Raw genomic sequence first — 70,017 nt, 5'->3', positions numbered from 1 at the left:
TGTGAGTTCAACGCTCTCTCCTGATTCATGGTTTATTAAATTTAATCCGCCCGTGGCCCCCGGCTGGAATCAGACAAATCAAGATGATCAGTGATGATTCAGAGTTTCCTGCTGGAAACCTGTTTCTAATTCACAGTCTCTTTAATTCTGGACAAGCTGCAGAGATGAGATGATGACAGGTCATTTAAACTTTAAATTAAGAGATGGAAGTTCAGCAAAAGTTCAACACAAGACAACTTTAAAAAAACAATTCCCTCTGCATCACTAGAGTTCTGTACAGAGAGCTCTGAGGTGCTGAGCCGCTCACGTCTTCCACTGAGATCACGTCACACCGAGTCCAACACGAGCAGACAGATATGGAGCAGGAGACTCCGCCCCTAAGACACCAGGGGACAACACCAGAGACAAAACCACCAGGACAAGAGTTCATGAAAGAGACGAAACGGAGACTTCATGCAAATCAAACCTTTTGTCTGTGACACGCGAGTTCGATGCCAGCTCTTTGTGAGCCCCGTTAAAAAGTGTCTGACCGCACGACTTTCCAAACGACCCAGTGACTGGTCCTGTTGAAGGAGACGCTCTCCATCCACCTTCAAGAACAGAGGCTCAGTTCGTTTACTCGCGTGTTCACAAGGAATCTCCGTCTCTGTGTTTGAAGCCCACGTTCTCTCATCACAAGCAGGTCGGCGGCTCGGGGGGGGGGGGGTGAGGCTGATCTCCACGGTGTCTCTCGTGGATTCGGTTCAGACGCTAAAGTTCCTCTGACTCTTTCATCTTTCAGGGTTTCACTCAAACTCTGTCAACTCAGAGCGATTTGAATCAAGCTCCCTGGTGGTTGTGACCCACTGAGCCTTTGTCTGATCCTCTCATAGTTTCCACGAATCTCCATCTCTTGTCTTCTCCTTCCCTAAACTCGTCCCCGGGCCCCGTGTCGGCTCCAAACCCAGACAGGACGACCCACTTCTCGCCTGGTCAGGACTCTATGGGGGGGGGGGGGAGAGAGACCTAGGACGTCCCCCGCTGTGCCAGGCCTGGCTGAGCACTGATGAGACCTGACAGGGCAGCTACCGAGGCAGAGAGCACCACCAGGATGTCTGCTCACTTTCACTCGACTTAGTCTGTTCCCCATATTAGAAGCTTTGGGTCAATAAAAGGGCTTTTATTCTGAAGTTTATTCTGTTGCTTTTAAGAGTTATGAATCTAAAAAGAAGAAACATACACAGCATAAACTGAAAGTTAATTAATGCTCAACAATAGATTCATATTGGGAAATAGACGGATTATTCTTGGGGGGGGGTAGTATGGCCGATAGTTCCAGTGAGATGACAACGGGACACATTTTAACAGTGGTGAAACTTTTAGAGGAGACACTTTGAGAGTTGGTGATAAACTACAGGCGTCCTCATGACGTTTCTCTAATGGGGACACAAGGTAAAACCGTCCTCCACGTCTGTCCAGAGGTCTTCTCGATGTTTAGTTTAACAACCAAGCGAACGTGAAGGAGTTGTGAAGTATGTTGGAGACGTTAATGAGCTTCTTCTGGACACAGAACCGAGGAGGAACCGGTGGATACTCACATGGCGGCAGTTCTGTGAGCGGAGTCGCCCTCGTGCAGACACCGGTAATCCTCTGCACAGGCACAGATCACACGTAGGGTTCGAACTGCAACAACACACACAAGAAACACACATATAAGCTGAGCCTGAGCCACACACACACACACAACTACTTTCTGCATTGTTAGATGAACTTTATCACATGAATTGAAGACCCAGGCGGTTTCCGAGGAGCTGATGACTTACAGTTTGTTGAAGCTCAAGATTTCAAACAAATATGGAAATATACAGATTTTTTAAAGACGAAAATTAAAGCTTTACGACGGAGACCATGAAAGTTCACATTTGTTTGGGGAAGCACAAAATCACCAGAGTGGAACTCACCGATACACTCCAGCTTCTTCTGAGGGCAGCAGTCGTTCAGGAGCAGCTTGAGCTCCTGAACAGCCGACTCGTAGGGGTAGGAACCTTGCAGTGCATCGGGTTCTTGGGGGAATAATTTCAGGGGAACGCCGATGTCTCCAGGTGAGGCATCCTGGTAAAGTGTCATACTCGTCTCAAAGGCCTGTTCTCTCTCCATGTTGACCTTCCTGAGGAAGAAAGAACAAGTCATTTGATCGTCTCCTGACTGGAGCCACGTGTCAAAGAGACGACTCAGACAAACAGCAGATTCAGCAGTGAGCTGGACGACAGGATGAAATATCATTTAAAATACAGTAAAATGGGAATAATATAAACTCTAAATGCACTTTTCTAATCCTGATGATCACTCAAAGCACTTTGCAGTTCAGTTTGATATTTGTCATGATGCGAGAAGAGGTCACATGTTCATGTAGAACATCTACTCAGAGTAACACTGCCACACGCTGGACAATCTGAGACATTGACTCACTGTATTTCTAGGAAATGATTGATACAGATATGAATTATAGTTAATGTGTAAACCATGTGACCTCAGTGAGCCGTGGACATGTTTGAGCTGCAGATCAAATGATTGAGTTGAGACTTGTTTGAATCTATGAGATCACAATCCACTGTCGGTCTGATCCTCAACTCTCCTGCTTCTGTTGTTTTAAACAATTTAACAAGAATAATTGAGTAAAACCAGAAATCCTCCATGGTCCATGTTGCAGTTTGAAAGAAGCAGGAGTGTGGAGGCCACGTCTGAACACACTGGATTCTGTTTTCTGAATTTAATTTTGTTTTATTTTAGACTCATTTGTAAAAGCAATAAGATCAGATTTAAAGAAGTGTGTAGACATGTCTGAAGCTTGAAGGATTTCAGTGCAGTACCTGAAGAGCGTCAGCAGGGCGCTCCACAGGGGGGTGAAGAAGGCCTCCTCGATGCTGGCCAGGCACAGGTCTTTGGAGCTGGACGTGTTCAGACACTCAAACGACAGCAGACACAGAGACAGAAGCTGATCTGAAACACAGAAAAAATACTTCTTTAAAAGAATGTGTATGTCAAATTCAGCCGTGACACATTTAACAGACACTGATGTTAATAATCAACATGGTGGGAGTCTTCTCCAGTGGCTCACCGATAGCGATGTGAATGTCTTTCACGGTGGCCTTCAGATGTTCCTTCAGGGCCCTCATCTCCTGCCCCTGGACCTCGCTCAGGGTCGAGGGGTCACAGGTCGGCTCGGACTCGGAGACGGCGTCTTCTGCGCTGCCGTCGGGCGGAGTCCAGTCCAGCTGAGTCAGAAACTGCTCAAGATCTTCAAACGAGTTCTCCCGGTCCACTGACGCCTGGGTGTGAGGCTCCTCCCCCTCCTCGTCAGAGTCAGCGTGGAAGTCACGAGACGGGGGGGACGCCAGGCCGGTGCTGAAGCTCACGGTGCTGAGGCTCCTCCTCTGGGTCTCTGGATGAGCCGGGAGAAAGTCTCATTAACAAACTGCAGGTAAAGAGAGGAGCTGAGGAGCAGCAGGCTGTGACTCTACCTGGAGGCGGAGCAGGTCGGAGCAGCAGGGCACGACTCCGCCCTTTACTCACGATGGGGTAGAGCCGGTTGTAAACACGGTACTGATGTTTCCTCAGCAGCTTCACCACCGGGTGGTCGGACCGGCTGAGGACAACAAGTCAAACACAGAGTCATGATCCAGCTGCTGACGACCCGTCAACAAGAAACACGTCTCAGTTCAAGTTTCATCATCTTTAGGATTCTCTCTACATATTCAAATATTTCCAAATCTAACAAACTTATTTCACCAGTCAGCTGGGAACAAACTGGGAACAAACTGGGAACAAACAAATCTTGAGGAGGAACTTTTGAGGACCAGAACCAAAACACACAGAAAGTTCAGATATACAGATGTGGAGCCGTCGACATTATAGAACATAAACTTCAATGAGAATCCACTGAACACTTTATATGTACACAAACATGCCCTGTGTAAACGTGTTATGTGTTTTGTTTATGTGTTTTCATCTTATCATTTTCCTAAGTGTGTACGGTAACAATCTTGAGTCCCACTCACTGAGTCGTCTCCAGATAAGACCCAGGATCAGCTGATGCAACACAACCAATCAAGAGGGACAAGGAACAGGGAGCGACCAGCCTGATAAGCAGGTTCCAGCTGGTTGAAGCCTTTCATACTGTCTGAGGCCAGTGAACATCTGCTGATCTACTGTCTCTTCAACATCGATCACAAACACACACACACACACAGATACACAAAATACACAACTAAGCCTCTAAATCCATTGACAGGAGGGTAAACAATACAACCACACCCCCCCCCCCCCATAACCTGGTCTCAAAGAGGAGGCCACAGTATCTAATGTCTTCGTCCAACCATCTAATCTGAACGGTATGTCATCAACCACACGGCTGGTTTCACACGTCCCAGTGTCAACACACAACCACACACAGCTCTGGGTGAGAATGTACATGTGAGTGAAAAGGTTTCAATCTCCTGGTTCTACAGAATATTGTAGGAGGTGCAGCTGAGAGAGAAGTGGACAGACACAGTTTGTGTTTCCAACAAGAGGCACGCTAACATTTGATGTGATATGAAATCAATTCAAAAGCATTAAAACGAGGTCAAGTAGCCGAGGGCGGCTGAACGGTGTCAGCTTCTCACCTGAGCAGGTAGGAGACCAGACGGGACACTAAGGTGACATCCTCAGGATTCCCCTCCATGTTTGCTTTCCACAGTTTGGGCCAATCCTAAAAAAAAGATATAATAGTGTTAATTACATAAATTATATCCTTTCACACCTTTAGAGCCTCTCCTCTGTGTCTTACATGGTCCTGCTCATACTCCAGCACGTTGGTGTAGAGAGAGCGCTGCTCCTGCTCCTCTGCAGTCATCGCCCCAGACGCTGAGAACCTCCTGCACAAGGAAACACTTTGATAAATAAGTTTATATATATATATATAGATAGGTTTGCTGCTATGACTACTGAAGAAAACTAATTTAAAATGCTTACCACCCCCCCTTCACAAAGAAGTGATGGGGAGGTCGTTTTGTCCAAAAGCAGAAGTGACCTGAGTGGCTCTAAATGATTTTAATATTGACTAAAGAATTCACTGAGTTCTTTACCCTCAGATAACACACAGACACACACACAGACACACACACAGATCAAACTGAGTCTGCAGAAAGGTTCAGACGCACTTTGGAGTTCAGCAGGTTTCACACATCAGACACAACGAAAACCACACTCAGGAGAAAGTCCCTGATAATATGGTGTTAAAAAGACACAAAACACTGAATTCACCATTTAGTACAAATCCTCCTCGATCCTGATCTGATCAAGTGGTGCAGCACGGCAGGTTTGAGCTGCTGTCATAGTGAGAACTGTTTTCTAATCAAAGGTTGTAAACAGGCACTCAGATAAAAGCAGGTCTCAAGTGATTAAAACAAACAAGGGAGAGAGGGAAACACAGGATGAAGGTAGAGAGGACTCGTGGGTTTGTACCTGTTTGCTTCTTCCTGCAGCCGGAGTCTCCGCTCCTCCATCTTCCTCTGAAGCTGATGTGACAACAAACTTAAGGAAACCTCCAATAAATTATAGTAATAAAATCTACACGTTAGTTGTTTTCCCTCAGAGCAACGATCCATGTTTTCTATCATCAGCTGAAAAGCATATGAAGCATTTTACTGCACGATTCCTTTAACCTTAATAATACAACATGTATTCATTTAATTTGCATCATATCCCTGAGGAGATAGAAGCCTCTTTACCATTCATTTGTTTCCCATTAGAAAACAATGGGAAACGTCAACTAGGATCAAATCCAATCACAATTTATATTTAAACTGGGAGCGACCAAACTTTATGACGCAGTGAAGTGACCCTTCCCCAGATGGACACACAGAAGGATACAGCATCCTGCCGCGCCTTGGCTATGATGAGGTTCTCCATCATCTGCCGCTGGAGGGACAGCTTCTGCATTTCAACAGAGGGACCATCAGTTACATCACAACAAGGAGGAGGAGCATGTGTTAAGATGTGAACAGTTCATAAAAGAACCAGACTGATACAGATTGTTGGGGATGAAGCAGACATTAATATGTACAGATTCATTTCATCAAGATTCACAAAAACATCTTATTTCACAATGTTGAACAGGATCCGCCCCCTCATTGAATTCTGCCCTGGTCCTCAAACACACAAACTCCTAGACGGCAGAGAAACTAGTGTACATGTACAAACTCTCTCTCTCTCTCTCTCTCATAAATTATAATTTCAAATATATCATGACACCGCCCAACAGAAATACTTCCCAATGTTTTATTAATATGTTTAGAGTCAACGGGGCAGATGCTCCTGTGTCCAGTCAGGGTCACATGGGGTGGAGAACACGTCACGTCACTGAGTCCCACAGGATCCAGACATTATATAGAAAATCTACAATATCTATATTATATAATACTATACTATATAAGTGTCTTGAACTAAGATTCAGAAATAATTATATAAAACATTTTATAATAGTCAAATAAATGGCTCTTGTGCTCAGTGAGAGATCAAAAGAACATGACGAGCATGAGTCCTAACAGCTGATCTGAGTTTTCATGAATGATTGTTGCTGACGGAGCCGAAGCCTCATCTGAGACGTGTCTCTGGATTTGTTGTTACATAACATGTCATTTATTTTTGTCCCAAGCGACTTACATTTTTAGAACCCTCAACATTTCTGAGACACTTAAGCATGCAGATGGGAAAGAGTGGGATTCGAACCAGCAACCTTCTTGTTGCAGAACACCCGCTCCATCCCCTAGGCCCCCTTGTTAAACGATGCTAACCCGTGCGAGTCCGTGCTAACCCATGCGAGCCCGTGCTAACCCGTGCTAACCCAGCTGTGCGGTCCAGTGACGCTGAGCCTCGGAGCTCCTGATGACGTTACCTTCACAAACGCTTTGATCTTCCTCCAGAAGAGCCGCAGCTCCACGTGACGGCGAGACATCGTCCCGGTCCCGTTACTCACGCGACGCGCTAACTGAGGACTTCCTGCGTGTTGACCATCGTTGTCCCGAGAGAAGACCGAGACACCGACGACCGGAGGAACTCCGTCTGTTTTTATCTGACACCAACTGACCCACGAGGTCTGTGACCACTCAGGTGAACGATCCAATCAGCTACTCAGGCGCGTCACCGCGACGTCACCGCACCGGATGTACCGCAAACGACTCAAAAATAAAAGCACATGCTCAGTCTATGTCTTTTTATTAGAAGAGATTTTTAAAAACTATTCTATTTGAACTCTCTCTGCCACCGTATTCATCACCTTGTGCCCCCCCCCCCCCTCCTCCAATGTGGAGCATCTAGTAAAGTTCTACTTTACTACAAGACATCAAAACATTCAGAAAATTAATTTCAGACCATTTGCAAAATGAAAGTCTTTATTCATCGGACATTAACCAGCAAAAAGAAACACACACTCACCAAAGACGTCTTCTGATTGGCCTGTCCCGGGGGGAGTCTCGCCAGACGAGCTTCATAGTTTGCTTTTAACTTCTGGTTCAGACGAGAAGCTTGTTCAATGGGTGTCAGCTCCCTACAGTGTACACACACACACACACACACACACAGAGAGAGACACACAAAGTAAATACAAACAAGCAACATGCTGACCAGAGGGTGTGAACCAGCCTCAAGTCTCTCGTTCCCTCTGCCATCGTGACAGATTTTAATCAGATAAAAGTCTTGAATCAACACCAACAACACGTGAGGCCGTGAAAAGGTTTAAAGTGAACTGAACAAACAATTCACAATAAGAGGAGCAAGAATTTAAAAAGGTTTTTCATTCATTTCCAAAAGTATAGATTTTCCCGATGTTTTTTTTAATGAGTTCTAGAAGGAATCCACGAGTGACTCATTAGAAATCCCTGTTCCCTCTCACCTCAGAGAATATCTGAAACTGAGTGGAGCAATATTTGACCTCACTTTTTGCTCGTGTCATGTGACTCCTCGGTTTGTAGCTTCTGGAAGACGTCGGGGGGGAGGAACGGGGGGGGCTCCCCGCCGCCGTCTGACACCGACCGGCGGTGACCGGTCTTGGTTGGGCTCGTTCCTGCAGAGGTGAAAAGTGCTGATTAGTTTAAATGTGTGACCCCTGGTGCAGCAGTACCTAATCAGTACCAGATTCCTCTGACTGTATTTACCAGTGTCTGCAGCTGTGGCAACTGGGAGGTCTGTGGTCTGATGGGGTTCTGATTGGGCAGGTGAACAGGAAGCAGCGGCTGAGAGGTCAAGGGGGTCAGCACTCTTCTCTATAAAGGACTTGGCTCGCTCCAGACACTGCTCAGCGAGCCTCAACATCCGCTCCACCTCCACCACCACCACCTCCCTCTCCTCTGAGGAGCGGCACAAAGAACCAACGACAGAAAGAGATGATTTATTTAACAATCAACTATTGAAATCCAGATGATTAGTTCAGCTGATCAGCTACATGGCTCTGTTTGTCCCCTGAACCCCTTCCTGACACGGGTTCTGATCCAGAACATGTTCACAGTCGGTCTGGGACACATTTTAATGTCGGGTGAGAACAGACGAACTAGCAGCTCAACACTTGATCGGATCCCTCAGGACAGTTTGTGATACCAGGTGTGAATCAGTTCATGTCAGTTCTCAGGTCTTACGTTGCGGCGCAGCTTCCTCCAGCAGTGCGTGTGATATGTAGTTGATGGTCCGGAGGTATTCACAGTAGGCCTCCTGCACAGAGACCACACACAGGGAGAGTGAGCACATCAGAAGACAATGTTATGATATTTTGACATAGCTTTAAACAGGCGCTTTCTATTTCCCATAATTCATTCTTTCCATTCTTACCTGCATGATTCTGTGACTGGGATTTTAATCTGCTTGCTTTTAGTTAAAGAATAAATAGAAAATAAAAGTTTAATTCTCTTCACATGTCAGAAATACTAACTCGTTAGTATTTTTACAGACAGATCAGTATCTGAGCATCATCAGATCTATAACCTGAGCAGTAACTGTCAGTGTCTTTATGCATCTGATCGTGAACACCAGGGACAAAACACTGAATGATCGTTTGGATCATCTCTAAATATTAACATATTTAATGTTTTATAAGGAGAAACATCTCAAACCAACTCCTCCATATGTTAAAGTCTCTGTTTAAGTGTCCACAGGTGAAGTTCATCGGCCTGTGTGAGTATGTATTCAACGAGCTGTTATACTTTCTGGTTCTCCAATTCTGATCTTCGTGCCACCGCAAGAAAAACATGTAATTAATAAATGTAAAGTCATTTAAAGGCAGTTAGCTAAGTGACTGCTAACAGCCCCCGCCCCTCTCGGTGTGTTTACATGTCTCCAGCCCGGGTCCCGTGCTGATATCCGGGGTGTTAGTCGGTGTAAGGTCGGGTCCGTGCAGCTGTGGAGCTTCTCTACCTTGTGCTTGCTTCCTCCGTCCAGCTGGATCGCAACTTTGGCCATTTTCATGGCGTTTTGCAGAGGTTTCCCTCCGCAGTCTGCGGCGGAGGCCATGTTTTCCTCCCGACGCGCTTCTTCTTCGTGTTTACTCAAGACGTATAGTTACCGCACTTTGATGTAAACACCGCCCCCTAGCGTAGCGGAGTGGAAGTGAAGTCACCTCAAGACAAACAGAGGCTTTAAAGTCATAAAGTCAATAAAAACACACATAAGTAAACATACACTTACACACACACACATCACAAAAACAAGTTCCAATCTCGCACTAAAGGTCAAACTCGAACAACAGAAGCTCATGAGTTATTTCCCTCCACAAAGTGTTTGCTCATTGTGGGAACTGTTGTTTCTCTATGAAGTTTAAGATCTCGAGTTTATTATGTTATGATTTGGCTTTTAAAATGGAACTGAATTTAATACCTTTATATTTGTTCATTCAGTTTTTTTCCAGTGATTTTTGTGAAGCACTGTGCTACCTTGTTTAGATAAGGGCTATACAAGGAAAGGTGTGTTTACTATTATTATCATTATTGTTAAATCAATCAGTTACCAATAATAATGTAATCTTTATCCTAAATCTCTCATGTTTTAATAAATTAACAAATTAATGGAATATTTGTCTCCAAGTCGAGCCCCTCCACCAGGGGGCACTAGAGCTGCAGCTTGTATTTGATTCCTCGTGTTTTATTATTTAAAATAATCAAAACAAAAATAACCTGCAACCCATGAACTGCTCAGTGTGTCCCTGTGACCAGCGGGCGGCGCTGTGGCCCCTTACGGTCTCCTTCTCTCGTTCCGGTAGCACTTCCGGGTTCTACTGTTTACATCTGCAGATCCTGACTCTGGTGAGAAACTCGTCTCGTGTGAAAACAACACGCAGCTCCGGGCTCGGGACTCACGCACGGTCACGGTAAACACGCGTCACTGCACTTTGTAACGGTTTTTTTAACGTGAACACGGAACCGGTGCGTCGCGCTGCGGCTAACGAAGCTATTGTAGCTTCACGAAATTCACCAAACAGAGACGTGAGCGCGACGTAAGAACTGAAACATGTTTCATCACGTGAGGGGACATGTTTAATGTGACGTCAGATGATCGGTTACTGTTATTTTCTGACGATCTTTGTTTTACTTGATGAGTTGATTCATAAAATCACAAAATATGATGGAGAAACTCGTAGAAACTGAATAAAGTCCTTTGTAAATAAACAAATTCAGCTGATATCAAGTTGTGGAAACAGACAATTAATTAAGAAAGTATTTTTAAACAATGCAACAAGTGAAACGTGGTCAATCATCTCAGAGACAGTGAATAATATTGATAAATAATGTGGACTTATTTAGTGCATTTATAGATAAAGAAAACCAAGGTGATAAATAAAAGAAAATCATACAACAGATATGAATGGTGATGTGATCTGTGTTTATATAGAGTTTATTCTATAAGCAGAACTTTCATTATCACACAGCTTTTCATTAACCTGTCAGCACAGACGTCAATTTGAGGGGATTGAACCTTCGGGTGAGTGGACAACCCTCTCTACCCCCTGAGCCACAGCGACCCTGCTCGTTGCTGATGATGTAACCGAGTGATTTTGGGAACATGTTGGTTCGAGCCTGTATTTTAAAAGAGAGTTGATTTCCCCCGGGAGAAGGTTCCAGGCGGGGGGGGGGCGCCACCGAGTCGCAGCCTGATGTGGGAGACGGGGATCGGGGGGGCAGCTTCAGGGAGGAGGAGGTGACATCACGATAAACACGTTTCAAATCTTTACAGGCGGCCGGCTTCCATCATCAGCTACAGGATAAACCATGAAGAAGAAGGCCAGGCGTCCGAGGTCGACTGAGACTCGGCGGCAGACGCCGGTGAGACTCGGCGAGGAGAAGAAAACGCCCGGAACCAGAGGGAGACCTCGAAAGACTGGTCCAGGGGCAGCGGATGATTTCTACCACAATGACGCTGCCGCAGAGAAGACTGTGACCTCAGAGCTCAGCGAGGAGACACAGAGTCCTCCAGAGAACAAGTCCAGACCTTCAGGTGAGAGAGACAGAGACACAGAACTCATCAGATCATCTGTCTCGTTTATTTACCACTTATGAATTCAGCATTAACAGTTTAAGTCTAAATGTTCCACTGACACCAGAACTGTATCATTAACAGTGGAAAGTGGATTATTTGACCAAAGTGCAGCTTGTGGGATTAGACGTCCGAGCTGAGGCCTGAAGCCATTTTGGACATTTCTGACACAAAGTCAAGTTTAATGAGCTGATTTTTATGAAGAGTTTATTACAAAGTCAGTTTTCATCCTCGGTTTCTTTCTTTGCAGATTCAGACACAAACTTTATTTACCTGTTTGAGGTAAAAACTGAGATCTATAAAAATGCTGATCTGCTTCTTTGCTCCACAGGCCGACTGTCCACGGCCGTCTGTCGCCTCTGCCACGGGAAGTTCTCTCCTCGCAGCCTGCGTCACGCCTTCAACCGCTGGTCACGGGACTCCATCGGTATCGTAGACGAGGACTCAGATGCTGGGACCCAGTCGCCCCTTCTATTCCACTCAGATTTCCAGCGGCTGGTCGGGGTCCAGTTGGACCGCGACCCCCGGCTGTCGGAGTTTATCTGTAAGAAATGCCACGCCAAGTTCTACAAGTGCCACAGCATCCTGATCCGGTTCCTGCAGCGAGTCAACCTCCCTCCAGTCGGGAAGGAGAACCTGAAAGGCCGGTGAGTCCGAGTGAAAAGTCAAATTTAGTTTTCGTTTTAAAATGTTCTCACAACGGAAGGATTCCAGATGTTAAAGTAGAGAAACATGAGCAGCTGTTTGTTTCTGTTTCAGGAAGAATGCAACGTGTCCGGAGTCGTCAGTCAATCTGGGCTCAATAAGTAAATCTTCATTTATTAATTTCAGACAATACAAGGTAGCGGTCGGCTTCGCCCTGTTGAGACGTTCTGTTTTCTTCCAGCTCCACCATCTTTCACCTCAGACTCAAAGTGCCTCCACAGTCTGGTGTCCTGGGCTCACCGCCACGGAGAGGCCTGCCGCTCCTGCCCCGACCTGAAGGAGGTGCTGAAGGGCCAGTGCTGGGGCTCGGTGAAAGCCGTGTGGGGCTGCGGTGATGGTCACAGACACATCATGAACACAACCAACACGAGTCCAGGGCACCAGGTGAACTCTGGGCGTGGCGACAGAGTGACGTCAGAGGAGGAGGCGGAGCCGCAGGAGGATAAAGAGGAGCAGCCCGGCGGGAATGGAAGGACACAGACAGGAAGTAGAAACACTCCCCACCTTCCGCCAGCAGTGCAGACTCAGAGCTCAGCACTGGTGGACTGGACCAGCACCACTGGAGGTGAGACGGGTCACAAGTCACGTGAGGTCACAGCCTGTCCCGCCACACGTGCCTGTAGAGGGCGCTGCTGCTCTGTTAACGTTCCATATTGTTGCTTTAACCTCCACAAGTGTTATGAAGTTCTGTTTTTGTGATACTGAGATTATTTCATTTTGTTTTGCTGCTGAACAGAATCATTTTCAGTTTGGTTTGATTCTTGGCTCCTCCCCACATGTAAACACAACCAGTGACCTCATCGTCCTCCTGCCACAGACTGTTTACACTCTAACTGCTGACTCATCATTATGATTCCATGACTCACATGATTCTGGATGTTCTCATCTTGATCTGAAAGGTGCTGAGGAGGCGTCGGCTCGGCTGGAGGACCGAGCAGCTGACAGCGACTCGTCCGACAGGTTCGTCTTGCAGCTCCTTTCACCTCAGAACCTGTAGTTTTCTTAATTTGACCGATGTTAGTACAGATGAACGACACGTCTCCACTTCCAACAAACACAAAGCGTCTCGGACACTGGTGCTGCCGTCCTGCACCAGTGACGTCACTGGGAGTCAGAGTCAGAGCAGTCGGCACATCTACTCGTCCAATGAGTCAGTCTCAGCTGTCGGTCATGAGATGTTTGTCTTCTCCTGCTGTCATGTCGTCAGATGATTAAAACCCAAATGTCTGATCCCTGTGTCTCCAGAGTCGTGTCCGAGGACGAGTTGGAGCCGAGGAGCAGAGGAGAGGGTTTAGACGATGAGTCGTTCGAGCCGGACTCGGACAAGAGGTTGGAACAAAGACTCTAAAGTGTCTGATCCTTCACAGGTGGATTCAAGTAGTTGTGATCTCACGTTGTTCTCTCGCCCTCAGAGCTCGAAGAGCGACCGCCCCCAACAAGAGGAGACAGAGCCCGAAGGTCCCGGAGGAACCTAAGATCAAAAAGAAACCAGGTCCCAAACCCGGCTGGAAGAACAAGTTCAAACCTAAAGGGTGCGACGGCAACTAGCTCACAACAACACTGTTAAACACACAACCTCTGTTTGAATGTGTATTTTATTTCAGCAGATTCAAGGTGGTTTGTGGATTTTAACGGCTACAGATAAACACAATGACATTAACTGTTGTTTTTATTTAAAGAGAGGAACTTCCCAACATCTACAAGTGTCCGTATCAGGGCTGCACAGCAGTTTACAGAGCTCCAGATGGTCTGAAGGTCAGTTTTCACATAACTGATATACATTTAGTTATTTAACTCACATTAACAATGAACCCTACACAAGTCTCTGTATAGTTTTAAACCAATAAAATCAAATAATAAACCAGTATTTAGCTGTTGCTGGTGTTTTTTTTATTGTTCTTTTTGCATCTTATTTTTTAGAAGCACATCAAGGAGCATCACGAGGAGGTGAGGGAGCGGCCGTGTCCTCATCCCGGCTGCAACAAGGTCTTCATGATCGACCGCTACCTGCAGCGACACGTCAAGCTCATCCACACAGGTGAGGAGAGGAGACTCCAGCTCCGAGCTGTCAGTCTCCAGAGCGTTTCTCATGTCGGGTGTTGGTCTCTGTTTTCCAGAGGAGAGGAACTACATCTGTGACCAGTGTGGTCAGACCTTCAAACAGAGGAAGCACCTCTCCGTCCACCAGATGAGACATTCAGGAGCCAAACCGCTGCAGTACGTAGCGCCGCCTTCAAACCTCATCCTCTCACACCTGGATGAGAGGAACTGACTCTTTTAGGCGCCATTTTTCATATTTGACAGATTTGCTCAAAGTTAAAGATGAAGAGGCCGTTACAGCTTGACTGTCCTAGTATGGGCCAGACTTTGATAATACCCATAATGCAGTGCAGTAGACTGTAAAGCTGCTTCGCCAGTTAGTAGTTAACCTCACTAAGAAACAGACAGAGGTGAAAACAGAACCTGCTTCATGGAGCTAATAATGAATGTGTGGCTCTCGATCCTGATGAAGAGGAAACTAAACTGAGCGTATGAAACCAGAAGAAAAACAGGTGATGTTGTTTTTAAAGTTTCTCTCTCCTGCAGGTGTGAGGTGTGCGGCTTCCAGTGCCGCCAGCGAGCGTCACTCAAATACCACATGACCAAACACAAGGCAGAGGCCGACCTGGAGTTCGCCTGCCTGATGTGTGGGAAGCGTTTCGAGAAGGCCCACAACCTCAACGTCCACATGTCCATGGTCCACCCGGTGATCCAGACCGAGGCTCAGAGAGGCCTCAGCCAGAAGCAGCAGCCGCAGCCGCCTCCGCCATATTCTGAGCAGCGCAGCATCACTCTGACCGGTGAGGTGGTTCAGCAAGACCAGGACAGATGACGGCAGCGAGTTCTGGTCCAGCTCTGCTGCTCGGGGACATGAACTGTGGACCAGGGACTGGTTCTGGTGAAAAGAAACCGCATAGTGTTGATTTCAATCTGCTGTGTAACCTCCTCAGGGCACAACATGATTTTATCTTAAAGGTTCAGCGTGTGGAATCTAGTGACATCTAGTGGTGAAGTGTCAAGTTGCAGCTGAACACCCCTCAACCCCCCCCCCTTCCAAACATGAAAGAGACCCAGTGGAAGCTTCAGTCGTCATAAAAACTCAAAAAGGTTTAGTTTGTCCAGTCTGGGCGACTGTAAAAAAAAACATGGCTGCCTCCGTAGAGAGGAGCCGCTCCTGATGTAAATATAAAGTATTTCAATATAAAGTCTGATTCTGGTGTAAAGAAAACAACTATTTGTACAATTTAGATGAAACAAACAAGTGAAAACATCTCTAGGATTATTTTATATTCAGGTTCTGCACATAGAACCTTCTCACCTGATCTTACACCCTGGACCTTCAGGTCCCGGTTCAGGTTTCTTCAAGTTGTAAAACAAAAGGGCTTCAGATGTACATGTGTAAAGTTGTGTGTGCATTATGTAAAAAAAAGTTAATAAAATGTCGACCTTTTTTAAACAGCTGTTGTAGAATCTGCTCATTGAGAGATATTACATGTTTCTGTAACGGGGGGGGGGGGGGTTACAACAGATCCAGAGCTCGGGGGGGCAGAGGAGAGGTTTGCAGTAGGTTTTATTCTCACGTGTTCAGAGGAAGTCCATCTCGGGGCTGAGGCTCGGAGCACTGAGCTGCACGGAGAGCGCTGCCGCCACCTCTGGATCCACATCTGCACACTGGGACTCCAGCTGCGACAGGAACCCCCCCGACGGAGACAAAAGACAAGAGGGGGACGAGTGAATGTCAGCGGGGGGGGGGGGGGGGGGGGGTTTCATCACGGTGGTGGAAGCTGATGCTCGTGGCTCGTTTACCCGTCGGCGCTGAGCGGAGGACAGAGACGTCTGGGAGATCGCTCTCAGGAGAAACCTCTTGGCTCGGCTCAGAATCTGGGACGGATCCAACTGACGAATCATATTTGAGTATTTGATATTCAGAGTTTTGTTTTTAAAGCTCGAGACCAACATGAGCTGATGCACACGTCAGCTCACCTGCTGCTCAGGGCGCTCGGCGGCTGGTGCGTGTCCGTCCAGGACGAGCTGCAGCAGGCGGACGTAGAGGAGGACGGCCGCCTGGAGGAACCCTGGACAACACAACGCTCTGTGCAGCAGCTCGGCACTCTGCTGGAGCAGCAGGCTACACACACAACACAACACAACACAACACAACACAACACAACAGGAAGTTAGTCAATTACATCAGAGAGAAAAGATTCATATTTTCAAGACAAAAGTTAGAATCCTTATAAAACCAAACTTTCAAAAGGCTCAACCACTTCACCACCTGATAAACAGTTCTGCAAAGTTCTACCTGGTTTTTGAGTTTTACTCCAGAAACAAAACTTGCTCACAGACAAACTACAGACAGAAGCATGGATCATTGTATCCTCTGCTTTACATGCTGGGAAATCTGAGAAGTCAAAGGTTAAAGTCATAAACAGTACCCGTGTATGTTTCTATTTGATTGTTCTTGAAAGACATTTATAAAATCTTTGCATCTGTTTTATTTTGACCTCATGAATGAAGCTACAGAAAAAGATCGAGGATTCTAAAAGCTGGAAATTCTTGTTGAGTAAAACGTTTGATGGACGCGAGTCAGAGACTTCAGGACGAGCTGAGGAAAGCTCACCTGTAGAAAGCCCACGGCAGCAGTCGAGTAAACTCATCTGAGGTCAACATGGAGACCGACTCATACACACCTTGTTCTGGAACAATAACATTCAGTTTTACAATGAAACAAACAAGTATCAGCTCTCAGTGCAGATGTGAGATTAATAAGACAACTGAACACACTGAAGACGTTCACTGTACCACTTGATTTAAAGATGAGCAGCCAATCAGAAGAGTCCACCAGTACACACAGAAGGTCGGAGAATAAACTCAACGATTCTTCATCACTTTCCTCCTAAAGAAAAACAAATGGAGACATGAAACATAGATATTTCTCTTCAGCTGAAGGAGAAGCAACAGATCAGAGAAGCTGTAGCAAACATACTGGAACACACAAGAAATGTATATAACACAAATAATTATTGTGTTGCTCTTCATGTCCCCACACACCTGCAGGCACAGGAGCGTCATCAGATGGTCGTTCACACACAGGAAGAGAAGAAACACCAGCACCTGAGGAAGACATGAGAAGCAGGTTGATAAAAAAAATTCAAAACCACCACGATGCTTCTGAGAAAAGAAGATGAATGGAGCAGATATAAAGTTTCAATCAAATCCAATGAGACGCTTTCATCTAAAGAGACTTAGAACTGAGGGACTAAAGCTCAAAGCAAGACGCCAGCGTTATTAATCAGGATATTGTGGCTTCGTTTCTGGATAGGGAGGAGGTTCCTTATATATAGTCAATGGTCTGGAGTGTGATTGGCTCGTGTGCAGGGAGGAACAGAGAGGAACAGGTGGAGAAGAAGGACCTGATCACCAGCTTCAGGTTATCAGGATCAGTGTGTTCTCAGCCCTCACCTGTCTGTCCTGTGACTCCCGCTCTGGTCGCAGCAGCTTCAGGGCCGCGCTGAAGCTCTGGTTGCCCCCCCCACGGCCTCGCCAGGCACGATGAAGGCTGGAGGCCAGAAGCAGAGCTGGAGCCGGAGGCAGCGGCGGGGACGGCGACAGGCAACGTGCAACACTGAAAATCATCACAACACAAACATCATCACAACACAAACATCATCACAACACAAACATCAACCAACAGCTGACGGCAGGAGGAAGATGAAGGAGTTCAATCTCTTCATCAGGACGAGGATCAGAGGTCCATGAGGAGGTCCATGAGGAGGAGGAGGTCTTACCTGTGAGCCCAGTGACCACAGTCAGTGAGGAGCTGCAGCTGCTCTGGTAGAGGCTCCCCGTCACACACACGACTCCACAGGGACGTCAGCACTGGAGACAGACGCTCCCACCAGCGCTACACACACACACACACACACACACACACACAAACACACACACACACAAACACAATCATCATGATGTCAGAACTCTCAACACAAACATGTTCATCGTAATTATGTTTTTGTGTTAGTACTGATTTCCTTGTTTTGTGTGTAAGTGATGAATATATTTCATAATATGAAATCTTCAAACTAACGCAGTAAGAATGTTTCTCTATGTTAATGGTTCATCAACTGGGAGCAGACATCTTGACTCGTGTGAGGAGGAGAAGTTGATCGTAGGACTGTGACACTGAAGCAGATTAATATATTCATTTTATAATCCTTCTCTGACTTTCCACGAGTATCAGTATTCATAATTGACTCAGGATCAGCCAGGTGGAGTGTGAGCGACTGAGAGCAGAAGGTACCACAGCAGAGGTGAGGAGCAGAGGACAGTGGACACTGATCTGAGACCAGGCCTTGTTGACTTCCTCCCTGGGACGTCCACAGGACACACTGGCAGATAACACACCCTGGACAGGAAACACAGTTATCATATCGACTGGACTTCAGTTTATCATTAGTTCATATTCAGACGTCAGAGCCTCTCACTCTCAGCAGGTGAGACGTCAGATGGGAGGACATCAGGCCGGCAGGAGAACACACCCTCCTCTGATTGGACAAACAAGTCAGAGTCACTCAAACTGCTTCCAATCAGCTGATGGGTTGAAGAGAGAGCGGTGGTGAGAGCTGACCTGATGCTGGTTGACATGTTGTGTCAGGGTGGTGCAGTCCAGAGTCCTCCGCCCTCCTTCAGCCTTCAGCTTCACCAGCAGCAGGGGGGGGAGAGCCAGCAGGACTCTGTGATGTCACACATGCACAGGAAGTGGAGGTGTCATGAGCAGGATATTTAAAAGTTTATAATACACATTAACTCTTTATTCATTAGGATAAATAAGTTCATATCTCTTATAATGTATATGTAAAGTCAGCGTTCAGAGTAAACCCTTCATCCTGCTCGTACCGGTTCCACGTGAGGAGCGTGACCTGGAGGTCGAGCTCCGAGCCGACAGACGGGGACACGGAGCTCGAGGAGCATCTCTGAGAAATGAACTGGAACAGGAAGTCGCACACGTCAGCTCTTCCACTGCGGCTGCCAGAGAGTCCGGTCACTTCCATCTCGTAGACAAACTCCTACACACACAAGCATTGATTAAACATCTCCTCGATAATGTTTTAAGAATGATTTGTTAAGTGTTTTTACCGTGGTCAGTCAAACACACACAGACACACACAGACACACACACACACACACACAGACACACACCTGTAATCTGGAGATGACGTCTGGCAGACACGTCCCGGTGGCTGAGGCTCGCTGATGCAGATTTCCCAGACTCTGGTCCCTGTTGACATCAAATACTTTCATAACTCTATAAGTTTCTAGGGAATAGACTCACTATCAAGACGACCAATCACAAATCAGCGTTACACTTATTGAACATGACACAATGACACGTGTGGACCCACTTTGACTGCTGGTCCATGACGGCATCGAGGAGATGAGAGCAGAGGATCCTCATGTCTCCTCCACAGCCGCCCTGCTCCCCCGCACGAGGCAAGAACAGCTCCAGACAGGCCCACTGCTGGTACTCCTGACTACACACACCACACACAGACACACACAAACACACACAGACACACAGACACACACACACACACACAGTAGTGGTTTTATTTCTGTTGTGTGTCTAATGGCACCTGTAAGAGAACGTGTGTGTGTCCTTCTTACCGCTCTGGGTCCGACAGGGCGTCCTCACTTCTCTGCACTCGGAGCTCATGAACCAGCCAATCAGAGAACGACAGCTGGACAAACAAAACAATGTTTGTTGACGATAAGAAAAATCCATCAACTGGTTTCATTTAACAGTCAGATGGAAGCAACACGGCCACAGAGTCTCTCACCAGGCAGGAACACAAGCGTCCATCTCACCTGATACTGAGGTTTGTCCTGTAGCTGATGAAAAGCTGCGTCTCTCCACAGGCGCCAGGCGCTCGTCCTCCAGGGGGCGCCGGCCTCTGTGGCGCCGCTCCACAGGTTCTTCTCCTGGGATTCACCCACAGAACCTTCAGCAGTGACAAACGTCCTTCTGGCCTCAGGCAACAGCCTCGGGATGAGATAGAGGAGCTGAACACAGACACACAATCACACCTCATATAATGTTTGAAGGTTTATAACTAAAGCAAGAGGGTGAAGTTGAGAACACATGACTCATTAAGAAGATCCTCTCTCCTCTCTCACAGTAATACATAAAGGAAAACCTAGTGAAGTTCTGGAAGGTAACAGGAAGTGGAACCTTCTTATAGAAGCTGCTGGGGACGTAGTCCTGCTGCTGAGGCAGTGAGTCTCCTCTGCAGATCCCGTAACACACAGCTGACACACAAAACCTAAACAACACAAAGAGAGACTCACACTGGAGCTTCCAATAGTCACAGATGGTTTCAGCTGAAGAAAAGTGCGTCACTGTAAAGATCTGGTCTGACCTGACACAGAAGAGCATGTCAGGGTGTGTGCTGCACACCAGCGCTGAGCTCACAGCTTCTCCAACAGGCACTGGTTTGGGCAGGACGGCTGGGACCAGTTGAATCAGAGCGCTGGGGCACTGGGAGGCCTGGAGGTGGACGACAAACGCTGCCAGACCGAGCACGTGGGCGGGGCTCAGCGAGGACCCCTGTGGACCAAGAGAGGTTTGTAACACTAATGAGTAAAGAGACTTTTGAAGCGAGACACATGAAGCTGCTTCCAGCTGCTCGGACATTCTCCTGACTCTCAATGACAATTAGACGTGAAGGACAAACCCCAGAAAAGGTTTGGACCCAATTTTTAGGACAACTTCATGTCTGAACACAGCTTGATGAGACAGTGAAAGATGAAAACAGAGGAGAATGTATGATTAATAATTGATGTACCTGGTTATGAAACAGGTCCCAGAGTCTGTGTGTGAGGCTGCAGATCAGCTGTGTGTTACCAAGCAGCACACTGACCAGCCTGGAGGCCCACAGGTTCTGTCTGAAGGGACAGACAACAGGGGACAAATATCACTCTGTGCATTTGTGTTATTTTATTTCATTCTTACCAACAAACAAATGAATCCTCTAATATTTGTATGGAGTTCAAAGACTCACTTGTTAGGGGGATTTGCTCGAGACGCGTCTAACGTGCACTGGCAGAAGTTTCTGAGGATCATGTTGATGACCTGAGAATATGAGGAATACATGAATATGCAACAAGAACATAAACTGATGCAGCACCAGAAGATTGTGTTTCACGAGTGTTTACTTTGACATGTAGCTCAGGGGACGGAGGAGCGTCCACGTGAACTTTGAGGACAGTTTGCTCAATGAGGTCCTCGGGACGACCAGGGAAGACGACACAGAGCGTGTGTGAGATCCTGGACAGCTGTGCCATCATGTCTGAGGACACATCAGAGACGAGGACACATCGGTGACGAGGACACATCAGAGACGAGGACACATCGGTGACGAGGACACATCAGAGACGAGGACACATCAGAGACGAGGACACATCAGAGATGAGGACACATCGGAGACGAGGACACATCGGAGACGAGGACACATCGGAGACGAGGACACATCAGAGACGAGGACACGAGGCAGTCAGAGATTCAAAGAGGCTCAGGGTGAGTCAGGGAACATGTGTTGCTTGTCTGTGAGAAACACACTCTGCTCTGGACCAGTTGGTTTAGGAACACACATGAAAATCACATACGAGGATTTAGAGAAAGATGAACACTTCAAAGAGTTCAGAGTCGTGAACATGATGTGGAAAACACATGTCTGACCATCATCTTGATTTGATGATATGAATTCACCACAATCATCTTTATTTACAGTCCATGATTATCACAGGAAACACGAACCCAACGATGAGATTTGATTATAAGTGTTGATTGACTGTTGAGCCACAGACACGTGTGTGTGTGTGTGTGTGTGTGTGTGTGTTTCTCTTTATCTGCCCACCTCCATCATCTCCATCCACCACCAGCCCTCTGAACTCCTGCAGCTGAACCTTCAGGACCTCCAGAGGATCATCAGCGGCGTCCGAACACACAACACTCCCTGAAAACACAACACATACTGTGAGTCATCAGTGGATGATCTTCCAGAACATACTGATCTGTGTTGATGTGGTTTGAGTTCAGTAACACAAAGTGGTCATCCTGCGGAGAACACACACAGACTCACTGTCCTGTCGCCTTTGTCTCGAGCAGGACTCCACGTAAGACGAGTGCTGGGCGGCAGGGATCTTCTCCGCTCTGAAAACAACCAGGATATAAAATGTACTCAATGAAATCATCAAACAGAATTAAATCATACTGAGAAGCAGAACATTCTTTTTACAATAAATGGAATAAAGGCTTCTGATGATAACTCACTTTTTCAAAGCTTCTATGAGACTCATCCGAGCATCAGCTTTCACAGGAAGCTGTAATTTAAAGAAGAGTGAACGTCACTTCATAGGTTTGATCTGTGACAGCTTAGATTGTCTGGAGTCAGGCATCTCCTCTGTTTATAACTTTATATCAGCGTAACAGGAAGTTGCTCACCACTCGAGGCTTCAGCAGAGCAGGAAGGAATCGAGTCAGGAAATACGGCCTCCGGAAAATACTGTGAGAGGACACGGGGGTCACTTACTTTGTAAACTTAAGGAACTTGTGTCTGGTGATAATCTAACTTTGTACCTGGCCTCCATGACTGTGGCAGAGATTCTCCCTGTGCTCTCGAACAGAGACACGGCCTTCTCCACATCCTGCACGGCCTGACCCTGGGGCTGCAGACAGATTATACATTATTAAATATTATCATACATCATTATTAACCCACCACTTACTAACCACTGATGCAGACTTTAGAATAACTCAGTTTCACAGGGAGTCACTTAACACTTTAGTTTAAGGTGCAGTGTCTCTCCCAGGAGGCAACATCTTTACACAGGGCTTTTAGTGAAATCAATACAAAATCTGAAATCAATAAATCCTGCTCTGAAGCTGAAGGACAGCGCTCTTCAATCGCAACCAACTCATAAATATAATCACGTTTACGAGGAGTGTGACTAGAGGTTGATGAATATAGTTCACAACATAAATAACTATTTAAGGAGATGCTGTGGCCTGGCCTGACCACTGGGGGTCGCCGTTACCTGTGTTGATCCTGATGCTCCACCTGCACCAGAGACATCCTCATATAAACCCATGTCCTCCACCGACTCCTGCATGGACATGGACATGGACACACACACACACACACACACACACACACACACACACACACACACACACACACACACACACACACACACACACACACACACACACACACACACACACACACACACACACACACACACACACACACTTTACTTTCAGGGACACTAACCACAATTATACAATCATCACTATGTTGCTGTTACACAGTTTGAATGTGAATAATTCTATATGCTGTGTTGAAGAGGGATTCCTTCATGCAGGGATTTGAATGTTGACCTTGAGGTCAGCGAGCCTGGTCTTGGCCAGAGAGATGTACTCCATCAGGAGGCTGCGGTGCTTCACAGGGACGAACGGAGGGTGGAGGATATGAACCTAACAGGAGAAGAACGTTTAAGCAGTTTATGGCATAAATATTTGTTTATTGTCCCTCATATACGTGTGCATTTTTTCTTTCTATATAAATCTCCCAATGTTTTTGCTTGTTTACTCGTCTGTGTCAAATATCATTGAGACCTGGTCCGATCTAAAAGGGAACACATCCAGAACAAGGAGGTTCTCCATGACGTCTAGGAGAACAAGTGTCACCTTGAGGTACTGGGGGGGCTCAAACGGAACCAGGTCCGAGAGGAACTTCAACAGGAACACCAGAGACTTCTTACTCGATGCATGGAAGCCACTGCTGCCACCGAACGACATCTGAAGAGGCAGAACCAGGCACTTCAGAGTGGGACTGCAACACTAACAGCAGTCATATCAACAATCTAAATATCAGAAATGTAACTTTGACACATCACCAAAGTCACAAATGGTCAAACTCAACCAATGAGCATTTTAATCAGCTTTATACCGGACGTTCCGTGGAAAGAAATGAGAATTATAGGAATATGACCATCCTGAATTTCATTTAAAGACGTTTTGAGCATGGCCTCCTTATTTATCACTGTGTACAACCCTGGTGTTAAAAACTAAATGATGGGAAACCTTGAACCAGTCACTGTAGGAGGAGAAGACGCCGGCTCCCTCCAGCGCCCCCTGGCGAGCCAACAGGAAGGCTGTCACCATGTGCTCCAGGTCATAGCCTTCAAAAGCAGAAGTCAGCAGCCGGGACAGCAGCTCTGATAGAAGCACAGACACAGAACAGACACAAAGAAAAACCTTTAAAATCAACATGATGTGACCGTTTAACCTTAAATCCGTCCTTCCTGTTTACCTCTGAGACTGGGCGGAGCACAGGGGCTGTAAACCAGCAGCGTGGACAGGAAGCACAGGACGTGTTTCCAGTTGACCTCGTGAGTCTCCAGAACCTGCTGCAGGTGACGCAGCAGCAGCTCCACGCTGAAGATCACAGCCAGCTGGGACAGACAGGACAGACACCAGTCAACAGACACCAGTCAACAGACACCAGTCAACAGACAAACACAGATCTCAGGACACAAACAGCATTTCAAGTTCGAAAGATTTAAGAAATCTGACTTAATATTCATGTTTTCAAGAGAGAATCATTGTTTTCATTATGGCTCAAAATGCTTGTAGGAGACTCTACAGTCCTCAGGCCTCATACGATATGAACGTCTCATTTTAAGGTAACAAAACTACACAATTCTTTGTTTCAGCTGATTATTCATAAATAAAAACATATATAGTTGCACATGAAGCTACTTTCATGTATAAAGCCGTTTTAACCTCAGCTCACTTTATGTAGAAACTAATATTTACCTTACGGAAAAGAGACATCAACAACGGGTCGGCTTTCACAAAGGTCCAGTCGCTCTGCAGAGTGACGGCGTCCGACACTGACAAAACATGGTTTAGATGTTTCTCAGAGTTTTTATTTTAGGTCTTTTAAAGCCTGGATTCTCTGACCTGGTTTTAAGTTCTTGCCAGATCACTTCAGGCTTTTCAAGCTGTAAAGATAATCTTTAACTTGTCTGTACCTGTGAGTCGAGGCTTGTAAGTCAGAGCCTGAGTGAGGGAGTGTGTGAAGAAACGCTGAACGGCCTCGGCTGAGGCTGGAACTCCACATAATGAAGCGTCAAGTGTTTGAATCCTGCACGAAACAAAGAGGAGAAAAGTAAAGTCAAGCCAAATGCAATGTTGAGTCAATAGTCATGAATTAACCTCCTGCTGTCTAACTGGTGTTTTCATTATGGTAAGTTCTTAGACCTCTGGGTTTAAATGAACGGCTCAATGCTGCAGACAGACTCCAGTGAGGGCTGTGGCTCAGTGAGTGCATCGTGCACACGGAGCTGACAGTTACTGTGACACTGATCAGAGCCCAGTGTGGTTGTGAGCACCAGGTGCACAGCTGCAGCGTTTCAGGACCAGACAGGCGACCTGGAGTTTTCACACCCTGATGTCAACAGTTAACAGAGAACTGAGCAGAAACTAAAAATCAGACGGTCAGCTGCCGGGAAACAGGAAAATCTAGAGAGTGACATCATGAAGCTCCAGATGCATCGTTACAGTCCATGGTGTGTGACTCTGGCTCGATTAATAACAACCACAAGGAGGTTATGATGTTTCCACCCTGTTCGTTTGTTTGTCAGCAGGGTAACACAGAAACTACCGAACAGATTCTCTGGACTCTTGATGGACGGGGCCAAGAAAGAGCTCAGACTACGGGATGGATCCAGGAATGTTGTCTCACTTTCTTTAACATTGTGAAATAGTATGTTTTTGAAGGGACTGCAATCTATGAGTGGTTGTAATTTGACAATTATCTGTGTATGTTCTCATGTTTTACAAGTGTTTTCCTACTGAGGTCTGATTATGTGAAGGTTTATAAGACAAATAAAGAACAAAAAAGCAAAGAACCAAAGCCCAGGTCCTGCTGCAGAAGACTGAGAAGTCGGACTCTTGTCCACGGTGTCCAGAAGCCCTGAAGAAGGAGGACAGAAGAAAACATTGACATGTTCACACAGAAAAAAAGAGGAAAAATACTCAAATTAAATGTCTAAAGAAGTAGAAAATAGCTTTCATGGCCCTGAGGTGTGAGACAAAGTACTTTAGTAAATATTTTATCATCACAGAACAGGATGAGTGGGACAGGCAGACTCACAGAAGAGCATCTCATCGAGCAGTGAGCAGCAGAGGAGAGAGACCCTCCTCTGGTCTGGAGCTGCTGGTTCAGAGTTCAGCTCAAAGCCACATCCCACCAGGACGCCAACGACCGCTGGAACACACCACATCCGCTCTCATATTCATCTCGAGCACGGACTATTATTAAACTTCACATCCGTGGTTCTTACTGGACAACACTCTGAGCTGCTGTTGTTTGGTCTCCTCTTCCCCCTGTGGAGGCGTCCAGCTGCACAGAGCCTTCAACCGAGACACCAACCAGACCCTCGACCCGTCATCACTGAGCGGACAGAAGCAAGAGGGCGGGAGGGGGGGGCCAATTACTACATCTATAAGATTGTCTGGATATTCTCAACAGGACGTTTCAGATCATGATTGTGCATTAAAAACATTCTCATATGATTTTTTTGGGGGGGAGGGGGGGGGGGGGAAGAGAATCATCCACCAATACTTACAGATTTTTTTAGATTTGGAAAAAAGGATCTGTTAAAATGTCCCACTTGCATGAACTTGGTCGAACAGTTCTCACCTCTCTAAGATGAACTTCAGAGAGAGGAAGCTGGAACAGTGCAGGTGGATCAGCACCTCCAGCTCCGGAAGCTTCTGGAACAAAACACCACTTCAGAAACTCAACTTGAGAAAGTCCAGCTGAGTGTGACTGTGTTCATCTTTATATCTTTTATATATTTTTATTTAGATATGTTTATGTCTAAATAAATTTTACTTTGTATAAATATTAGAAAAAGGGAGTAAATAAGAAGTAAATAGTGAGTAAATATATATTGTTTCTTTTTATTGCTTTGCTTTTGTGTTGTATTTATTGTGTTTTTATGTTTTTATGTTTCTATGTTCATTGTATGCACCAATAACCAGAGCACATTCCTTGTAGGTGTAAACCTACTTGGCAATAAATACTTTCTGATTCTGATTCTGATCTCTCACAAGCAACTAACACCTTTTTAGTAAATACACGTTTTTAGGATTAACTTGCAAATTTTAAATGATTTATCAGTCCGTCAAACTTTATCCCTTTTCTGCTCTTTGACTCCTCTTTCTGATATGAACATAATCACAGTGTTTATGTGTTTAAATTATCTGTAGAAACCCTGTTATTGGAATTTCACATGGTGTAAAACTTGAGAAGTAAAAACCTTTTGAAAGGCCTCGTATACAGTGTGTGGACATGCTGTGAAAACACACACACACACACACACACACACACACACACACACACACACACACACACACACACACACACACACACACACACACACACACACACACACACACACACACACACACACACACACACACACACACACACAAACACACACACACACACACCTGATCCCTCCTGTACTCCTGCCACAGCAGCTTAGGGCAGAGGGCTCCCTGGGACACCAGGTCTCTGCTGGACTCCAGCAGGACACACAGCCGGACCTGGAGAGGACAGAGACTTTCATAAACAACATGCTCTGAACGAGAATCCTGAGAATGGTGTAATTGAGACTAAGCCAGGGTGCAGCCTCCTGCTGCTTCACTGAACAATGGTAAACCACGTAATCATCTGCAGGCAGATCTGTGCTGGTTTAAGCTTCACGCAGCTGTTATTACCAACTGGTAAAACAGGAACTACGAATCAGCAGGGAAATGTCAAGTCACTGTGCGAGTGACACGACATCACACAGTGGAAAGAGCAACTACACACAGATCTCACTATACACACAAGAGTTTAGAGAAGCTCAACTCAGTTCACAGAGCCTGAACTGGAATATCAGCCTTAGTCTGGATCAACAAGCAGTGTTGAATCTGAACGTCTCACATGTCCAAACTCAACACTGCACTTCACTGGGCCTTTATCAACACACATGACAAGTGTGAAGAGACTTGTGAGACACAGAGATCAGATAGAAGATGGATTTATTTTACACTCACGACACTGACAGGAGACTGTGTGTTTGCTTTTGTCCGTTTTTTTCTGCAGGAACAAAAAACACACGGATTCTTTAAACACTTAAATTTGTGCACATGTAGCTCGAGGTGAAGAACCCAGGGACCAGGGGCCTTGTGGTGCAGGACCAGGGTCTTCATGTGTGTGGTTTGCATGTTCTCTAGCTTCCTCCCACAGTCTGAAGACATGCAGATGGAGGTTTGGTTAACTGGAGACTTTAAAGCATGTCCAGGGTGGACCCCACCTCTCGCCCGATGTCAACTGGGATTGGCTCCAGCCGCCCCCTGACACCCACTAAGCCTTTGTGGTGTAGATAATGAAGGGGTGGATCTATGACACGAGCAAACCTGCACCAACACACTCAAACAACATGTTCCTGGTAGAGGTGCAGCTGCTCCTCCAGATTAAAGACATTTCCCACCGTCAGTAGCTTGTGACTCAGAATGCTCACCTTGGATTGTGCCACAAATGAAAGATACTCACTCTCTGAGAGGACGTGAGCAGCTCTCGCCTCTCGTCCTCTGCTCCTTCAGGTGCAGTGATCTCCGTCAGTCGGTCCAGGGTCAACTTGACCGACAGCACCGCCACCGGGACGCCCAGCGCCTCGGCCTGACGCCTCAGCTCGCCCTCTGTCCACGGGTCAAACAACACAAGCTGGAGTTCAGAGCTCTTACTCCCGTTCTGTCTCTTCATTGTGAATAAAAGCAAAAGAAACTACATCTAAAAGAATGTGTAGTTGTCCAGAAAATCAACAACAAACAAAGATGGACGTCATGAAGGGAACAGGAACTTCATCATGTCTGCTGATCTGCAGCTGACTTAAATATGAGATGTTAAAATCCAAACACACAACAAACACTGAGAGGTTCTGAATGACTGCAGAAATGAGTTCCTCTGTTTTCACAGCTCTGATCAGAACCAGAAAGTATTTATTAACAAGTAGGTTTACACCCACCAGGAATGTGCTCTTGTTATTGGTGAATACAATAAACAATAAATACAAGACACATAAGAAAAGCAATAAAAAAACAATATATATTTACTCACTATTTCTAATATTTATACAAAGTAACATTTATTTAGACATAAACATATCTAAATAAAAAGATATAAAAGATATAAAAAGTGAAATGGAAAATGCAAAACAGTGAACAGTGTCAAATTGCAATATGCAATGTAATGCAGTATAATATCATATAATATAATATAATATGTGTTAATTCAACACATCCTTGAGGTGTGGGGGGGGGGGCGTGTGTTTTGTCAGAATTGTCCCAGCAGGTGGTTCTGGGCCCGAGTGTGTCACATGACCTGCCTATTCAACTTTGGCCACTTGGTTAAACCATAGACCGTCGATAAAGAAGGACGACACGTCTCCACCTCCTCCCAGCGTCCAGGTATAAAGACCAACATGTAAACCAGTGACTCACCCAGCAGTGACCCTGTGAGGCCTCCGGGGGCCACAGCTCTCTGCTCCCCAGTCCGACAGCAGCCAGCCGGAGTCTAGACAAATACATGGAAGTTATGTTTATGACAAATTAGAGAAAAGTCGTCTGGTGGATCCGAGCACACCAGTTCAACCACTGAGGAGATGTGAGGAGGACACGGCTCTGATCTCAGACCTCACTGCCTTCTGAGGGACAGTGTCTTTCCAGGTCAGGTGTTCTGATCATGACTGTCAATCATATAATATATTATATAATGACATAATGTAAAGTAATAAATCTAGTGTCACTCACAGAGACCTCCCTGAGCAGACTGCACAGGTCCTGCTGCTGCTGGAGCAGCTGCACGGCTGCTTCCTGCAGCCGCTGAGCTCCGTCAGGCTGCAGCCGGGACACCACACGACCCGCTGGGGGACAACAGGGACACATGGGACACAAGGTTCAAGAGGACACATGGTTCATGAGGACACATGGTTCAAGAGGACACATGGGACACATGGTTCACCAGGACACATGGGACACATGGTTCACATGGTTCACCAGGACACATGGGACACAAGGTTCAAGAGGACACATGGGACACACGGTTCACATGGTTCACCAGGACACATGGTTCATGAGGACACATGGGACACAAGGTTCATGAGGACACATGGGACACAAGGTTCATGAGGACACATGGTTCATGAGGACACATGGTTCATGAGGACACATGGGACACATGGTTCACAAGGACACATGGGACACATGGTTCATGAGGACACATGGGACAAGAGGACACATGGGACACACGGTTCATGAGGACACATGGGACACATGGTTCACGAGGACACATGGGACACATGGTTCACCAGGACACATGGGACAAGAGGACACATGGGACACACGGTTCATGAGGACACATGGGACAAGAGGACACATGGTTCACGGGGACACATGGTTCAAGAGAACAAATGGGACACATGGTTCACGAGGACACATGGGACACATGGTTCACGAGGACACATGGTTCACCAGGACACATGGGACACATGGTTCACGAGGACACATGGTTCACGAGGACACATGAGACACATGGTTCATGAGGACACATGGGACAAGAGGACACATGGTTCACGAGGACACATGGTTCACGTGGACACATGAGACACATGGTTCATGAGGACACATGGGACAAGAGGACACATGGTTCACCAGGACACATGGTTCATGAGGACACATGGGACAAGAGGACACATGGTTCACGAGGACACATGGTTCATGAGGACACATGGGACAAGAGGACACATGGTTCATGAGGACATATGGGACAACTGGACACATAGTTCACGAGGACACATGGTTCAAGAGGACACATGGTTCATGAGGACACATGGGACACATGGTTCATGAGGACACATGGTTCACCAGGACACATGGGACAAGAGGACACATGGTTCATGAGGACATATGGTTCACGAGGACACATAGTTCACGAGGACACATGGGACACATGGTTCACCAGGACACATGGGACACATGGTTCATGAGGACACATGGGACACAAGGACACATGGGACACGAGGACACATGGTTCATGAGGACACATGGGACAAGAGGACAGTTTCATACAGAATCAGTCAGAACTACAGCAGATACGTGAACATGTGGATCAGGAGGTAAAGTGAGTGACAGGAGAAACTGTGAAGAGCAGAAAACAATATAAATATAAATATGGATGATTCCATGTACATATTTTCTTTTACAGGTATTTCTCTTTGTAGGAGTACTTTCATACACACATATATAAATCTCTACGCGTACATATATATGTATATAAACACAGAGATATAAATATACATATTATAAATCCTGTCCCTTCCACATCTCGTGTCTCCGACATGAGGAGACAGGATGGAAGTGGACAGGATGTCTCCGGGGGACTCACCGAGGAGGCGGGACACACCCTGCTCCTCACAGGGAAGCTTCACCGACATGTCCGCTAAAGTCTCCGCCGCTCCCTGATTCATAAAGTCACGTTAATAAGTTGAGCAGGTTTAATGAAGTGTCTGAGGCTCCATGTTGAACTTCTCCTCCTCCTCCGCCATGTTTCCCTCCCGCGCTTCTCTGTTATTGTTCTACAGCCAATCAGAGGAGAGCAGCCCGTCACGTGGGACAAACATGAACTAACCCGGAGGTTACTTAAGTCCCAGTGACGTGTTGTTTTGTGTTGTGTTGTTTTGTCTTGTGTTGTGTTGTCTTGTATAATGTTGTATTATCTTTGGTTGTGTTTCTTTGATAATTTATTGTGTAGATAGACCTTTGTTGTTTTGTCTCATGTTGAGTTGTCTTTTGTAATGTTATATAATGTTTTACTTTCTTGTGTTGTCATGTGTAATGTTATATCATGTTGTACTGTTTTGTGTGGTGTTCTCTGTATAATGTTGTACTGTTTTGTATTGTCTTGTTTTGGGTTGCTTGTGTAATGTTATACTGTGTTGTGTTGTATAAATAGATCTTGTGTTGTTGTCTTATTTTGCGTTGTCTTGTGTAATGTTGTATAATATTGTATTGTGTTGTGTTGTGTAAATAGATATTGTGTTGTTTTGTCTTGTGTTGTGTTGTCTTGGATAATCTTGTACTGTGTTGTATTGTCTCATGAAGAAGTTTAAAACCACTGTTTCTGTATTTTGTAATGTTCTCATGTTCATGTGCTAAAGATGATTGTACACAACAAACACAACATTGTTGTGTGTGTGCATGAGAACAGGAGACGTTGTGTTGCTATCAAAGAGTTTCTCAACACTTCACATAAAAGATGTTGAGTCATAGTTTAATCAGATAAGTGTTTTGACTCGTTCCAGGTGCTGCGTGCTGCGTGGTGTGTGTGTGTGTGTGTGTGTGTGTGTGTGTGACTGTGCAGCAGCAGCCTCCATCTTGGCCCTGGAGCTCTCCAGTGAAGATCTCTCCTCTCAGGGAGCTGTTCATGAAAACTTGATGCAACGTGTCCTCATGAATCTTTAACGTCTTCCTATTGTGCCACTAATGTGCAGGATAGAAATATAAACAGGGTGCGGAGTGCAGGAGCATCATCAGCTGTCAGCTCGGTGAACAACAACACAGCGTCACCTGAGGAAACACACACGCACACAGACACACACACACACACACTTTGCACTGCAGTGGCAGCCCCTGTCTGAATCATGAGGGAGCCACTGTCACTGGAGGCCGGAGGAGGTGAGTTACATCGTGACTGCAGCTCTGGATATGAGCAGGATTTCCTGTGTGTGTTTGTTTGTGTGTTTATGTGTGTGTAGTAGGAAAAGTCTGAAGACACACGGGGTCCAAGCAGGAAAACCTAAAAATGGAAGTTTCCATCGTCTGTTGCAGAATCTCCGACGTGTTCCCTGTGTATTAATAGATCTGTGTATTCTAATGAGCAATCCTGTGGCTCAGGAGGACAAGCGGTTTGTCCCCTATCAAAAGGACAAAGGTCTGATGCCGAGAAAAATCAAAGAGGTGTATTATAAATGGCTGAATTCAGTCCATTCACTGAAACTTTAAATTAAAGTTACACCAACAACTGGGATGAGAGATAATGAAAATTAAAGTTAAGAGGGACCAGGATGAAGGAAAATAGTTTCAATATGAAAAACAAACTGATATGTGTCCAGGACTGTTTTGTTTTTTCAAGGCAGCAATATTGAGGTATTGAAAGTTTACAATATATACATACATATATATAGATAGAGGAAATAAAATACATTTAAACAGGTTTTAACTTTTCTTTTTTGCTATTTTCCTGCTGATGAATGAAGAAGCACCAGCGCAGCTCAGGGAACAGTTTTGTCCCCGACACACAACATAACAAAAATCTACTGAAACCATAGAAAAGGTGTAAACTTCAGACTTTAGAGGAGAAATTCAGAAGTATTATCTCTTTTATGTTAAATGTTGACATCCCACAGGAGCTCTCCTCAGAAGACCGAGGCCTTGTGACGAAGCTGCAGGCTGCAACAAGCTGGGACCTGAATGAGGACTGGATCGTTCATCAAGTGTTTCCAGTGGAGAAGTTGATATTCCCTCAGAATGCACTGAGACAAATTAACCAGTCGAGGTGGGTTGACTTGATCTGACCCCCGAAGACAAGATGTCACATGACAGACACAGACGGTGCTGCTGATGAAAAGCAAAATGAAAGAAACAGTTTTAACGTGGGAGGTCATGACTCATGGATCCTCGTCTGCGCCGGTGTGAAGTACAAAGACGTGGACTCCCCCCCCCTCCCCCCCTCCCTGTGTGCGGCAGCCACACCAGTGGGAACGCAGCAGAGACTGACTGAGAGCAAACAGCCCTCGGCCTGGAGGCTTCACAGCTGTGCTACATTCCTGAGCGCTCAGTGGAACCTGGTGTAAATGAAGGAACATTAGAACGTCTGCTGCAGGAACAGATCTGTCACTGAGGAGCTGTGGAGGTTGTTGTGTGGATTATCTCCGAGGTTGTTTGTTTGGGGGGGGGGAGAGAGAGAAAGAAACTGTTCAAGTTGGTGTGGATCCAGATCAGAGGATGGATCCACTCGTTTTCCTTCCTTTCTTTGACATAATTACTCAGAGTAATTCATGAATCTGAAAATCAAATCTGGATCCTGTGAATTTAAAGGTGGTTTCATAAAAGGGACTGGACTCTAATTTCTGATGTGGAAAAGCAGCTTATCTCACAATGTTAAAGAAAGCCCTTCCCTCCACTGAGCAGAAGAAGGTCCAGTGGTTTCTGCTCAATCCGTTTTTTTAACAAACCCACAATTCAAACATAAGTTTCAAATGTTGTGATCTGTAATGATTCTCCAACGTTTAGTTCAGCTGCGGATACATGACGTACTTTTAGAATGCAGAACTCATAAAAGCCGGTTTATAGTGTGTCATTACCTGTTCTACAAAAGAACTAATGAGGCTGTTGTGCGTTTGTGGACGATTAATGCGCTGTTGTTGTTCCAGTTGTGGACTGTGAACCAGATTGTGAGTCTGATGTCGTCAGCTCAGCTTGTTGACCTGTTTACTTCCTTCAACAGGAGGAATCTGATAAAACCTGAACCTCGTCCTCAGGACAAGTGACTGACCTGAGGTCAGGCTACAGGCGGACTTCTCCTTTAGCAGTTCCTCTGTAAACCAAACTCAAACCAACTGAAGGAAGTTTGTTCAAACTGATAAAAACTTTTCAAAAGAGACAACGTCACCAACACTCAACAATTCAAACTGAACCTAACACTTTGAAACAAAGGTTTTAATCCAGTGAAGAAGAGTTGATCGTGTGAAGCTTGATCTCTTCTAGAAAAACAGCTTCCACCTTAAAAGCAGAACCTTCAAAAACAATAAAACGTTGTAACTATCTATTGTGATAATTATCGAGTGTGTGTGTGTGTGTGAGACTTGTCGCAGAGCCAAACAGCGAATTTAAATGTGGTTTCATCAGGAGTCTGTTGTAAAGTTATAGTTTCTTAAGAGTTTCCCCAGAATGACAGAAAGCAACAGAACCTGGAAGAAAGTGAACAGAAGCCCTGGATGTGTGAGGTGTTGTGTTTCTCTGGAGTTTGGTTTCTCACGAAGGTAAAGAAAGAAACAATGATCTGCCATTTCTCTCAGGAAACTGTGAAATCAAACATGGCGACTGAACAAACACAGGATCAGGCCCCAGCAGCGATAACCTGGAGATATCTGATATGATGAAACGCCCTTCATAGAAACTGATCTTTGAACATGCAAAACAAAGACTAGCCGTCAGTTCTGTTCTGAGCAGAAGAGGAACGAGTCGCTGGCAAAGTGCAAACAGCCGCAGGTCGTGGTTCCAGTCCGACGCAGACTGGTCCCAGTTTGTCTCAATCAAACAGAAACTGGAAAACTCAACTCAACAAGGTTTTTTATTCCATTTTATCTTCAGTTCCTTTCTCGCATATTCAAGTACTTGGATTTCGAAATCCAGGAAACACAATCATTAATAAACAAATAAACTTTCAAATCATCATCATCATGTTCCTGTTTGATTCATACATGATTCCACTCCTCGCCCCCCCGGGCTAAGACACATGGACCTCTTGTAAACATGATACAAATCCGTTTTTTTTGCCTTTTATGATTACAAAAAGTAATCTGGTAGAAAAATATCTTTTCTTTTATAGGTATTTCTCTTGGTAGGAATATTTACATAGAGTACCTCACAGTATAATCTGATTTAAAAAGTACTTCGTGTAAAATAAACACAAAAAGGTCTCGGGGGGGGGGGGGGGGGGTAAAAGGCCTTTGGTTTTCACGAAAAGTATGAAAACGAGGACAAAAGAATCTCAAAAGGTTTGTTCACTGCTGCGTGAAACCACAGTGACCACTGGGTCGGGAGTGCTGGGCGTCTTCACGCCAAAGCTGAGGGACGCCAAATGTCCACAGGTCGGAGAGGGTTCAGAACCAAACTGCAGCTACAATCAAGCGTCAGTCGCGGGGACGGCAGAGCCACACAGCTTCCGCCGGGCGAAGTACGCCAGAACCATGAGCAGCATCTCCGAGGTGCTGCTGAGGGCCACGATGAAGGGCGCCTGGGACGCGAAGTCCGCCTCCACCCGGCGGAAGGACAGCTGCATGACGGCGAGGGCCAGCAGGCTGTTCTGGACGCCCACCTCTATGCTGACCGTCTTCCTCTGTGGGGGGGCCAGGCCCGCCACCTTCGCCATGACCGCACCGACCACCAGGCCCAGCATCGGCACCGTCACCCCTACTGCCACAATCTGGGGCCGGACGTTGGCCAAGATGGACGCCCCCATTTGGTAGGCCATGAAGATGCCCCCTATGATGAGCACGAAGCTGAAGGGGCGTATGAGCGCCAGCAGGACGCGGGTGAGGGCGGGCAGGCGCAGCTTGACCAGCATGCCCAGCGAGATGGGGATGGCGATGAAGAGGAGGGTGCCCAGGATCTTCACGAAGGGCACGTGCAGGGCGGCGTGGACCCCCAGCAGCCGCCCATACAGGGCTGAGGACAGCGGCATGGCTGCGGCGGCCACCACCGTGGACACCAGGGTCATGGAGATGGCCAGGGTGACGTCTCCACCCAGCAGCAGGCTGTACAGGTATCCCCCCCCTCCGCCGGGCGCCGAGCAGGTGATGACCAGGCCCAGGGACAGGGCCTGGGGCAGGGAGGCCAGCCGGGACACACAGTAGGCGTACAGGGGCATCACCAGGAACTGCCCCAGCACCCCCAGCAGCAGGGGCACGGGGCTCCGCAGCAGGCTCCGCAGCACCTCCACCTCCACCTTGCAGCCGAAGGCACACTTGTTGACGAAGATGAGGGGCAGCAGGGCGAACAGCACCGGGTTCTCTGAGAAATGGGACAGGCCCCCGGACTGGATGAGTCGGCTGGCCGGGTCATCGGCAGCGGGCGCCACTCGGATGGAGTAATCCGTCCTCTCCTCGACCAGAGCCGGCACCGAGTCCTGGTCCAGGTTCAGCAGCTGGATCTGCAGCTGGGCCGTGCCCGGGACCCCGGAGCGGATGCTGATGATGTAGCTCGTAGCGGGACCCGCGTGGCCGCTGTCGGTGACGTTGAGGATGCTGAGGACCTCCGGGTCCATGGAGCGGACCGTCAGCGTCTGCTTCCGGCTCCTGCGGCCCTGCCTGCCGGCCGCGGGGCTCCGGTACAGGCTGGAGATCACGATCACTCCGTTGGTGTTTTCAGGAAACTCGAACTCCTGCGAGGACCCGTCCCCGATGCTGAGGTAGCCTCCGCCGGGGCTCAGGTCGGTGCGGTTGCCGCTGTCCACGGTCAGGTTCCCGGTGGCCCGCGCCGAACCTCCGGTGATGAGGAGACACCAGAGCGTGAATAGCGTCCTCATGTTAGCGGGGGTGGCGGTGCCGCGACGCCGCAGACACACGCTTCTCCCTCCGCCTGCTCCTACTCCTTCAGCGGCCTCCCCCTGACGCTCACACCGCCGCCCGCTCACAGCACGACGGCGAACTTCTCATTGTAGTCTCCGGTACGAAACGTCGGCAGCAGCCGGCTCCACAGCTCGTCTGGTTCCCATTATGTCGCTGCCTTTATACCGGAACCTAAACATCCCCGCGCCCCGCCCTGTCCGGGCCGAGCCGGGCTCCCAGCTGCAGCGGCGCCCGGCGCACAGCTCCCTCTCTCGGCCTCTCTTGGCCTCTCACGGCCTCTCCTCGCTCCGGCGACTCGATGTCACGACCCCCGTGTGAACGCACCTGAAGCCGCGGCTCGTCCTGCGTGTCGGTGTCTCTGCGTGGCCGCGAGTCTGGAGCTCTGGAGCCGCGAGCATCGTCCATCCGCTGCGGTTCCTCTGCGGCCCGGAGATTGAGAGACTGACATCCGGTTTTCATCACCAAAATAAAATGTACCAGTTTGTTTCGCTCATAAAACCAAACCAAACAGTTTCAATCTCACATCTTGAATGAAAATGAGGATGAAAGAAGAATTATATTATATTAATGACTTCACTTCTTCACCAGAGTCCTTCTGCCTCATCGATGCAGATCCTGGATCCACATCCTGGATCGTGATCAGAGATGCGATAAAATATGGATATGGCAAAATATGGCTGTCCTGACCCATGAGATGCGATTACCAATATGCTGGTGATATTTATTTATTTAGTTCTGTATAGTTTGGACAGTTTGTGGTTGTTAATCATTAGAGCTATGTCATATTTGGACATTGACAAGTTACAGTGTGTTTTATAAAGACTAAAGAGGAACTAAGATAAGACTTGGGTCTTTCTCTACTCTTCAGTTAATCAGATTTCATGATACACGATTGTCTTACAATATATAGAATATTGCAGCATCGCCTTATCATGATATTATTGTTATCGTGGGTCATGCATCACTTATCGGCAGATTACCAGAAGGCCTGTATGCATTTATTTTGTAAAGGAGAATCTTACTACTTCCTCTCCCTCTCTCTGGTTTAATGTAACTGACTTGACGGATCCTCCACATTAATCCAGATGGGGCGTTCAACTGTGCGCAACCAATCAGCAGGGGCGGTCACATGGGAGGGGAAACACCGTTATTATGGTGGGGGGGGGGGGGGGGGGGGGGGACATGTACCTGATTATTTATATATATAAAACATCTGGTGCCATATGATACGATACATAATGATAGCACTTGATATGATAGGATTCGATTCCCACACCAGCTGAGAGTCAGATTCTTTGACAGTAAATAAATAAGAACAAGATGACAGGTCCCGCGAGTGAAGCCAAATCCCTTTGATCAGCTCCTGGTGTCTGGAGGGCAGGTCACACACCCTGCCCCCCAGCATGGAGGAACACAAATTAACAAATAAAACTACATAACTGTTTATATTTCTGATAAGTTTGGTTTGTTATTCTTTTCTATTGCTTCTCTTCTCTCAGGTTCACTCCTCCTCCTCCTCCTCCTCCTCCTCCATGTCTTCTACAGACCCGTTTATCTGCTGCTCTCTGTTTCCCACTCTCTGCTTCCTCACCATCGATCGCCCGGTGACTCGTGACTGATCCATTACGCTTGTGGATTAAAAATCAACACAGTCGACTCCACTGATCCGTGTCCGGTTCCCGCTCGGCAGCCAAGTCGCCTATTGCTTATTTGTCAAACACAAGCAGCAGACAGAGCAGGGAAACCTGACACTGCAGCCCGGGTGGGGACTGTGGCATCACAGGGGAACTCCCCCACTGTCAGCCTCCATCTTTTTATAGCTGCTGCTGTGAGTCACTGAAATATTTAAAAGCCGTTTTCATCTGGACCTCCAGGTTTCCTGTGGAGGGTCAGTGAGGTCACTGGGTCAGATCCCTGCTGTGAGAGCACCACCCAGGCCGGTCGTGTCTTGGATATTAACTGTCACGTCTCGTTGTGTTGAAGTCAGACCTGGGACAAGCTTATTCATCAGCTATTGTGTTTTCATGAGTTGTGCGTCATGCTTCTGTCACCGTGGCTCAGTCAGAGCTTAAGAGAGAAGGTGGGAGGAGTCCTCGGCTTCTTCTGTGACGTTTCCTGGTTATGAACATTTCCTGCCTGGCTCACGTTGCCCTGAGCTTTGTAATTATTTATCCTCAGTATGAAAATATACCTCATGACGTATCTTTCACAAACAGCCTGAGAGAGTGAAGAGGGATTCCACCTCCGCCTGCCCTGACACCTTCATGGAGAATCCACAGGAATATTTGCAGCAGCAGGGATCACGGCTGTGTGTGAAAGTATGTCTGTGTGTACTTTTTAAGCATGGACCTAACAGAGGGAGAACATTGTGGGTTCTCCTGTGTCCGCCCACTGTGACGTCAGCCTTTGGTTTCTGAGCTGCTGTGGTTTCCACCCCCCCCCCCCCCCATCCGGTGCTTAATGGTCTGTTTGACTCTAGATGATCATACTTTACCAAAGGAACATCAGCTGTCTGAAGAAGTCTTGTAAGGAGAGATCGAGACATAAACTCCTGGAAGGGAAATGTAACATTCGATCAGGCCCAATGTGATCATGTTCATTTCCCCTGTGATTGAGGTATGAAGAGAAAGAACAGCTTCCCATCGGGGTGCATAAAACAAACAAACCTTTGTGTACCATGCTCTGAGCATTAAAGTGTGACACTACTGTAAGAGGTGTGTGTCTCGTTCCTCGGTGTGTAGGGTGGGATCACAGAATTGCAACAACACTCCTCAGGAACATTTTTATTTATGTTAGAAATGTAATAAATCATCAAATAAAATCTACCATTATTATCAACAGACTGTGTTTGATCCTCTCGTTCTAAGACTTGGTTTTAGGTCTGGAATCAGGCTCATGTTAGAGTGAAGGCTTCGGGAGTGTGTCCTCACTATGATAGAAGTATACCGTGTGTGTGTGTGTGTTTGTGTGTGTCTGTGTGTGTGTGTGTGAATAATCATGAACCCTCTCAGAGCAGTGATCATGAGCGGCCTTGTGTTGTGTTGCAGATGAGATCATGAGCAGCCATGTTGACCAGTCTGGAAGCTTGATATTGAAAAGCCAGTGAAACATCAGTGTGCACCACAGACTCCACACATGACATCATCCTGGGTGATGACCTCATGAGGGTCATGACCTCATGAGGGTCACAAACAGGAAGCCTAGAAGTTGTGATCTCCAGCTGCTCAGACGCCTGTCGCAATATCCTAATGTTATATGATAAAATGTATGTTGTGTTAATAGGTGTAGGATAATAGTTTAAATCACTCCAGTGTTTTTTACATCATTTTATGAATCATAATAATAAAATTGTTCCATCTGTGACTATCACGTCTCCACAGTTTTCACACAGATCTGTATTTCATTATTCGTTCATTATAATTTTTGGGATCATCTAGGCGTAATTTAATAGATAAAACAAATTTTAAATAAAATTTACAAAAGAAGCATCATTATTATTGTTCTTAATTGTTTCACAACTTTATACAATGATCATTTAATTAAAATCCATCATTATGACAGCTGTGATGCTGAGTAATGATTTTTTTTACTGGTTTATGCGCTTTATTAACTTTTTTGAGTATTTATCTGAGTATTGAGAGTTAAAGGAAAGACGGCATCAGAGGGCAGATTTTATTTATTTAAGATACACATAGATATATATATACAAAACCAACATGCTGATACGTCTGTTGACCTCTGAGTACAAATGAAGCTTCCTAGTGTTAAAATGGAGAAAACAGAAACCGGACCCAGAGGAAGATGAGCTGCTCAGTACACAGCTTCATCCTGAAAATAACAAAAGACAAATGGACCCAGTCTTCAGATCCATTCGATCATGTTCTGATGACATTCTACATTTCATTCTTCTCTGTCCACGTCTCCTGTATTTACCCAAAACACCACAAATGAAACTTTCCCATCAAATGTATGGTTTACAAGGGATATCAGGAAAAAAAAACAATATATCAAAAATCTAAATAATCCAGCTGGTGCATCACAGCTCTGAGTGGAAGTGTTGTCCTCCTGAAACCGTCCAGGATGAAACTGAGACAAGTGATCAGCTGATCAGCCGGGGACGCTTCTAAAAATATCTGGATGAGGTTCCGATGTGTCCGTTGAGAGGAGGGGGGGGGGGGCAAGAGTTTCAACAACTTAAATCAAATACCAAGTATCTATGAGAGACCAGGCAGCTTCAATCCACAGAGTTACAGACGGCCTGTGGACTCCTGCGTCAGGCACTGGTGGGGGAAGCCCCCCCGAAAGCACCTGCTTCCCAAATAAGGCGTTGAAAGCAAAAAGTCTGAATCAAAGCTCGACACAGAGAAACAACAAGTGGGAGGAGTCACTGTGTTTTATAGTGAGGTCAGGTGGAGGCTGCTGACTGGAGGCTGACGAGGGGGGGGGGGGGGGGGGGGGGGGGGCGATGTGCTGTAGTGTTACCAAGAACAACAACAACAAGAAGAACAACAAAGAATAATACGTGCAAATCTGACAACCCCCCCCCCCCCCCCCCCCCCAATTCATTTAAGAATCTTGTTCCTCTGAAAATAATCAACTATTAAACCATTTCTGACAAATGGATCAAAAAATGTTTTTAAAAAACGTGAACTCACCGTCCACCTGAAATCCTTCATTTGTAAAACGGTGTTTGTTAAAATAAATCGATCTCGTCCGGATGATTTCTCAGAATCAGAAATAATCTCTGTCCACAAACAGGATGTAGTTTGGATGGAGCCTAGCACACACACACACACACACACACTGGTCATGTGGTGTAAACAGGAAGTCGACTGTCTACTCTGGTATAATGACTCTAAGTGCCCATTAAAACTCTGTGTTTCCATCCCTCTACATTACACAGTCTGTAAAATGTTTTTCTTCTTGTACAAAGCAGACATCCAGTGTGAAGGGGGGGGGGGGGGGGGGGATTGAGACCCAGTGGGGAATTAAAAGGAGAAAATAGAAATGGATCGATAATGGGAAGGTGAACCAGAGAGAGAGAGATTCATGCCTCTCAGGTGGTGTGTGTGTGTGTGTGTGTGTGTATTTATAAAGCAGGAGAGTGGGAATCAATAGCCTCATTAAGTCCTCCCGATAGGAACAGTTCGATTGAGACGCACACGCACGCAAACACACAAACACACACACACAGCTTCCTGTCATCTGCTTCCTCGCAGCCATCAGCGCCGTCACCGCTCCCAGAGCAGCCTTCAGTTCCGTAGAGCAGCGAGTCTGGAAGGAGTGAAAAGAGGAAAGAGTTGAGCTGTTTGGAGACGCTGGTGATAAATGTGCAGTTCACTGAAAAGACGTTTCATTCAGATTCATCACGGAGCTTCACACTCGTCATGTGACACGTTCAGGGAGCAAGGAGGCGCAGAGTCAACGCTCTGCTGCAGCTGAGACAAGTGAAGGGACAGAAAACTGATTTAAACTTTGAATAAACTGGTGGATGTGCAGCAGCAGGTCTTTACTTCAGCTTCGAGGATAAATGGATATGTATTTACAAAGTCTTTCAAGGTGTTTTTTGTTCGGGAACCCCGACTAGTGTTCCTTCTCTTTTCAAGTTGAACATTGTCTTTGTTTGTTTCTTCATCACTCATGACTTTGCAGCAACAGGAGTGCCTTGTGTGTGTGTGTGTGTGTGTGTGTGTGTGTGTGTGTGTGTGTGTGTGTGTGTGTGTGTGTGTGTGTGTGTGTGTGTGTGTGTGTGTGTGTGTGTGTGTGTGTGTGTGTGTGTGTGTGTGTGTGTGTGTGTGTGTGAGTGTGTGTATCCGTGTGAAATCTAATTTCCTTCCTCATGCTCTGACCCAGCAGTGAATGTGCAGTTTGTGTGTGACTTGTGATTCTGCACCAGGCGAACGTGTTGTGTTAAAGGAACATGAGTCCGTTGTGTTGCTTCTTTGTTATGACACATTCTGGTTCTCTACCTTCGAGACAGCTGGTCCTCCTTCTCTTGGCTCACTGTGCTCGGAGCGCCCACAGAGGTGGCTCCTGCCGGCAGCTGGTTGAGCTGGTCCATCACCTCCAGGCCGCTCTCCTCTGCTATCTGGTGGATCAGGTCGTCCACCTGCTCCTGAGGCGTGGTCAGCGTCATGGCCGAGCTCATGGAGTCCTCCATCACCTGGTGTGAGAAAAGGAGAGAACTGGGTTTGAGTTTTAAAGATTTCACCTGAGACATGACATTTTCAGGTCTTTCTCAATTCCGTGAAACAAATATCAAACATAAGCTGCTGTCAGACCTTCACTGAAGATCCACTGAACTGTGCTTTGTGAGCAGCAACTCACCGAGGTGTGGACGTCCAGGTTCTGTACTTGAGTTTCAAACTTGTCCATAATGGCCGAGACCTTCTGCAGGTCCATGGAGCTCAGAGCTTTGTCCAGAGCCTTGGTCACCTGGCCCATGCTTTTGGTCACCTGGAAAAAATGAGAAGCTTTTATAATGTACTCGCTTCATTCTGGGAATAATGTGATGTGGCATTATGACAGAAGATACTAGGTCATCCTACATACTGACTGGACATCAGATATATGTGATCTAAGGCAGCGTGTGTCATGGAACCAGCTGAACACAGTCACTTACTCCCTTCATGGTGACAGCCGTCTGGACTTTAGAGGACACAGCATCGACTCGGGACGCCATGCGCAGCCAGTTGAGACCTTCATTCTTTTTCCGGATGGCGTTCTCTGCATAAACTCTGGCACATTCCACGTTCTTCTGCTGCAACGCCTGAGGAGTGAGACAAAGACTGGTTTACTCATACCTCGCTCTGATGGACATCGTACAACTGCTGCAAATTAGCTACTAGCTAACTCTGGTGCTAATACTTTTAGTTGTGAGCTGTCGCTGCAAAAAGAAACAATAAGAATAAAAATGGCGCTGGACGATGTGAGTCTGCATTTCACCTTGTGTGTACTTCATGTAGATGAATCTCCCTGCTGCACGTTCTCATATATATTTAGAGAGAAGACCCTCTCTTTATCTTTAGTGTTACCAGAGACTGTAAATAATGACGGACATGTATCGCCCTCTGGTGGCTGACTGTGGTATAGGTCATAGACACTGCCTCCTCCATGGTAGCAGATGGGACATGGACCAAACTAAAAAGTAGATGTTAAATAAATGTTTGTCAAAGATGAGTTCTGTCATTTCATGTACTTCTTCTTCTTCTTCTTCACGTCTCACTGATGCTTGTTCAAGTGATCATGTTCGGATTAGTTTGGTTTTAATTAATAATTATTACATTATTTAAAATGTTACATGTGTCTTTATAAATGAGATCAGCAAAGTACTTCACATATGATTGTTGTCGCTCATGTGAACAATCAGCAACTGACACGACAACAACACACAACTACAGGGCTCTGCTACTGACGCTGTAGCGCCCCCTGCTGACTGAATACAAAATACTGTCGCTCCATTTGACCAGTGCAGTGTAATCAGATTACACGAGAGCAGCAATACTGAAAAAATGTATATAACCACAAGTTTTACTGTAATTGACATGATTATTGTAATACAAAAAAGTAATAATCATTAACTTCATTAGAAATAAAATCATAGTAAAAAGTATTATCGTATTTGAGGTTACATCCATTTTTTTATTGAGCCGTTAAATCAATCACATTTGCAAAAAGTCAACAATCACATTTTCACTGAGGTTTTCAAACTTTTGAAAAAGGAAAAAAAAGTTTTTACATTACTTATTAATCAATCAACCTAACAGTATTATTTAATCTATTTTATTGACTGTCTTTCGTATTAAGAAGTATTTAGAAGTATCTGTATTACAGGCATTGGCACTATCAGTGTCTCCAGCTTTAAACAAGTTACCTTTAAGACATTTTAGGAGCTTTTTTAAATAACTTGAAATTAAATTTAAGACCAAACTCTGTTACACAACGCAGTTTGACTCTTACAGCACATCGAGGGGAGTAAAGAGGCACAACAACAAACATCTACAACAAACATCTACAACAAACATCTACATCAGCTTCTCCAGGCCGACGCAGATTATTCAATTCACCCAGTTAAAGAAGAAAGAACTGAAGATGACAGGAAGATGAGCAGTGGGCAGACGATAACAATCTGGATGTGGAACATTGTTCAGTTGAGCTGAACCTCTACCAGTAACAGGTCCAGTTACAGGAGAAGTGCTGCTGGTTAGACGGGTTTTAAATAACAACCTGAAACACCATCACTCTCTCCCACTGCTCCTTTTCTCTGTGTTTGTCAACACTTCACCTCAATCGAACAGTAACTTGAGCTCTGATCTCAGGTCAGAGCAGTGATACAGGAAGAGAGAGAGAGAGAGCTCTATGACGTACAACTACAACACAGGGACATGGAAGAGAGACAGATATACTTTGCATCTTTAACATTATACACCCTTGCCCCAGCTTGCTCACCTTCTTGACCTTGGCCTGCTCCTTCTCAGAATCCTTCTCAGCCTTCTTGGCCAGTCTCTCAAGCTGCTTTGTGGTGAACTGTAGTGAACAACGAGAAAAAAACTGACGCACAATCCACTGGAAAGAAAAAAATCACTTGCACAAGTTATATCAAGCTGATATTTGTAAACCTTTTTTTTTTTTTACAGATACATACTCTGAGCTGGAAGAGTGTGTCTGTGGAGAGAGAGAGAGAGAGAGAGAGAGAGAGAGAGAGAGAGAGAGAGAGAGAGAGAGTTAGGAGTATGTGAACTCAATCACAGTTCACTCATCTGTCCAGACTCATACGATGTGTGTAGAGTTGAAACGACTTCTTGTGAAGCTTTTCTATGAATCTGACATTTTTAATTCCCTAATATCAGTCGCAGCTCCAGAAAAATCCAAACTTTTTTACCAGATATGAAGAAATACCCTCGAGTTGTTCCTAAGATGAGAAGTTCACGAGAATAAGATGAACAGAAGTCATGTGAACCTGAGGAACTTAAGCCTTAATGGTGATGAACCTTTTGTTAATTAATGTGTTAAGATTCTTCTTCTTTTTGTTCAAGATTTGAGAGTTTGTGTTTAAATGATTTCGTTAAATAAATTTGTGAATAAATGTGCTTATTAAATGTCTATGTATCGATTGAATCACAAAACCTGACAAAGAAGTAACTGAAGGTTCAACACGTGAAGAAGGAGAAACGCTGTCAGACACAAACCAAAACAAACAAGTTACAGAAACTATCCTGAATTCGTTCTGTGACACTGATGGAAGCCATTAGCCACAATATTCACTTTCACAGCTGATGACATGGTTTCTGAACTTCAATGTGAGAGCGATGGTTTCTCTCTGTGTTTCTGTCTCGTTCAGTCCGGAGCTGAGCCCTCGTCCACAATCACAACAGGTCTGACAGCTAAGCTAGCTCCCCCCCCCCCACTCCCAGCCACCAAGCTAACAGGCTAACGCTAGCTCAACATCCACAGTGACAGCGGAGGACTCGACCCTTACCCTCCATGTTGAAGATGCTTCCAGGCGATCGCAGCTAAGTGAACGTTCAGCTTCTCTTCCACTTGTTTTCAAATGCTACATCGACCACTGCACTTCCTGGTCTGAGGAGCTGTCATGTGACCGGAAATATCGTTCTTCTTCTTCGCCTCTTGAATCAAGCTCAGGTGCAACACCGCCACCTACTGCCAATTCCGTTCAAACGCTTTGCTGAGGAGGAAAAATCGATATGAAGTTAAATTGTCTTAATATGTTTTCTTTTCTGAGGAATCAGGTTGGAAACTCTAAAACATTTAATAAAGTACTTCTCATATTTAACCATCATTTATTTCAATTGATCTCACCTGTCAACGTATTACTTGTACATATTGGGTTTGAGTTGTGGCAAGACCCACGTAGATGTTTTATTTTGTAGATTATTTGAATGTATTATAATAAATACATTTGATATTTGTATTTCTTTATATATTACACATGTATAAGATGGTGAGAGCTGAAGAACAAACCCTCAGAGTGACTCGATATGTTTCCATCGAAGGCAGCTGCCTCCGAACAGTGTGACATCACAGGTGTTAAACCATAGAATGTGTTTGAAGAGGTTTACACGTGGTCAAACCAGGACATGGACGAGAGCAGACACAATCATTGTGGCTTTTTATTTACATTTCAAAGAAAATATCTGATTCTGTTTCATAGTTTTCATAGTTTGTATTCACTTCACTAGGCTGCTACTGAATAAACACTTTTACACACAGAATAATTTTGGCTTCATCACATCAACCAGACAAATGTTCATATATGTGAAAAGACTTAATATAATTAAAGCTGAATCATGTTTCAATATTTCCATGAAAATTCAGCAGATTTCTCTTGAAGAAATAAACATGATGAATAAAATCTTTATCTCTAACGGCTCTGATCCAGCGTCACAGAGACTTTCACAGGTAACAGCTTCAAGTGATCTGCAGTGCTAAAGTATGAAAAACATCTTCTCAGTGAAAGTGTGTGTGAAGGTGTGAGTGTGTTTGTTAGTATCAAGATCAGAGAACGACAGTTCTCCTCTGTTCCAGTCCAGTTTCACTCTGATCCTCTGGATCTTCTGAACAGAGAGAAAAGATGATCCTGATAGTGACACTGCTGAGTATTTTCTGCATAGAACCATATTCTCCATAAACCAGACAGTTTTTCTCCCTTCCTCTGGACAGACTCTTCTGATACACCCAGGAACCAGCTTCTACTGTCTCCAACCAGGACGTCCCAGATGTGAGTTCCTGAGTTAAAACCCTCAGATCCCAGGACTGAGAGGTAATGATCAAACCTCTCTGGATTGTCAGGAAGCTTCTGTTCCTCTCCTCGTCTCAAACTGGTCAGATCTTCAGACAGGTCGAGTACTGTCAAGACTGTAGGAGACCACGTCCTTCATCTTGTTCCAGATGTTGAAGCTCAGGTTGCCCAGATGTTTGGTCCTGTCTATCAGAGCTCCTGAGGCCAGCTGTGGATCATCCAGCAGGGGGCGCTGCTGGACTCGTTCCACTGGAGCCTTGTAGTTGAGCAGGAACGAGACGTCTTCAGCTCTCAGCTCGCATATGACTGTAAACAGCCAAAATTGCCTTTGTTCACCAAGAAGGGAAGCTAGCTGCCTTTAAACAGTGTTGCCTATCAGACCATATTGCTGCTTAGAGCAGAAGGAGCAGAGATCTATTCAGAGGAAGTGAAATCAGCAAAGTTTTCTTCCACTTGCTGATTTTCAAAACCCAGATCCTGTTTGTGATCTCAGTGGATGAAGAGAGATCGTCACACAGATTTAAAGAAGTGGAGAAATAACTGTTTGGTGAAGTTTCAGGGTGAAGACGTGGAGTTGAGTCCTTACACACAAGCCACATGTTGGAGATATTGTGATGTTTTGAAACATGAGGATGAAACTTCCCAGCGAGTTTGTGGTGTTGCTTCAGTGTTTCACGTCGTCACCTCACGGACAGACGCTCCTGGGTCGTACAGTTTGAATCCAGACTTGATCCAAACTTCTTGACCCCAAATTTGTCCGAAGTTTAACCCACAAAATAAACTTAGCTGCTTTAAGAGATTTTTTTAATTTCAGCAGAGTTAAAACAGTTAACTGTTAAAATACTCAGGATCAGGTTCCTGACAACTGGTATCGACTCTTTGCTCCGTCACAGACAAACTTCATCCAACTGGTTCAGAACAGAAAGAACGGTCTGGTGTCACTTGTATTATATAGAAACAGTTTGAGCAGTTTATCATCTTCTTTGATAGAAGCTGAACAGTTGTTCACGTGGTTCCTTTGCTCTTTGTCATTGTTCTTCTTCAGAACTCCATTAACTCTGCTGTGAGTCTGTATCATCTCTGGCTGCATGTGCTCTTGTGACAGCTCAGCTTCACACTGAGGGGGACAGAGATTTAGAAACAAGAGTCTGAGTCTCTGAAACAACCTGAGGAAATAAAGCAGGCTGAGTCAGAAGCTTCCTTTAAATCCAAACTTCAAACCTGCTGTTATCAAACCACGATTTGATCTAATTCTAGTTTTTAAAATGTGGTAACGACAACATTTCTGTCACCTGTAGTGTTTTTATACTTTGTAAGTTGGTTTTTATTCCGTTGAAAAGATTTGTTAACTTTTCTGGAAACTTTGAAGAATGTGAATCTTACAACCAGTGCTGTTGTGAGCTGAATGTGACCGTTTCCAGTGCAAATATTCACTTTGAGATTTGATGACACAGATCAAAACCCACAACCAGCTCCTCCCAGTCAGGACATGTCTGTGTCTCCTCCCTTCACATATGTGTACGTGTAAGAACCAGTGAACAACAAGCTGAGAGCAGTGGGAGCTGAGTCACTGCAGGGAGTGAACGAGAGGGGGAGGAGCAGAGATCTGTTAATATTCAGAGGAAGTGAAACTGTTCTTCAGTCTCTGGCAGCAGCTGAAATGGCGCAGCAAGAAGTTCAACTGGATGGAGAAAGATTCTGCTGTTCGATCTGTCTGGATCTACTGAAGGATCCGGTGACTACTGGCTGTGGACACAGCTACTGTAAGAGCTGTATTAACACCCACTGGGACAAAGGGGAGGAGAGAGGAAGCTACAGCTGTCCTCAGTGTAGACAGACCTTCATACCGAGGCCTGTCCTGGTGAAAAACACCATGTTAGCTGATTTAGTGGAGGAGCTGAAGAAGACTGGACTCCAAGCTGCTCCTGCTGATCACTGCTATGCTGGACCTGAAGATGTGGCCTGTGATTTCTGCACTGGGAGAAAACTGAAAGCTCTCAAGTCCTGTTTGAATTGTTTGGCCTCTTATTGTGAAAAACACCTCCAGCCTCATCTTCAGGCAGCTCCATTGAAGAAGCACAAGCTGGTGGAGCCCTCGGAGAAGCTCCAGGAGAACATCTGCTCTCGTCACGACGAGGTGATGAAGATGTTCTGCCGCACTGATCAGCAGTGTATCTGTTATCTCTGCTCTGTGGATGAACATAAAGACCACGACACAGTGTCAGCTGCAGCAGAAAGGACTGAGAGGCAGAGAGAGCTCGGGCTGAGGAGACAAACAATCCAGCAGAGAGTCCAGGACACAGAGAAAGACCTGAAGCTGCTTCAACAGGAGGAGGAGGCCCTCAATGGCTCTGCTGATAAAGCAGTGGAGGACAGTGAGGAGATCTTCACTGAGATGATCCGTCTGCTGGAGAAAAGAAGCTCTGATGTGAAGCAGCAGATCAGATCCCAGCAGGAAACTGAAGTGAGTCGAGTCAGAGAGCTTCAGGAGAGACTGGAGCAGGAGATCACTGAGCTGAAGAGGAAAGACCAGGAACTGAAGCAGCTCTCAGACACAGAGGATCACAACCAGCTTCTACACAACTACCCCTCACTGTCACCACTCAGTGGATCTACACACTCATCCAGCATCAGGATCCGTCCTCTGAGGGACTTTGAGGACATAACAGCAGCTGTGTCCCAGGTCAGAGGTCGACTACAGGACATTCTGAGTGAGAAAGAGACAGAGAGTTTACAGATTGTGTCTCAAGTGGATGTTTTACCTCCACAACCAGAGATGAAGAACAGAGTTGACTTCTTAAGATATTCACAGGAAATCACACTGGATCCAAACACAGCACACGTATGTCTGTTATTATCTGAGGGAAACACAAAAGTAACACGCATGAGTGAAGATGAGTTTTATTATAATCACCGAGACAGATTCACTTATTGGGCTCAGGTCCTGAGTAGAGAGAGTCTGACTGGACCTTGTTTCTGGGAGGTGAAGATGAGCAGAGGAGGAGCAGTTAATGTAGCAGTCACATACAAGAATATCAGAAGAGCAGGACGCTCACGTCAATGTGAATTTGGATCAAATGATAGATCTTGGTCTTTATATTGTGATGGAAACAGTTATGACTTTTGTTACAAGAATATCAGGACTCCAGTGTCAGGTCCTTGGTCCTCCAGAGTAGGAGTGTACCTGGATCCCAGTGCAGGTGTTCTGTCCTTCTACAGCGTCACTGGCTCCATGAATCTCCTCCACAGAGTCCAGACCACGTTCACTCAGCCTCTCTATGCTGGAGTTGGGGTTTATGAGGATGGAGACTCAGCTGAGTTCTGTTAACTCAAATAGACTAGAGTCATTAAAAGCAGTGATTTAGATTCTGTGTTAATCTTTAACTTCTCTTGTCTCCATGTTTGTTGATCAAAGTTCATCATGGTGACGTTTCTGCTCCGCACAGAGATCAGCTGTCAATCAAACACTGACCTTTCTTTATCACACATATTTAATCTCACTTTGTAAAGACAGAAATCTATAATTACACTGACATGAATGTGTTTGAAAGAACTGATGTTGCTGTTGTTTTTTGAATCAATGTAGAAATCAGGTTTTGATGTTTTAGAACCTATGTTGATCCTGATCCTCATCAATGAGCTGATTCTTTGTTCTCTTCTTTTCCACATGTGTTATTGGATGTTTGGTCACATTGTAAATGTGGAACCTGGTTTGTTTTTATCACGGCTCATCTCAGTAAAGTGTGAATCCTCTCGTCCTCATTGTATTTTCATGTTTAGTGAACGTGCATATTGATCTGCTGCTGCGTAGGTTTCTGTTCTTTCTGATTTTCCTGATCTGAACCAGCTGGTCCACTGGAGAGTGTCCTGATCGAGTCCCTCTGAGGGTTTGTTCTGCTGCTCTCATCACATGTGTTTCTTATACATGTCTATTTACATTTAAATCTCATATGTTTAAAGCAATAAAAATCTAATGTGTGAAGAAGCTGAAAGTTGAAATAAAGAATAAATCCAGTCGGTTGTTGTGTCTTCATTCCAGGATCTCATTCAAAGCTGATGGAGACAAAGTGAAACTCCTGTGAGAGAAGAACTGAGGCAGTTTCCTCCTGAAACTCCACAAACCTCAGTTTTCATGTTCAGTCTCTGTCTTTGCAGCTTTTCTGCACTAAAACAGCTTGATCGAGAGAAATTAGCAAAGTTTTCTTCCACTCGCTGATTTTCAAACCCCAGATCTTGTTTGTGATCTCAGTGGATGAAGAGAGTTCATCACACAGATTTAAAGAAGTGGAGAAATAACGCTTTGGTGTCACTTGTATTATATAGAAACAGTTTGAGCCGTTTATCATCTTCTTTGATGGAAGCTGAACAGTTGTTGACGTGGTTCCTTTGCTCTTTGTCATTGTTCTTCTTCAGAACTCCATTAACTTTGCTGTGAGTCTGTATCATCTCTGGCTGCATGTGCTGCTGGGAGGAGCTGGTTGTGGGTTTTGATCTGTGTCATCACATCTCAAAGTGAAGATTTGCACTGGGAACGGTCACATTCAGCTCACAACAGCTCAGTTTGTAAGATTCACATTCTTCAAAGATTCACATTCTTCAAGAATGTGAATCTTACAACCTGAGCTGTTGTGAGCTGAATGTGACCGTTCCCAGTGCAACTCTTCACTTTGAGATGTGATGACACAGATCAAAACCCACAACCAGCTCCTCCCAGTCAGGACATGTCTGTGTCTCCTCCCTTCACAGATGTGTATGTGTAAGAACCAGTGAACAACAGGCTGAGAGCAGTGGGAGCTGAGTCACTGCAGGGAGTGAACGAGAGGGGGAGGAGCAGAGATCTGTTTCTGTTCAGAGGAAGTGAAACTGTTCTTCAGTCTCTGGCAGCAGCTGAAATGGCGCAGCAAGAAAATCAACTGGACAGAGAAAGATTCTGCTGTTCGATCTGTCTGGATCTACTGAAGGATCCGGTGACTACTGGCTGTGGACACAGCTACTGTAGGAGCTGTATTAACACCCACTGGGACAAAGGGGAGGAGAGAGGAAGCTACAGCTGTCCTCAGTGTAGACAGACCTTCACACCGAGGCCTGTCCTGGGGAAAAACACCATGTTAGCTGATTTGGTGGAGGAGCTGAAGAAGACTGGACTCCAAGCTGCTCCTGCTGATCACTGCTATGCTGGACCTGAAGATGTGGCCTGTGATCTCTGCACTGTGGGGAAACTGAAAGCTCTCAAGTCCTGTTTGAATTGTTTGGCCTCTTATTGTGAAAAACACCTCCAGCCTCATCTTCAGTTAGCTCCTTTTAAGAGGCACAAGCTGGTGGAGCCCTCGGAGAAGCTCCAGGAGAACATCTGCTCTCGTCACGACGAGGTGATGAAGATGTTCTGCCGCACTGATCAGCAGTGTATCTGTTATCTCTGCTCTGTGGATGAACATAAAGACCACGACACAGTGTCAGCTGCAGCAGAAAGGACTGAGAGGCAGAGAGAGCTCGGGCTGAGGAGACAAACCATCCAGCAGAGAGTCCAGGACACAGAGAAAGACCTGAAGCTGCTTCAACAGGAGGAGGAGGCCCTCAATGGCTCTGCTGATAAAGCAGTGAAGGACAGTGAGGAGATCTTCACTGAGATGATCCGTCTGCTGCAGAAAAGAAGCTCTGATGTGAAGCAGCAGATCAGATCCCAGCAGGAAACTGAAGTGAGTCGAGTCAGAGAGCTTCAGGAGAGACTGGAGCAGGAGATCACTGAGCTGAAGAGGAAAGACCATGAACTGAAGCAGCTCTCAGACACAGAGGATCACAACCAGTTTCTACACAACTACCCCTCACTGTCACCACTCAGTGGATCTACACACTCATCCAGCATCAGGATCCGTCCTCTGAGGAACTTTGAGGACGTGACAGCAGCTGTGTCCCAGGTCAGAGGTCGACTACAGGACATTCTGAGTGAGAAAGAGACAAAGAGTTTACAGATTGTGTCTCAAGTGAATGTTTTACCTCCACAACCAGAGCCAGAGACCAGAGCTGACTTCTTAAGATATTCACAGGAAATCACTCTGGATCCAAACACAGCACACGTATGTCTGTTATTATCTGAGGGAAACAGAAAAGTAACACGTGTGAGTGAAGATGAGTTTTATTCTTATCACCCAGACAGATTCACTGATTGGCCTCAGGTCCTGAGTAGAGAGAGTCTGACTGGACGTTGTTACTGGGAGGTGAAGATGAGCAGAGGAGGAAGAGTTGAAGTAGCAGTCACATACAAGAACATCAGAAGAGCAGGAGGCTCACGTCAATGTGAATTTGGATCAAATGATAGATCTTGGTCTTTATTTTGTGATGAAAACTGTTTTAACTTTTGTTACAACAGAAACAAGAGATCAGTGTCAGGTCCTTGGTCCTCCAGAGTAGGAGTGTACCTGGATCCCAGTGCAGGTGTTCTGTCCTTCTACAGCGTCACTGGCTCCATGAATCTCCTCCACAGAGTCCAGACCACGTTCACTCAGCCTCTCTATGCTGGAGTTGGGGTTTATGATGATGGAGACACAGCAGAGTTGTGTTAAAAATAGACTCGAGTCATTAAAAGCAGTGATTTAGATTCTGTGTGTAAATCTTTAACTTCTCTTGTCTCCATGTTTGTTGATCAAAGTTCGTCGTGGTGACGTTTCTGCTCCGTACAGAGATCAGCTGTCAATCAAACACTGACCTTCCTTTATCATACATATTTACTTCTCACTTTGTATACACATAAATCTTTAAGTATACTGATATGAATGTGTTTGAAGTATCTAATGTTGTTAGGGTTAGGGTTAGGGTTAGTTTTCTAAATCAAAGTAATCAGGTTGTGTGTTGTTTTAGACCCTGTGTTGATCCTGATCCTCATCAAGATAGATAGATAGATAAATAGATGGATACTTTATTAATCCCGAGGGAAATTCAGATCATCCAGTAGCTTGTACACTTAACACATCACTGACATATATACATAAATCACATACATCACATATATCACATACGGAGAACATATATGCAGATACAGTTATGGAATGCAATGATGTGATTGTGTCAGTGTCCAGTATTAAAGTGATTTTGTTATGGAGTGGATAGTACAACAAAATATAAACTGTATTTATATTATAAAAACAGCAAAAACATATATATATATATAAATATATAGGAATATCAATCAATCAATCAATCAATCAATCAATCAATCAATCAATCAAATTTTACCTGTATAGCAGGTAAAGTTGTAAAAGTGGAACCTGGTTTGTTTTCATCACGTCTCATCTCTGTAAAGTATGAATCCACTCGTCCTCATTGTATTTACATATTTAGTGAACGTGCATATTGATCTGCTGCTGCGTAGGTTTCTGTTCTTTCTGATTTTCCTGATCTGAACCAGCAGGTCCACTGGAGAGTGTCCTGATCGAGTCCCTGAGGGTTTGTTCTGCAGCTCTCATCACATGTGTTTCTTATACATGTCTATATTCATTTAAATCTCTTATATATGTTTAAAGCAATACAATCTTATGTGTGAAGAAGCTGAAATTTGAAATAAAGAATAAATCCAGTCGGTTCTTGTGTCTTCATTCAAAGCTGATGGAGACAAAGTGAAACCTGAATACCTGAAGCAGTTCTCCTCCTGAAACTCCACAAACATAACTTATGACTATAACTATGGATCTATGAAACATAAGGATGACGTCACCATGACCTTTAACCTTTAATTATGCCCTCATCTCCCCCCTCGAGGCTATATATCCACAATAGAAGAGCTGAGCTACAAGAGAAGGTGACGGTCATCTAATAGATCTAATCTAATAGATCCATAGTTATGTTCATAACTTATATCTTTCCATACATATATCCCTCATCTCACCCCCCCCCCCCCCCCCCTTCCAAACTTAAAGGAGAATGAGTAGAAACCTTCAGTTGTCATTAAAACTCCAAAGGTTTAGTTTGTCCAGTCTGGGCCACAGTACAAAAAACATGGCTGCCTCCATTGAGAGGACCTGCTCCTGGTGTAAATAAAGAGTAATATAAAATATTGAAATATCAAAGGCCCATTCTAGAGTAAAGAAAACAACTATTGTTCTGCCATAGATCCTTTCTCCGAAATCTTACACACTGGATGTTAAAAACACACATACAGGGTTTCAGAACTTAAGAAGTACAGAGGTTCAGTACGAGTAAAAGTCAAACACTGTGCAAAAAGTCACCAAATTATAATAATTGTATCAAAAACTACTAAACTTAAGTGAGGAGAACTTCCCCTAGAAGCAAACATATTGTTCATAGGAATCGTTTATAGACTTTTCTCATAATAAAGTCAGGGTTTGAAGGCGTTACCCTCGTTCGCCCTTTAAATCCAGTCTCTCTTACTGCTGCTGCTGGATTAGTGTCTCACCAGACAGAGGGGGGGACGGACACAGGGAGGGAGAGGACGATTGGCTCAGACGTGTCACAGGATCTCAGACACAGACTCTGAATCTGCTTCAACATAAACTGAAACAAAACAAACCAACATGTGAGCGTCATGCATGTGGACCTGCACAGAGCTGAAGCCTGATGGGGTCTGGACCCAGTCAGAGGAAAACACCAGGTAGGAGATCTGCTCACACCTCAGATCATCGTCAGGAGGAAGCTGCAGCATCAGACACGTTATGAGGATTAATTGATGAGTCAGTGTGGATTTAAAGTGGATTTGACCTGGATCCTTCACTGTGCTCTGGGAATGTTTAAGTTCAGGTTGACCCAGCACACACATGTGATGTGAAGTCTGTCTTTCTGTTTACGATAATCAGCCACAGTGTTTTTAATCAGTAATAAGACCTGAGCTAACAAAGTTTATGAGCATCAGAATAATTCTAATGTGTAATAATATGAATCACCTCTTATTGTAGTCGATGTCAGACACGGGTCCTCTGAGATGAGTGATTGGGATTTGTAGTTTTTCTTTGAGGTCACTTTCAACCTGCCTCTCAGATGAATCTGTGGATGAGTTATTCCACCTGTTCTGCTCATTTATTCCTTTTAGTAGAAAAGATCTGAAATCTGTCCAGCTGCTCTGTCTTCAAACATTGACAATGACAAATAATAATTTTGTAACACTGCAACATCTTAATGTGAATTATTCTTTTTATTCCCACATCATTTGTTTTATGTGCAGGATCTGTTGATGGATCTTTGATTATAACTCTCATCACCACATACTTAATCATCTGCTAATAAGTTGTTGTGATAATTCATTGGACCAGGAGATGGCAATGCATCATCAAAATGAGCTTGAGAAGAGGTTCCTGAACTTTTCTGCTCCTGACTTCCAAATAGTGATGGAGACACATGAGGCTCATTATCTCTGGATTTGGTTGAAGCTCATAAATGATATTAATTTGAGCTTGTTCATATAAACATGTCCATGCACATGTTGCCGTGTTTCCTGTGCTGCTGTTAACGGATGTTCTCACTAATCTCCCATAATCACCTCGGGTGTCGTGGGGGAACGATGAGAATCACAAGACTGACAAAACATTTTTAATGTGCATAGTTTACCTTAAATTTGATATTAAAAACTAGGAAATTTTGTCTAAAATATGCTTTTTTAGAAATGTTTTTAATTTGTATAAATTATTTCTGGAAATCATCTAATGAAAAGCGACTTTTCTTGAGAGAAACAAATGTATTTATCTTGGTGATTGATTTTAACCTAATAAGTGTATGTATAAAATGCAGCCAAGATAATTTACAGTCTTCAGCTGCTATACATGTATATGTTCTATTGTATGCACCAATAACCAGAGCAAATTCCTCGTAGGTGTAAACGTACTTTGCAATAAATACATTCTGATTCTGATTCTGATATGTATATATATATACATAAGTGTAGCAATAACCCATCACTCCCATTTGTCAGCTCCCTCACTCTGGGTGTTCAGAGCATCATTACTGATCCGGGCTCAGTTAAATCATGCCGACCAAGCAGCTCCACTATTATCAGTTCTCTAATCCGTCCTCATGACCCTGTTGGGTGGTGCAGTTTGTCCGGGCCTCACCTCCACCACAGTTCAGTTCAGTTCAGAACCATAAAGATCTCTGGAGCCTGTTTTGATTCAAGCAGGTGAGAAAGTGTTTCTGCTCCATCGTGCATGGATGTGATGTCGACACGGCTGTAATGCTCTTGAGAAAGTAGCACAATCCAATTTAAAAGGTGCTGTTGCGTTTCAAACACACACACTCTGACATCACACATGCACACACACGCACACTGCTGGAAATCCTCTCAGGTTCACCTCACCTGACCTGCAGGTCCGTTTATATGAGGAATTAAAAGAGAGGAGAAGTTCTGGTGAAGGTAGAAAACAACTTTCCTATGAATGTGAATCATCCTTCAGACAAATGAAACCTAACCCTAGGACGACTTACACCCTACAGGCTGTTTACCCCTGTGAAGTAACGCTAACTTATACTGTAACTGTACAATTTCATAGTGACATCATATTGACGTAATTGAATCACTTTCTGATCAATATAAGCTTTTATGATTTTTAGTATAAGAATGTCGATAATTTGTGGAGATTTCTTAGATAATGTGTTTTTCAGACCATATTTCCATTGACCATTGACCTTTGTCTTACTGGTTTCAATGGTTAATCATCTGGTTGTCAACTCCCCAGTAATATTTCTTCCAAGTTGTGAAAATGTGTCAATGTGTCGTCAGTTATTTTGTTCACACACACAAACATGGCATAAACAACACAATCCTTCCAGCTGAGAGATCTTTGCTGTACTGAGCTTCACTATGTGGAAGACATACATATTTACATGTAGTCCATATACCTGTCCAACCCAACGTGTGTGTCTCTGATCTCAGTTACAGAGAGCCCCCCCCCATCACAGCCCTGCAACCACTCTGAATCGGATTCAGTGGACTCGTCTCCACGTCCTCCTGCCATCCTCATCACGGCTCCGTCCCGAGAGAACCTCCATGTCTCCACCTCCACCATGACGCTAGCCGACTCCATCAAAGAGCGGAGGCCGGCCTCCTCCCCCTTCGTGGTGGGGAAGAAACCAGTGACCAGGCAGTGACTGGAAACCTCCTGTCACACGAGGTCAACTGGGAATCAAAGGTGAAAGTCGTTTTCAACCCAAGTATTGTTATATTCACAGCCTTGGAAATGTAATAAGATTTACACGTGTTGGGACTTCTTGTAGCTGAAGCGTCATCAAATTGAAAAAAAATATTATTTTAATAATTTATCTTCCACTTGATTTACTGAGGATTAAAATGAACTTCACTAACCGGCCACTGGGCTGTGGCGGGGCAGTGTTGTTCATAACAGGATACTAACTACCGTAAAACACCGATGAAGAAGAAGAGGTTGCTCGTGTTCTCGGGGGCTAAAAACAAAACAAAACAAAATGGCGGCGCCCTCAAGTGTTTCGAGTTGACGCTTTAACCGACGTTTGTGTTTCCCTCTGAAGCTGAAACGACCTTTTGAGGTAAAGATGGAGGCCGCAGGAGAAGAAGAACCGGACCGGATCAGGCTGAAGTCCATCAAGAACAACCAGACCTTCACGGTGCCTCAGAGCGACCGGGTAAGAGGAGGACTGCTCCGCCGGGGAACGAGTCCGATGTGGGGACTCGTTCTGCTGCAGCAGGGGGGAGGGAACGTGTGCACCGTGAAGCGAGTTGTGTGTTCAACTTCATCACAATCCTGACACACACACACTGGGGTCGTCATTCAAACAGCGGTTTGTTCTATAACTCGTTGTGAAGCTTCACAGTATCACTGGGTTAATAATCTGTTTATCATAATCCCATGTTCCTACATCAGGACCCACTGCACAGGTCCCAACCACGTGGTTTATCACGTCAGCTCCAGGTGCTCACGTGAACATGTGGGATTCCTCAGTGATGGTCCTGCTCTGAACCTTCAGTAGAACCCTGGAGGAGAAGATGAGGGAACCTCTGTGACGTGTCCTCCTCGTTTCCTTCTGTTTCAGTTCGGAAGCTGCAGGAGCGTCCGAGAGTTTGAGAAGTTCAACCGGATTGGAGAAGGAACCTACGGCATCGTGTGTGAGTTGTTCACGTCACACACTGGAGATCTGTGGGACTGGGAAACATCAGATTTATGTTCAAACAAGCAGGTTTCTACAAACTCTGATTCAACCCTGGACTCTGGCTTGAAGGCTCCAGGGATGAGAAGCTGCAGTTTGTGGTTTCTCAGCCTCTGGAACAGAAAACCCAGAGTTTCAAGCCTGCTTCCTGGAGCTGTAAATAACCTGCTCCTCTTTCTGATCACAGACCGAGCCCGGGACACCAAGTCCGATGAGATTGTGGCTTTGAAAAAGGTCCGAATGGACAAAGAGAAAGACGGTGAGGCCACTTCTTTAACGCTGGTTTGTGTGTGTTCACCTGGAATCAACAACATCAGTGTCAACATGTTAAATATCTCACTGTGTCCTCTGTGCCCTGCCCGCTGTCTGACAGGCGTCCCCATCAGCAGCCTGAGAGAGATCACCCTGCTGCTGAGGCTGAGACATCCCAACATAGTGGAACTGAAGGAGGTGGTCGTGGGCAGCCAGCTGGAGAGGTCACACACACACACACACACACACACAGACTCACACACACACACTCACAATCACACACACTCAGTCAACAAAACCATCAATAATCACAAAGATCCATTATTCTGCAATGACAGTGACATTTTTTCCCAGCTCTAAATCGATTTTTCAAATTAATATATGTCACTATTTTAGAATCTGGACATTGACAGCTCACATCTTATATGAAATCAACATGAAATGAAACGTGATAATCTCATGAGAAGTGAATGTTAACACTGTTTGTGTGTTTCCTGTTCAGTCTGTTCCTGGTGATGAGTTACTGTGAACAGGACCTGGCCAGTTTGCTGGAGAACATGCAGACACCGTTCTCTGAGGCTCAGGTAGGACGGAGTGAAGTTCTTATCTCATTTCTTTATGATGACATTTCTATGGAAGACTCATTTAAATGTGTGAATTGATTTATTTAAAGGATTTTCAGCAGTGGTTTGGTTTTTATGGAAGTTTCTTTTCTCTGTTCCAGGTGAAATGCATTGTCCTACAGCTGCTCCGAGGTTTGGAGTATCTCCACCACAACTTTATTATACACAGGTCAGTCGCACACATTCACTGGAAACCAAGCAACTAAAGCTTCTGTTTATTAAACTCATATCTGAACCAGCACAGGAACCAACTTACACATTTGAACTATCTGTTACTGTTGGCTCATTGTCAAACTAGCTTTAGCCTCTAGTCTGCTCACCCTGCCGTTCACATTCATGACAGAATAGAAAACACACGGCAGAAGCTAACACTAGCAGCTCGTTGGTACAAGGGGGGTTGTTTGGCTAAATTATGGCTAATCCGCGAGCTAGCAGACAAATATAGATGAGAACATTTCACTGAGAGATTAGACTCAATTAATATGAAATCTTGTGATCATTAGTCTGCAGCCTGTTCGCAGTCGAGCATGATGGAGCAAATATTTCTGAGTTGTGTAGAATATAATTTTGTGTAGCAGCTAACAGCATCTAAAATCCTTAAATGTTATGTAGATGTTATGAGTATTAAGGTGAATCAGTATCGATTAATTCAGTTATCATTTATTCTATTTATTTATAGATTAATAAATAAATCTGCTAATAAAATTATTAATGCCTCTTTTACTGCACAATTTTTTTTTTTAATGAATGAAAGCTTTATTACTGTTTGACCGTCCCTGCATGGAAACGTTGAAGTCAGCTTCACGTTGAGCCTCTGTCGTTTCTGCATCTGCCTCATCATCCTCTTCATCATCCTCTTCATCATCCTCTTCATCTCGTTATCAGGGACCTGAAGGTGTCTAATCTGCTGATGACAGACAAAGGCTGCGTGAAGATCGGTGAGCCGTCCCCGTCCCCACGTGACCTCCTGTGTTCAGCTCTCACTGTAATCACATGACACCTGTGTTCACACACTGCAGAGCACCAACCCCCTGACCTCTGACCTCTCAACTAGAAGTGTTCCTCTCCCACTCAACATTTAAACCACTGATTTTTACCCATATCCAAATTATTGTACAATGTAAAATATGCACGTTAATCTACATCCTAAAAATTGTAAAAGAAGTTGGAAATGTGTGATATGATGTCAAGTTGAGGATGAGTATTGAATTCCTTTAAAATTCTAGTTCCAGGAACAAGGGTTAGGGTCAGTAAGGACAGAGGAGCTCAGACTTTCCACTGAACTAGTTTCAGTTGTTGGGTAATGATCTAAAACATAAAACATAATAAACAACAATCATGAAATGAAACAAACAAAGAGACCAACTACAAACCTAAATGTCATCAAACTTACATCTAACATCAAACTACAGCTGGCCAATCAGAGCAGAGTGAAATTATTAACCTGAAAACCTTTTAGACAAAGAGTCGATGTTGGATTAAGATTATTTTATCCAGGAACCTCGATTTATGGATTAATGGTTTGGTCACATGTCAGAAAACAAATCACAGACATTTTCATAATTAATTCATTATTATTTATGTGCAAAAATATTCACTGGTTAACCTTCCGTGCATTTGCTGCTTTCCTGTTTTCTGTCACTGTGGATTTTAAACCTTTGAACACATGAGTCGATAATGGAAGTTCACCAGTAGGTTGCTGCTGGTGTTTTACTGGACCTGTTTTCTTCCTCCTGTGTGCAGCTGATTTCGGGTTGGCCAGGATGTACGGTATCCCACAGCAGCCCATGACCCCCAGAGTGGTCACACTGTGGTGAGTGTCCATTTGAACCAGTAAACTGTGAATGTCCCTCTAGCCTCATTCCCAACCCGCACTAATGCTCTGTCTGTGCAGCCTCTTCCCTCTAATCCCTCCCAGTAATCTCCACCTGTGTTAGATCCATTACCTCAGACTGGTCGGGTCTTTGTCACATGTTCTCCCTCCTCCGTCACCTGTCTGCAGGTACAGAAGCCCAGAGCTCCTCCTAGGGACCAAGAGCCAAACTACAGCTCTGGACATGTGGTAAGTGTCTAATGGTAACAAACATACACACAAACATACATACACACAAACATACACACACACAAACATACATACACACAAACATACATACACACAAACATACAAACATACAAACATACAAACATACATACACACAAACATACAAACACACAAACATACATACACACAAACATACACACAAACATACATACACACAAACTTACATACACACACACAAACATACATACACAAACATACATACACACAAACATACATACACACAAACATACATACACACAAACATACAAACATACAAACATACAAACACACAAACATACATACACACAAACATACACACAAACATACATACACACAAACTTACATACACACACACAAACATACATACACAAACATACATACACACAAACATACATACACACAAACATACATACACACAAACATACAAACATACAAACACACAAACATACATACACACAAACATACACACATACAAACATACAAACATACAAACACACAAACATACATACACACAAACATACACACAAACATACATACACACAAACTTACATACACACACACAAACATACATACACAAACATACATACACACAAACATACATACACACAAACATACAAACATACAAACACACAAACATACATACACACAAACATACACACATACAAACATACACACAAACATACACACACACAAACACACGCACACACAAACACACACACACACGAACACACACACACACAAACATACACACACACAAACATACACACACACAAACATACACACACACAAACATACACACACACAAACATACACACACACAAACATACACACACACAAACATACACACACACAAACATACACACACACAAACATACACACACACAAACATACACACACACAAACATACACACACACAAACATACAGACACACAAACATACACACACACAAACATACACACACACAAACATACACACACACAAACATACACACACACAAACATACACACACACAAACATACACACACACAAACATACACACACACAAACATACACACACACAAACATACACACACACAAACATACACACACACAAACATACACACACACAAACATACACACACACAAACATACACACACACAAACATACACACACACAAACATACACACACACAAACATACACACACACAAACATACACACACACAAACATACACACACACAAACATACACACATACATACATACATACATAGACACAAACATACACACACACAAACATACACACACACACAAACATACACACACACACAAACATACATACACACATACATACACACACACACACAAACATACATACATACACACACACACAAACATACACACACACAAACATACACACATACACAAACATACACACACAAACATACATACACAAACATATACACACACAAACGTACACACACACAAACTTATACACACACAAACATACACACACACAAACCTATACACACACAAACATACACACATACATACACACATACACAAACATACACACAAACATACATACACACAAACTTACATACACACACACAAACATACATACACAAACATACATACACACAAACATACATACACACAAACATACAAACATACAAACATACAAACATACATACACACAAACATACACACAAACATACATACACACAAACTTACATACACACACACAAACATACATACACAAACATACATACACACACACAAACATACATACACAAACATACATACACACAAACATACATACACACAAACATACAAACACACAAACATACATACACACAAACATACACACATACAAACATACACACAAACATACACACACACAAACACACGCACACACAAACATACACACACACACAAACATACACACACACAAACATACATACATACATACATACATACATACATACATACATAGACACAAACATACACACACACAAACATACACACACACACAAACATACACACACACACAAACATACATACACACATACATACACACACACAAACATACATACATACACACACACACAAACATACACACACACAAACATACACACATACACAAACATACACACACAAACATACATACACAAACATATACACACACAAACGTACACACACACAAACTTATACACAACAAACATACACACACACAAACATATACACACACAAACATACACACATACATACACACATACATACACACGTACATACACACATACATACACACACACAAACATACACACAAACATACACACAAACATACACACATACATACACACACACAAATATACACACACATAAACATACATACACACAAACATAAACACACACAAACATGTTTTTATGCATTTCTAACAGAAAGGTCCAGCAGCCAGGAGGGAAAATGCTTTTAAGGGAAAACTAAAAACTTTATAATCTGCATCTGTTGATTTTTGAAAGCGATGTTCTCTCTGTGAGAATGAACGGTTGATATGAAGAGTCCATGATGTGTGTGGCAGGGCGGTCGGCTGCATCCTGGCTGAGCTGCTGGCTCACAAGCCTCTGCTGCCTGGAACCTCTGAGATCCAGCAGGTGGACCTGGTCGTCCAGCTGCTGGGAACGCCCAATGAAAACATCTGGCCGGTGAGAATCCAGCTGTGACCACGTGACTCTCTCTGTCTGTGATGTTTGATGGTGATAGAGGATTGTGTGTCTCTCTGTGTGTGTGTTTCTGTCTCAGGGTTTCTCTCAGCTGCCCCTCGTGGGTCAGTACAGTCTGAGGAAGCAGCCGTACAACAACCTGAAGAATAAGTTCACCTGGTTGTCTGAGGCTGGACACAGACTGCTCAACCTGCTCTTCATGTACAACCCACAGCGCAGGTACACACACACACACACACACACACACACACACACACACACACACACACACACTAGTTAAAACTCTGTCTGATTCTTTCTGTTTTGTCCCTGATGCAGAGCGACAGCCACAGACAGTTTGGAGAGTTCGTACTTCAAAGAGAAGCCTCTCCGTGAGTACAGACCATAGACTGTGTATATATAAAGGCACAGACGTGTCTCTGGGTCAGTTGCTCGTCTCCTCTCTGCTGCTGCTGCTGCTTAACGTCTGTTTCTCTCTGCAGCCTGTGAACCGGAGCTGATGCCCACCTTCCCGCACCATCGCAACAAACGAGCGGCTCCTCGAGCAGAGAGCCACAGCAAACGCAGCAAAGTATGAAGAGGATGAAGAGGATGAAGAGGATGATGATGACGTGGTTCCTCCGGCCACACGAGGAACCTGGATCTGCTCCTCAGGACGTTTCAGTGGATCAAGGACGATTCAGATTCAAAACATTCACACAGATCAGAGCCGGACTGAAGTGATCAGTAGAACTGTGACCTGCTTATCAGAACAATATAAATATCTTCAATGCTTCTGGATCAGTTCTTAAATCCATAAAGCTGCCAATGTCTGTGCTTGAAGGAAACTGGACTTTACAAACAGGCCGATGTGTTCTCCTCTCGTTTGGACCTGAACATCAAAACGATCAGTCTGTGAAGCAGGAAGTCGCTCGGACTCGACCTGGATCTGGATCTGCGTGGAGAGTTTTCAAAATCATTCATCGGGAACCAGATCTGTTGATTCATGAGGGAAACTGGAAGTAAGAGCAGATCTCAGGTCTGATCTGATCGTCAGTGACCAGCTCCCGTGTCAAAGTGTCCTTGAAGTCATTTATTCTGTTTGTGGAGGATGTGTTCAGGGACATCGTGGAGCTGTAGGTCATCTGAGTTTTATCAGTTCACCTGCTTCTGTCCAACAAGGCCCTGTTCACACCTGGAGTTAACATCTGTCCCCTGTGATCCTAACACAGAGGGCAGCTCTAGGTTCAGGTGGGAATGGACCCAAGACGTATTGAGGATACATCTGCTGATCTGAAATACTTTTACTTCATTTCTGGATAGTGACAGGAAGTAAAGCATCTTTGTTTACAGTCTTTGTTTCTATGGTGTTGAACTTTTCCTTTAAGAGCCTGAAACTGTAATTTACTGTAAATAAACTGTAAATAAACTGTGGCCTCGTCAGTAGAATCACTCGTGTTCGGACCCCTGGCTGTGAGTGGCTGGGTGAAGATCATGTGACCCTGATCATGTGACTGTTAGAGCCGCTAAACGTGTTCAAACCATAAACATTAGAAAAATGCCAAACCAGCAACTCTGTGTTTTTTTTTTAGCTAAAGAGTGACAGCTCTGAAGAGACTAAACAATAACAAGCTAGCATCCGCTGTGTATTTCCAAAATAAGAGACCCGATGTAATACAGTGTAAAAAAAAATAAAGTGGACATGTTTTCAATAAACTATAGTAGATAAATCTAATTAAATCACCATTTAGATCACAGTGTACATATATATTGTACTTTAAACACATTATATATATAAATAAACATTTACATGTTTATATAGACAAGCATATAAACACATAATTATTCAGCTATTATGGATCAATCTAATTTTATCAACATCTTTATAGATTAAATATAGTATTTTTTTATTCCAAATTTAAACTATAACATGTTTTAAGCACTGCTGCAAATTTCGCATTTTAAACACACACATATATATATATAAACATACACATTTAAGTATTTTTCCATAATTAAAATTGTATTATTTTATTACTTATCCTTAATTAATTTGGTTGTTTTTATTCATCCTGCATTAGTATATTTATTTATTATAATTCTAGGTTTGAACATATGTCGAGTACTTCTGATTGTGAAGCACTTCCTGTGTTGAGAGGTTTGTAGGTTCTGCAGCTGCTGTCATCTAGTGGCCATGTTGTTGTTGTTGTTGTTGTTGGAATAATTGCAAACCCACAACATAGAATTCGGCTAAATAAACATGAAGACCTCATTATTTCCAAACCACATAAACAGACTCAACTATAATTCATACAGTTTTATTGGTGGATATTTACACTTGAGGTTATTACATCACTATCATACATGTTATACTGTAACTTGGAAAGTCTAAAATACTTTGCATATGACAGGTTGTTGCAGCAGCATTTGATCCTATTGTGACTTTTCCGTGTAATGATTGTGTCGGACGCAAGCTGCCACAGATTGTTTTTAACCTTTGGTTCAGAAAACTCTTCTTTGAAGCGTTGCATAGACAGGACAGCCACCAGGTCAGGGACACAGAGGAGGAGGATACAAAAGAGTCACTGGGAGGAGGAGGTTTACATTCACACGTAGAAAAGGGCTTCGACTGATTAGTGCATCGAGCTCAAAGGGGGACGGCCTGGAGATCCAGAAGTCTGACTCACTTCAGACCATCAGATCCAAGCAGCGGGTCAGAGACCGGATTAACATGAGAAGTGAAGTAAAGACGGATGATGGAATACAACACTTCACTGTTGCAGTAAGAAAACTTCATTTCAGGCCAAATAAAACTCAAACCTTCTGCACGTGTGTTTCATAAGAAGTGAATCTGCAGCCAGTGATTAACTGTCGGCTGGAGGAGCTGAATAAAGCTCTATGAACTACATGGTTACACATGTGCTTTCAAAACAAGCAACACATTTTAATACAAATATATATAAGTTGTAAAACCATCATAAGAACATCAGAGTAACACGTTTCTGATCTGAGGACAGGAGAGTTTTCCTGTAGCTGTGTTTTATCAACATGAATCTCACTGTACGTTCATGTGGGCTCATAACCCATCATCTTACAATCAGATCTTAATAGTAGTTTGAATGATGGTAAATGTTACTGTTGTTGTTACTCTCACAAAAACGTTTTCATGATTAACGTTCACATTTTAAATAATGTATCTGTGTGTTACACCTCATCCTTTTCCTTATCTTCCTTTACTTCTATTCGCAACTCGTCAGACTCGCATTTAAAATAGAATCAAATCTCAGAGCTTCATTTATCAAATTGGTCCCTCGATGCAGATAAAAGAATGGAATGAATTATTTCTCATGATAATAACACTCAAGCAGCAGGTTTATCTCAGAAAAGGGAACTTTGAGTTATCCTCTGTGAAGGTTTGACCTGTTTTCTGCTTTCCTTTCAGAGATGTAAACAGAAATAAGAATATGACAACAGCTCTGAATCTGTTTTCTCTGGCGAACCCTGTCTCCCAGCAGCAGAACGGATTTCCTGCTAAAGTTTGGTTTTTCTTTTGTTTCCATTTCGGCCCGTTTCTCACGATCTTTATATGTATTTGGAAGATAATGGCTGATAACGTTTAGAATATTAAAAAGCCAGGTACCTCTGTCACCTTGAACTGAAACCTGTTGAACTGTTAAATGATGAGAAGAGACGAGGAAGC

The 70,017-nt window shown here is 44.6% G+C and overlaps 8 protein-coding genes across 14 annotated transcripts in view; 4 read left to right on the top strand and 4 right to left on the bottom strand.

Annotated features, from left to right (window-relative positions):
• vps9d1 (VPS9 domain containing 1) overlaps positions 1-9,933 on the bottom strand; it is a 14,879-nt gene extending 4,946 nt beyond the window's left edge. For 2 of the 4 annotated variants that reach the window (XM_053426281.1, XM_053426283.1), the window contains exons 1-14: positions 9,340-9,933; positions 8,652-8,724; positions 8,175-8,366; positions 7,957-8,083; positions 7,456-7,567; positions 5,893-5,955; positions 5,485-5,537; positions 4,808-4,895; positions 4,644-4,729; positions 3,501-3,625; positions 3,098-3,421; positions 2,850-2,979; positions 1,941-2,146; positions 1,578-1,662 (exon numbers count right to left, since the gene is read on the bottom strand). In XM_053426281.1, the coding sequence (XP_053282256.1) occupies positions 1,578-1,662; positions 1,941-2,146; positions 2,850-2,979; positions 3,098-3,421; positions 3,501-3,625; positions 4,644-4,729; positions 4,808-4,895; positions 5,485-5,537; positions 5,893-5,955; positions 7,456-7,567; positions 7,957-8,083; positions 8,175-8,366; positions 8,652-8,724; positions 9,340-9,519 (1,844 nt within the window). In that variant the 5' untranslated portion in view covers positions 9,520-9,933. The other 2 variants (XM_053426282.1, XM_053426285.1) reach the window with 2 other exon arrangements.
• A 281-nt stretch (positions 9,934-10,214) lies between these two features.
• On the top strand, positions 10,215-15,736 carry znf276 (zinc finger protein 276). 3 transcript variants are annotated; one of them, XM_053426279.1, is made up of 12 exons: positions 10,215-10,307; positions 11,236-11,496; positions 11,867-12,182; positions 12,295-12,341; positions 12,422-12,805; positions 13,140-13,200; positions 13,486-13,569; positions 13,653-13,772; positions 13,920-13,995; positions 14,161-14,278; positions 14,358-14,457; positions 14,827-15,736. In XM_053426279.1, exons 2-12 carry the CDS (start codon positions 11,271-11,273, stop codon positions 15,110-15,112), a joined length of 1,818 nt encoding a protein of 605 aa, XP_053282254.1. In that variant the 5' UTR covers positions 10,215-10,307; positions 11,236-11,270; the 3' UTR covers positions 15,113-15,736. The 3 variants fall into 3 exon arrangements, with proteins under 3 accessions (XP_053282254.1, XP_053282255.1, XP_053282253.1); XM_053426280.1 differs by having other exon boundaries at positions 10,246-10,372; positions 13,662-13,772; XM_053426278.1 differs by having other exon boundaries at positions 10,246-10,372.
• LOC128443996 (Fanconi anemia group A protein) lies at positions 13,818-32,019 on the bottom strand. Of its 2 annotated transcripts, none has more exons than XM_053426276.1 (42): positions 31,842-32,019; positions 30,209-30,321; positions 28,953-29,972; positions 27,863-27,958; positions 27,048-27,121; positions 26,689-26,798; positions 26,499-26,612; positions 26,255-26,318; positions 25,375-25,487; positions 25,157-25,233; positions 24,651-24,792; positions 24,422-24,555; positions 24,026-24,136; positions 23,717-23,812; positions 23,374-23,442; positions 22,916-23,004; positions 22,781-22,841; positions 22,610-22,659; positions 22,419-22,489; positions 22,194-22,292; positions 21,493-21,626; positions 21,339-21,409; positions 21,123-21,222; positions 20,697-20,884; positions 20,510-20,600; positions 20,146-20,340; positions 19,945-20,018; positions 19,683-19,811; positions 19,480-19,558; positions 19,177-19,346; positions 18,908-19,013; positions 18,765-18,824; positions 18,581-18,685; positions 18,069-18,184; positions 17,743-17,905; positions 17,332-17,394; positions 17,083-17,176; positions 16,901-16,976; positions 16,264-16,408; positions 16,087-16,176; positions 15,861-15,963; positions 13,818-15,175 (listed from the first exon to the last, which is right to left on the bottom strand). In XM_053426276.1, the coding sequence occupies exons 3-41, from the start codon at positions 29,160-29,162 to the stop codon at positions 15,865-15,867; spliced, it is 4,128 nt and encodes a 1,375-aa protein (XP_053282251.1). In that variant the 5' UTR covers positions 29,163-29,972; positions 30,209-30,321; positions 31,842-32,019; the 3' UTR covers positions 13,818-15,175; positions 15,861-15,864. The 2 variants fall into 2 exon arrangements, with proteins under 2 accessions (XP_053282251.1, XP_053282252.1); XM_053426277.1 differs by having other exon boundaries at positions 27,048-27,118.
• Positions 32,020-35,789: 3,770 nt separating this feature from the next.
• Positions 35,790-38,203, bottom strand: slc10a3 (solute carrier family 10 member 3). Its single transcript, XM_053426872.1, has one exon. It carries the CDS (start codon positions 37,761-37,763, stop codon positions 36,363-36,365), a length of 1,401 nt encoding a protein of 466 aa, XP_053282847.1. The 5' UTR covers positions 37,764-38,203; the 3' UTR covers positions 35,790-36,362.
• A 4,148-nt stretch (positions 38,204-42,351) lies between these two features.
• chmp1a (charged multivesicular body protein 1A) lies at positions 42,352-47,424 on the bottom strand. Its single transcript, XM_053426873.1, has 7 exons — positions 47,285-47,424; positions 46,451-46,470; positions 46,255-46,332; positions 44,429-44,575; positions 44,134-44,262; positions 43,776-43,969; positions 42,352-43,080 (listed from the first exon to the last, which is right to left on the bottom strand). The coding sequence occupies exons 1-7, from the start codon at positions 47,289-47,291 to the stop codon at positions 43,059-43,061; spliced, it is 597 nt and encodes a 198-aa protein (XP_053282848.1). The 5' UTR covers positions 47,292-47,424; the 3' UTR covers positions 42,352-43,058.
• A 2,688-nt stretch (positions 47,425-50,112) lies between these two features.
• LOC128444395 (tripartite motif-containing protein 16-like) lies at positions 50,113-52,580 on the top strand. The gene has a single exon (XM_053426870.1). It carries the CDS (start codon positions 50,226-50,228, stop codon positions 51,891-51,893), a length of 1,668 nt encoding a protein of 555 aa, XP_053282845.1. The 5' UTR covers positions 50,113-50,225; the 3' UTR covers positions 51,894-52,580.
• A 656-nt stretch (positions 52,581-53,236) lies between these two features.
• On the top strand, positions 53,237-56,138 carry LOC128444394 (tripartite motif-containing protein 16-like). The gene has a single exon (XM_053426869.1). The coding sequence runs from the start codon at positions 53,458-53,460 to the stop codon at positions 55,123-55,125; it is 1,668 nt and encodes a 555-aa protein (XP_053282844.1). The 5' UTR covers positions 53,237-53,457; the 3' UTR covers positions 55,126-56,138.
• A 3,787-nt stretch (positions 56,139-59,925) lies between these two features.
• On the top strand, positions 59,926-67,769 carry cdk10 (cyclin-dependent kinase 10). The gene is made up of 13 exons (XM_053426871.1): positions 59,926-60,160; positions 60,569-60,641; positions 60,870-60,941; positions 61,056-61,158; positions 61,437-61,518; positions 61,659-61,726; positions 62,443-62,495; positions 63,301-63,370; positions 63,560-63,619; positions 66,197-66,320; positions 66,418-66,557; positions 66,657-66,709; positions 66,821-67,769. The coding sequence occupies exons 1-13, from the start codon at positions 60,071-60,073 to the stop codon at positions 66,913-66,915; spliced, it is 1,083 nt and encodes a 360-aa protein (XP_053282846.1). The 5' UTR covers positions 59,926-60,070; the 3' UTR covers positions 66,916-67,769.
• The last annotated feature ends 2,248 nt before the right edge of the window (positions 67,770-70,017 follow it).

The sequence above is a fragment of the Pleuronectes platessa genome, chromosome 7 (assembly GCF_947347685.1).
Source record: "Pleuronectes platessa chromosome 7, fPlePla1.1, whole genome shotgun sequence".
NCBI classification, from domain to species: domain Eukaryota; kingdom Metazoa; phylum Chordata; class Actinopteri; order Pleuronectiformes; family Pleuronectidae; genus Pleuronectes; species Pleuronectes platessa.
This window is presented reverse-complemented; position numbering and strand designations above follow the sequence as displayed.

Excerpts from the sequence above, each read along its gene's own strand:
- LOC128444395 (XM_053426870.1), top strand. The coding sequence starts at position 50,226 with ATGGCGCAGCAAGAAGTTCAACTGGATGGAGAAAGATTCTGCTGTTCG.
- znf276 (XM_053426279.1), top strand. The coding sequence starts at position 11,271 with ATGAAGAAGAAGGCCAGGCGTCCGAGGTCGACTGAGACTCGGCGGCAG. Across the intron at positions 13,996-14,160 it reads GAGCTCCAGATGGTCTGAAG|AAGCACATCAAGGAGCATCA; the intron begins GTCAGTTTTCAC and ends CTTATTTTTTAG. Across the intron at positions 14,458-14,826 it reads TCAGGAGCCAAACCGCTGCA|GTGTGAGGTGTGCGGCTTCC; the intron begins GTACGTAGCGCC and ends TCTCTCCTGCAG.
- chmp1a (XM_053426873.1), bottom strand. Across the intron at positions 46,333-46,450 it reads ACACACTCTTCCAGCTCAGA|TTCACCACAAAGCAGCTTGA; the intron begins GTATGTATCTGT and ends TGTTCACTACAG. Across the intron at positions 43,081-43,775 it reads GAGGACCAGCTGTCTCGAAG|ACTCGCTGCTCTACGGAACT; the intron begins GTAGAGAACCAG and ends CACTCCTTCCAG.
- cdk10 (XM_053426871.1), top strand. The coding sequence starts at position 60,071 with ATGGAGGCCGCAGGAGAAGAAGAACCGGACCGGATCAGGCTGAAGTCC. Across the intron at positions 60,942-61,055 it reads AATGGACAAAGAGAAAGACG|GCGTCCCCATCAGCAGCCTG; the intron begins GTGAGGCCACTT and ends GCTGTCTGACAG. Across the intron at positions 66,321-66,417 it reads CCAATGAAAACATCTGGCCG|GGTTTCTCTCAGCTGCCCCT; the intron begins GTGAGAATCCAG and ends TTTCTGTCTCAG.
- LOC128443996 (XM_053426276.1), bottom strand. The coding sequence starts at position 29,162 with ATGAAGAGACAGAACGGGAGTAAGAGCTCTGAACTCCAGCTTGTGTTG. Across the intron at positions 27,959-28,952 it reads TGCTCACGTCCTCTCAGAGA|GTCCGGCTGTGTGTCCTGCT; the intron begins GTGAGTATCTTT and ends TGTCCTCTCCAG. Across the intron at positions 18,185-18,580 it reads TGCTCCTCACCTCTGCTGTG|CGCTGGTGGGAGCGTCTGTC; the intron begins GTACCTTCTGCT and ends GTGTGTGTGTAG.
- slc10a3 (XM_053426872.1), bottom strand. The coding sequence starts at position 37,763 with ATGAGGACGCTATTCACGCTCTGGTGTCTCCTCATCACCGGAGGTTCG.
- LOC128444394 (XM_053426869.1), top strand. The coding sequence starts at position 53,458 with ATGGCGCAGCAAGAAAATCAACTGGACAGAGAAAGATTCTGCTGTTCG.